Raw genomic sequence first — 70,647 nt, forward strand, 5'->3', positions numbered from 1 at the left:
TCCAATATTTTTAAAAATATAAATATTTTTATTTAAATATATATATATATATATATATATATATTATTTAGTTTTTTTTATTAATTAAAACTTATTACACATTATATGTCTTATATTATCCTCATGAATGATGGCGGAGAATCTGCTGTCCCTCCCGGGTCATTCTTCAAAACTAATTTTGTAGGATGACTTGATCTTTAGATTTAAAACATCTAAAGGAGTCCATCATCTACCCATAAATATACTTTAAGAAAATTATTCCAAGGTGAAAAGAAAAAAAATAGTAAATAAAAAACTGAAGCCCATCATTATTTAATCAAATTTATTTTTGATATATATATATATATATATATATATATATATATTTAAATGGATAATAATAATAAAGTTGAAAGTAATATTTTTAGTTGACTATAATTTTGTTAGTAAATAAAATAAAATTTTGTTTTGAATATGATAATAATAGTGTATATAATTTTATTTTAGGTCTAATATGAATAACTTATTAATATTTGAGTTGATATTGTATTTTATTCGGTCCGGTATTCTGTTTAGTCGAATCGATTTTTTCGTTTCAAATCTTTATAGTCCGAATAACCATCGTTGGTGGATCGTTGTTGTGCATGTCATCCGATTGTGTTGATAATCATTTTTCGAGTCCGTGTTTGTCCCTTTTTTAGCATCAAATGAGATGAAATAATTGAATTTGGAGTTATTTGTCATTTTTTTTTATAAAAAGTTATTTGATTTGATCTTTTTATATGGAACACCTATTACATGTATCTTCTCATGATTTGAATGGATTTCTCACTACTTCGGTCATATATGTAGATAGTTCATTTTCATTTGGAATGATTTTTTTCGACATTGTTTATCAACTCTCGGTTAAAAATAATTTTAACTGTCGTTCAGAATTTTTTGTAGATATTTTTTTTGTTCATTCGGCTTACTCTAATTTAACAATTATCGTTCAAAAACTCAAATGAGTTCGTATTTAGAGAAATCCTTAACCAATCATTTGATGTTGGATCTTTCTATTGAGAGTTTTTTTTTAATTATTTATAAAACTAGCATGTATCTTGTGCATTTGCACGAGTAATAATATAAAAAACTAAGAAAAAATATTACGATAAAATGTGCTAGCATTTTTAATTTTATTTTTAACCATTTTAAGTGTATGAACGGGTCAACTCATAATCCAACTCAAGTATCTAATTACTCTCACATTGCAGAACGATCTCTAAAACAATTGATACAGTTTGATTTCTCAACTCATTTAGTTTGACCTCTAGAGTCCACTTTTTCTCCATACTACGAGTGAAAGAAAAATGTAAAGACTACCATTAAAGTTGTTCAAACGAGACTTACTATATATCCATATGAATTATGTCATCTATCTCTATAAATATGACAGAATTATTTCATTATTGCTTACTAATAATAGTGAAATCTATAACGCATAGTTAAAAAAGAAGTATGACTAATTAAAAACTATTGATAAATCGCAACGTTCATCAAATTTAGTGTTAAATTTAAAATATAAAGTATTATTAGCCTAGTTGGTTAAAGGGTTATACTTGTTTAATTATGTTAGATTATTATTATTATTATTATTATTATTATTATTATTATTATTATTATTATTATTATTATTATTATTATATAATATTTAGATCATTAATTATTAATTTTAAATTAATTTTTTATAAATAAAATATAATATATATAAATAAAATGAATAAAAAGATGTTAATAATGGTGACAACGGATATAACCAAATTGCACATCATCTTCTTCTTCCTGAACACGGATCAAAGAATCTTCCTTCACCTTGGACGACTCTCGTCGTCCCTTTTTCTCTTCTCTTCTCTGCTCTAATCATCGATCAAATTATTATTGTTTATTAGGCAGACCAGAGATTACTGTTAATTTCGGGGATTCTCGCCGCTGAAATGGGCTGTTCCTCCTCTCTTCCAGGTAAAACCCTACAAAAAAATTTTAACTTTTCTCTTTTTCGGTCGGAGATATATTAGAGAAAGAGCTTTGTGCCAGGATAATCAATCAATCAATCAATTTTCTTTTTTCTCAAGTTGGATTTTCTCCTATTTTAGCTCAAGAAGAAGATTGAATCTGACTACCAATTAATCTAATTATGTGACGATTAACTGAGATCTTGCTTTTTTAGATAGGTCTGCGGGTAGATCAGCTGGACTGAATACGGAAAATGGCGGAGGGCATGACCCGAAAAACCTTAGGGTGAAGGTAATTAATTTCCTTTCATTTTGATGGGTTCTGAACAACTTTGGTGAATGAAGGGTCGTGTTTCTTGGAAAACCTAGAAAATTTATGGGTAAAGCAGTGTAGAAACTTCATTTTTAACTGAAGAAAATTGGGTTGAAGAAATAAATACCTGTTCTGCATTAATAACATGGAAAAGAGAAAGGCAATAAGAATAGCTAGAAAGCACCTGTTCTTATATCTTCCATCAATGTTTGCAGCTTGTACTATTAGGAGATTCAGGTGTTGGGAAAAGCTGCATTGTTCTTCGTTTTGTTCGTGGTCAATTTGATCCAACTTCAAAGGTATTCTTAGTTAGTGGATTTACGTCTTCCTAGATTTGGCGGACTAATGCTCTTTCAGGGATAATTTTGGTTTACATTTTGTATACCGATGGATGGTCACCATTTACTCATGATTTCAGGTGACCGTTGGGGCTTCATTCCTCTCTCAAACGATTGCCTTGCAAGATTCTACCACGGTTAAATTTGAAATATGGGATACAGCCGGGCAAGAGAGGTAAGCTAGTTTCTTATTTTCCTTGAAATGTGGAATGAAGACATATTCTTAAGTTTGCATCGTTCTGAATATTTATTGACAGGTATGCTGCATTAGCGCCACTGTATTACAGAGGTGCTGGAATTGCGGTTATCGCCTATGACATAACTAGTGCTGAATCATTTACCAAGGCACAATACTGGGTCAAGGTATGGTATTAATCATTAAAGTATCATTCTCTATAGTGTTTTCACATGGAGAAAATGTTATACACGAAGAAAATCCTAGAAATTGATTTGTTCATTTTTACTAACAAAATAAGATAATAACATATCTATCCTTACTAATTTATAGTATAAAATTAGAATGATTGCACATTTTCTATGAACTTTCTGATCAATAAAAGGACATTTGATAAGCATATACATACATGAGCTTTCCAAAAGGGGAAAATATGACACTCTTTTCTCTTAGCTTATAGATGCCACCATTATACGCATTTGAGTTAGGTCGATGGTGTTAACAGCAATTTTCTAACATAATCAGTTTTCCTTTTGGGGATATAGTTTTTCCCATTGGAACCGCCTTGTTTCTTGCTTTCTGAGCTCCAACAAGGAATTCAGAGAGCAGTATCAGTTTAGTTTTTGAAAATTAATCAGGAAATACCAAGAACAACCTATTTAGTTATGCAAGAAGTAAAACATTTGCTAGAGACACTGCATCACTTCGGCTTTTTGTTGTTGTTGAATGATTGGGAATTCACTGGCTTCCTTCCATTGGTTTTCCATGTCTGACTAGTTCTTACTATAATACTACAGGAACTGCAGAAACATGGGAGCCCTGACATTGTTATGGCTTTGGTTGGAAATAAGGCTGATCTCCAAGATAAAAGAAAAGTTCCTATCCAAGTTAGTCAATCCATCTTTTTTCTTCTAAAACAGTAAAAAATGATTTGCATTTTGTTTCATGTTCAATGGTTTTATTGTTGTTTTTTCACCTCAGGATGGCATTGATTATGCTGAAAAGAATGGTATGTTCTTCATAGAGACATCTGCAAAAACTGCTGATAATATTAACCAGCTGTTTGAGGTATCTTTAATTTTGGTGTTTACCTTCCTTTTCAATTCCTTCTAACATCAATTGCTGTGTTACCATGATATGCTTTAATATGTTTTTCGTTTTCCACAGGAAATTGGTAAAAGGCTGCCTCGGTCGCCCCCATCAAGCAACACATAATCATAAAAAAAACAACAATATATTCCTTAAGACTCGCTCGATGTTGTATATTATGATGTATTGCAGCTCTTTTCATCTCCTGAATTGGATTAATATTTCTCTTTGTTCTGGAAAACAAATATATCTAATAGTTCACTATAGATATACTACTATGTACTCAGCATGATGTTGAATGTAATGTTCTGTGCACTGTCAAATTTATTGTTGGCCTGTTTCAACATGAAATATCTATACAAACACTATCAAGGAATTGTATTAGGTTTAAGTTCCCCTACTTTTATTTATCCAAATCTTTTCAAATGAGTAATAGACTTGTATTAGTTGTATAGTTTTTAAGAAATGTTTTTTTTATAAAATTAAATATTGGTCTTCTTAGTTAGGACTTCTATCAAGATTATAGAAAAATAAATTGGTCTCTTTAACTTAATGTATAAATATAAAAGTATTAATTTATATATAAAAAAAACAATTTTATTTTATAAAAAGATGTGCAAGAAAATTTGAATTCAAATTGAAAATTAAATTTTAGAATTTTGATATTGAGCTTTAATTATTATTATTATTATTATTATTATTATTATTATATATATATATATATATATATATATATATATATATTATAGAAAGAATAACTTATTATTATTATTTTTTTTTAATAAACTAATATATTATATTTTACGTCGAAAAATTATAATAAATATGTTTAGGGTATTTGTAGTCTATTTTCTTTAGGGTAACATTACCTGGGTTCGGGCATTAAAGATGATACGACCAAGTAATATATAATCAATGTGTCTCGGGAAAGCATTCTTGAATCCCTTAAAAATAAAGTGTCATGTAAGTCATTTCTAAAGTCCTAACTAAAGGGGAAATTTGACTAAATAACCTCAAAGATGAGGTTATTTGAGCTGGTGGTAAATTATTAATTAAATTGCGCTCGTGGTCTTTTTATTTTTTTTTGACGAAATTGCCCTTGTAGCGAAACGCTAAGGGACTTAGCGTTTCGCTAAGTGGTAAGGTGTGAAATGTCCAGATTACCCTTACTATTTAATATATTCCAGTCTATTTTTTTTCATTTCTTTTTTTCTTCTTCTCTCTCTTCCCGCTCTTCTCCTCCTTCTCTCTAAGTTGGGCGGCGGCAATCGGCGGCGACGGCGAAATCCACGACGATAAGCTCCACGACGAGCACAAGCACGATTCCACTTGGTACGTTTATCCTATTATACTTCAAGTTTATTATTGATGTTTGGTTTATGCATCTTCGAATCTGTTGTTTAGGGTTTACTTTCCGTTTCGCTAAGTGCTTAGCGTTTCGTTAAGTGCTTAGCGTTTCGCTAAGTGCTTAGCGTTTCGCTAAGTGCTTAACATTTCGAAATGGATATATTGAACCATATTTTTTTTTATTATTATTATTATTATGCATTGTTAAGCTATCTAGAGATTTTCCTATCTCTTTTTGAAGATTATACATAATACAAAGGATATGTTAAGCATTTTCAACCATTTAGATAATTTTGGACAAAGTCTGCCTGTTTAAAGTACATAGATATATTTTCTTATGGTGTATATTGGAGATCATTATGTATTTAGATAATCAATAAACGGAAATAATAGCAGTAGTAGATAGATAAATGATAGATAATCTTGGACAAAGTCTGTCTGATCTTTTGCTCCCTATGTATGTACAATTTCATCAATCCCTTTACATTTTATTTGTTGTTAACTGTTTGATTTATAGAAAGAGTTAAGAGCAGTAGTAGATAGATAGATGATAGATTATTAACATTGTTGAGAATGAATTTAACTGAACTGCATGCAGCACTAAAGGTCCAGCAGTGGTAGGATGGGATAGGTGGTTTCAAGGAGCTCATAACTCACGAGGAGGACGCAAGCGCTGGATTTGAGGTAATCTTCTTCTACTTCTTCCCCAATCCCCGTCAAGACATGGAGAAGAAACATATACATCATCCAGACAGGGGAGATTGAAGGAAGATAATTTGTTGTAATTTTTGAATATAGCTAGAGAGAAAGAAAGAAAGAGAGGTGGGATGTTGATGAAGTTGGTGTTTTTTGGCTTTGTAATTTTGGTTATTGTTATTGTAATTCTGTCATTGTTATAATTGCCATTGGTTACTAATGAATTTGATCACAATTCTCTTTTTTTTACTTATTTTGTTTGTTTGTATATGTTCAAGTTTGGCTGCAATAATAGATGATGTTCTCTGCAAATAAATCAGATAATATTGTCATTACAGATAATGACTTGTTTCTTCTTTACATCCATTTCGATGAAACATTGATTGTAAAACACATTTCTTAATATGTTTGCTATAACGAGTTGTCTAGTTATTTCATCAACCAGCAGTCTCATCATTCATTATATTTGGTTTGTCTAACATTTGTATATGTTTTTGCCACCAAATTTTATATTATTGATCAATTTTTTTCAGGCTATCATTATCTTACACTTATTAAATAATATTTTTTTGAATATGATGTTATTAAATTAGAACAAAGCATAAATGTTTTGAAAGAATATGATGGAATTAAAAAATGTTGATCTCCTCTAAGAGGAAACAAAAATAGAAGCGAAAAAAAACACAATAGACTTTCCAATAAATGTTCTTTTGGAGTTTCATTGAGGCTGACGACATCTTGTTCCTAACTGTTGTTGCTACCTGCATTGTGGGGTCTTCCGTTGTTGGTAAACGAAACACGACTCTATGAACCCGAGAAAAGGACCAAAGCTTTTTGTAGTGCTAACAGGAGCCCCGAAGCTTTTTGTAGTGTTAGCAAGAGCAAAGATTATTTGTTTATTTGTATCAATTATTGTAAATATGTACTTCACTAATAAACTATAAATACCTTTATTAGGGTACCTCTTGAGCTTGATTATATTGGTCTCGAGGTACTTTTAGTATATTTCTTCACGGGTAACGATACTTGTATCAAAACCGACCCGATAGTAGGAATAAAGTGTCACGAAGAGTACCTCTTGAATCTTAAAGAGATCGCAACGACTAAATCCCCATCATAAAATCACAGTTAATATAGTGATATATTTGTGGTTTGTTTTGGATATTTATAGTCTATTTTCTCACGTCTTACAATAACTAATATACTTTTTAAGAGTAAACTCTAGAATTTGTTTTTAATCATATACAAAAACAATCAAAATAAAAAGATGATGAATGCCAAAAATACTGAAAAAATGAACATTATATATTAATGTCACAAAAAGCACACAAGTTAAAACAATTATATCTACATAGCCAAGTTTAGTTTAGTTCTCTCTAGCAACCTTATAAAAAGAAAGAACATTACTGTATTTGCTGCAACAAACAGCAAAACATCGTCATCATCTTAATCTTAAGTAGCATTCACACACACATAACTAATAATAATAATAATACATCATTCCATCCATCCCGATCTAAACAAAGAGTCTTCATCATAAAGGCAACAATAAGTCGCAAAGCTCAGTATATGTACTCATGGGAGTGATGATCTTCAAAAAATGGATTATAACTATTGCTCCTCATCTTTGACTCCTTATCAGTCTACACCATATGCAAAAGATTTCAGTGAAATTTTTAATTAGTTGCATAAAACATTTTTTCATACCCTTATACGAACAAGGTCTAAAAAAGAAACAAAAGGTAAGCACTTAGCGAAACGGTAAGCACTTAGCGAAACGGTAAGCACTTAGCGAAACGGTAAGCACTTAGCGAAACGATAAGCACTTAGCGAAACGGTAAGCACTTAGAGAAACGATAAGCACTTAGCGAAACGGTAAACACTTAGCGAATCTTCCCTGAAACAGAACCAACATGAACCAAATAAGAACAGATTAAATCGAAGGGTTTGAAATGAAGATAAGATAATGGAAACATGAACATAAATCGAATTAGGTTAAGGTTTGAAATGAAGATCTTCTTCTCCTTTTTTCTTCGACCTTCAAATCCTTCAAATCCTTCACCTGCATGCAAAATAAGTTTAGGGTTAGGGTTTGAAATGAAGATCGTGTAAATAAAAACATAAATCGATTTAGGTTAGGGTTTGAAATCAAGATCATGTAAGCTATGTCGCCTCCGTCGCCGTAGCCGCCGCCTCCGTCGCCGCCGTCAAAGAAAGAACAAGAGAAGAGAGCGAAGAGAGAGAAAGAAAATGAAGGAAATGGAAAAATTTAAGTATTTATACTAAACCTAATCCACTTAGCGAAACGCTAAGTCCCTTAGCGTTTCGCTACAAGGGCAATTTCGTCAAAAATAAATAAAAAGACCACGAGCGCAATTTAATTAGTAATTTACCACCGGCTCAAATAACCTCATCTTTGAGGTTATTTAGTCAAATTTCCCAACTAAAGAGTCTTCTTCCCGCGAAAACAAAGTGTCACAAGGAAACACCTCTTGAATCTGCGCGAAAATAAAATATTAGGTAGATCACTTTTAAAGTTCTAAGTGTCCGATTGATTTCCGTAAAATCAAAGTTACGCGAGTAACGTGAGTTACCTTTAAAGTCTTAACCGGGAGCGTGGGTTGTATTAAGTACCGGGAAGTCTAAAGTCTGAAACTAGTACTACGAATTATAATGATATCAAAATTTATTCGGAGTATTTATAGTTTATTTTCTCACAAATCATTTATAAAAAAATAAACTTGGTAAAGTGTAATATTAATATATATTTTAGATAATTGAATACATTTTTCATTTAAACCATATAGGCACAAGAAAGACCATAACCCAAAACTTCATCCCTCCCATCTTCCTTAACATCATCCTCCTCCTCCTTCATTGGAGATGGCGGCAGCTGCTGCGGTTTCCGCTGCACTCTCCACTCTCCACCATTTTAGTCTGTCCAATCTCACACGTACCCGCTGTCACTTCCGTACACTTAACCTTTCTTTCTCCATCTCCGCCTCCTCTTCCTCCTCCTCCACCTCTCCTCGTACTGAATTCAACATCACCTTCGCTCCAGACAAACCCAAACCCAATCCTTCTACCTTAACAAACGAGACATCCGATGAGAACGACCTCCGCGGTCAGATGTTCATCCCATGGATCACTCGCGACGAGAACGGCAATCTTAGTATGCAGACCAGTCCTCCGGCTCATCTTCTCCATGCCTTGGCACATGCCAAGACTCAATCTACTAAGAAGAAGAAGAAACCCGAAACCTCAAAGAAACAAGCTGCATCGATAGAGCCAAAACATTCAAAAGCTGCACGGCGATTTTATAATGAAAATTTCAGAGATCCACCTCAAAGACTCAGTAAAGTTCTCGCTGCTGCTGGAGGTAGTAGTAGTAGATACATTTACTACCCATTTATTGAATTTGGCATTTTATATATGCTTGATATGGTTTTTGTTTACAGTGGCATCAAGGAGGAGCAGTGAAGAACTTGTTTTTGAAGGCAAGGTTACTGTTAACGGGTCTGTCTGCAATACACCCCAGGTCAATTTCTATCTTTGTTAGATAGATTATCCTTAATCTGTTTGCTTGCATTACAATCTTGAAACGTCTTATTATTGGCAGACCAAAGTTGATCCAGCAAGGGATATGATTTATGTTAATGGAAACCGTCTCCCAAAGAAGCTGCCTCCGAAAGTCTATCTTGCTTTAAACAAGCCTAAAGGGTATTATCTCTATTCTCTAATCATATGTTCTCTTGAGAAGTAATAATTACCAAACCATGAAGCTAGGGTTTCTTTTACAGGTATATATGCTCTGCAGGGGAAAAGGAAACTAAATCTGCTCTATCCTTGTTTGATGATTACTTGAAGACTTGGGTATGTTTATTGGTTAGTTTTCTTTGATCAAAGTAAGCTTTATCATTTTAAAAATGTGTCTTTTTACAGGACAAGAGAAATCCTGGGCAACCTAAACCAAGACTTTTCACTGTTGGACGGCTTGATGTTGCCACAAGTGGATTGATCATAGTGACAAATGATGGCATGTTAAATACCCCTTTTATTTAATTTGTTGCTAATTCAAGAGTAATTGTTTCTTTCATATTTCGGTATTGATTATTCTTAGCTCAAGGCCTCAAGTTTAATTTCTACTAAAAATGCTCTATTATTGAAAGGGGTTATGACTGTGGGGTTTATGCTAGCCAACCCCGGGAATAAACCCGTGTCAGAAAAAAAAACTCTCTCGTGCTAGATTTTACTAACTGTTCCGTGGAATTTCAGGTGAATTTGCTCAAAATATTTCACATCCTTCGGCTAACTTATCCAAGGAGTAAGTTTCTTTACTAACTAAATTATTGCACTGCATTATTCTTGCTCTTATCATTTTGGTGAATGTCAGTCTATCTGCTCATAGTCTCTGATTAGGATAAGATTGGCAACATAACATCTTATGATCAGATTTATAGAAATGAAAACTCTTTTTTTTTAGATTAGGGTTTCTGTTCTTGGGGGAGGTTAGCACATTGTTGCACCTATCTAAAAGAAAACCATTAGTAATATAAAATTCATAAGATTATTTTTCCCTTGATAAATAAATGTTATTGCCATCAATGGTGGTGCACTGTAAAATTGTAACGAGTTTCGTAATAATGATGCAGGTATATTGCAACCATAGAGGGTACAGTCAATAAGCGACATCTAGTTACGATATCTGAGGGAACCATGATTGATGGTGTTCAGTGCACACCAGATGCCGTGGAGCTACTGCCTCAACAACCAGAATTAAAAAGACCTCGTATACGTGTTGTGGTAATAAAAACTTTTTCTCCAGAGAAATCATCTAATGTCATTTTGATTGATTGATCCTTTTTTCCTTCACATTCTCTGCATAAAATTCACAGGATGACGTGCAAATGCTCGCTGAAGTTTTTTAATCAATTGTAGAATTGTACCATATATTTGACCTGATTTTCAATTATACACAGATTTCTTACAAGTGAATCATGCAGGTTCATGAAGGAAGGAACCATGAAGTGCGTGAACTTGTAAAGAATGCTGGTCTTGAGGTTAGACCCCAGCTTATGAATGTCTCAAAATAGTTTAGAAATCGAATGGACATGATTTTTCTTATACGACGAGGGAAATCATAGGATTAAAATTTCAAGGTTAACCGATTGCAGTTGGGATCCTCTATTACCAAAGGACCCTCTCAAAGGGAGGGGTAAAAATGTAATATATATATATTTGTTTTTTATCATTACCCCTCCCTGTGAGAGGGTACAGGGGCCTTTGGTAACCGAGGATCCCAAGTGAACCGATTGAAACTTAAAAAAAAAAGATATAGGTTCAATTCCAACGAAATTATAATTCCTTGGACCCCTAACATTAATTTGAATTCCACCTGAACCAATAATAGCCTTAATGTTTGCGTTTTTAGGTTAATGGTATCTTGATGATCAGTTTGTTTGTTTGTTTTGTCGTTTGATTCAGATTTATTCGCTAAAGAGAATACGAATAGGCGGTTTCAGGCTTCCAGCTGATTTATCGTAAGTATTTGACTTCCTGATGATACAAATCTTTGTTTTTCTTCTAAATTTGAATTATTGGGTGCAGGCTTGGGAAGTATATAGAACTAAAACAATCCAATTTGAATGCTCTTGGCTGGAAAAGAGATAAATAATGCATCTTTTTTCATCTCTGTTTCATCCACATGTACAATTAGGTACCAAAATATTAGAGTTTTCAATTTAATTTTGTACCAAACAAACATATTAATATTATTAATATTATTATTGTTCATACAACCGTGCATGTTTATCACATGGGTGGGTCTAGGTTTGCTTGATATAAGAAATATAATTGGGATGAATTTCTTTGAAAAATTATTTATATATTTTTCTTGATGATACCATTACTTTTATTTTTATCATGGAGTGCAAGAAATTAGGCTTTCTTTTCTTGACTTTTACGTTTTAAGTAACTTAAAATGTGAAGAAAGGTTGTGATTTGTTTATATCCTTCTTGGTTACAAGGAATCACAAATTAATTAGTAATAATAATAATAATAATAATAATGTGTATCTTTTTTGACTAATCAAATATCAAAAGATGCCAAAAGTTTTAGACTTTTGAGCTGTATTTGTAGACAAATGAAATTGTTAGATGTTGACTCTATTTTATTTTAAATAGTTTAATATTTATATGTTAATCATGATTAACCATAATTTTATTTGTTACATAAGATTTTTATTTATTTATTAAATCATGATTTATTATATATTTAAAGTTAACCCATCCACTTCAATCATGAAGTTGATGACTTAATGCTTTAAAATATAGAAGGAAGAAGATGTTTTTATTATAAGTACCTAAATTTGAGACTTTCATTTTTGTATGTAATTATTTTTTACTTAAGCTAGCCTCATTCAATTACACTTAAAATTAAATTAATACAATCTAATTATAATAAGAAAACCCTAAAGGAAAAAAAAAAATTAAATTTCCATGTAATGATCTTGGTCTGATATTTTTTTTTTAAAAAAGAACTCTTTAGAATGATTTAAATATCCCACTAATATTATGAATAAGGATGGTAATGGTAAGTACAAAGAAGCAACACTTAATAATTTGAACCTTAACTAACTATTATTTATTGTTTACCCACTTAATTAATAATGGCCTTATTAAATTAATTGGATACATTTAAATCTCATCATTATTCAAATGATTAAAATATATATATTAAAAATATATATATATATATATATATATATATATATATATATATTTGGTTAGAATTTAAAATAATATATTTATAAGATATTATCTCGATAATATAATATTATTTTTTTATACATTATTATAATATCTATATAATAATCATATATAATCTTTTCAGAATAACATTCAAGAAAATATTTATATATTCTAATATTGTATTAGAGCTAAAGTTTTGTTCTTGAACTAAAAAGTTTGATCTTGTCTCCATTAAAGTTATTAATAAAAAAAAAGGTGGATACCAACCCTAAGTTCTTGAGTTCGAGCCCGTCAGACGGCAAGTTATGTGTCTGGTTAAATATTAAGTGTGTTTGCGGGCTACCTACTTAATCCGTTGTCCAATTTTTTTTCCAAAAAAAAAAGTCATTGATAAAAAACTCTAATAATGCTCTAATAATTATTATTATATTTTTTTTTCTTCCAAATAATTCTATGTTCTTATTTTTTTTCGGTAATCATATTCTCTGAATTTGTTTTCCGTTTTTGTTTTATTTCAGTAATCAATACTCATATTTTTATTGGTCTTAATTCAATCCTATGTGATTCTTTACTAGTTATTTAATCAACACAATGTCATTCTTTTATCATGAAGAATTTTCTTTTCAGGTATTGTTTCACCCAACATTATATGCCCCTGAGATTTTACCTTCTTCGTTGATTTTTTATTAGGCAACACACTGTTATCCCGTCGTTGGATGGAACTCGAGAATCACGAGTAACTTCGGAGTTTATTCGGTTGTTGTTTCATTCTAACATTTAATGCTCATGAGATTCTACTTCTTTTTTTTTTGTTAATTTATCAGTCAAAACATTGTCATCCTGTAATTAGATGGAACTCACGAGTGTATGAAATTTGAAAAACACATCAATATTTCACAATTTCATCTTCAACCTCAAGTTGTTTAACAGTTTTTCATCTTAATTTTGAGTAGGATGTTAGAATATAAGATAATATATTTGTAAGATATTATTTTAATATTATAAATTGTGATAATATCAATATTACATTATTTTATTATATAATTTTCTTATATGTTGATTATAATGTTTATATGATAGACATAATTTATGTAACCAGAATAACATTAAATAAAATATTTCTATAATTTAAACGTTTTAAAATACGTGATTCGATCAACCGTTTTGATATTTTTCTTTAATGCGGTTATATTTTGAATCGGTCAAAATTCGGTCCGATCGGATGATTCAACCGAAAATCGAAACTGAGATTAGCCAAATACTTTCCCTTTTCATTCTTTCCTATACCTAAATTTCAATCAGATTCTTGAGATATTTTTCTTTTCCATTTCATTTGAATTTTAATCAGATTTTGAAAGATTAAACGTTGTCTTTCGAGAAAGCAAAAATTTGTTCCATTCGGAGTTTGTTTTACCCTCGAAGTGTCGTGTACATTATCGTGTACTCCTCATCTTGTTTGGTTACTCTCGAGCCTCGTTAGAAAGATTATAAATTGATGGTGGAAAGATAGAAGTCTTCAGGTTTGAAAATTCGAATTCAACCATCATTTTTCACTTGAACTGCAGTATATCGCAACACGTAGATTGTGGAACTAACTTTGAATATCTATTATTGGCTAGGGCTATGCGCCTATTTGCTTAGGGTTGATATTTATACTCTACAATTATATATGCGGATTCAAGTATTAAGTTTCATGCTTGAATTTCTCTGTTTTGAATTCGGATTAATAGAATTTCCTACAGTTACTCAGCTATTTAATTTATTTAATTTAGATGTAACTTGATTTGATTCAAATGTTTTTGACAATTATTGGTTGTGGCCTTTGGAATTGTGTAAATCATTAGCTTTTAGTCTTTGAATGGATTAGGCCTTGTTTAATATTTAACGTTTTATTTTGAAGTAACTCAATTCTTACATATACTTGGGTACGACTTTCTATTTGACTGAAAAGTCATTTTGAACCAAAATTTTACTTGAGAAAGTTGTTTGTGAGAGATTCGAAATCTTGAAATTGACCTTAAAATGTTTATGGGTGATTTGTAATGTATATAAAGAAATGGATTAAATTTTTTTGTTTTCTAAATAATTTGAGGAGGAAGAGGATGGGAAAGTATAATGTCTAGTGACAAAATTACTGAAGTTCTACCAGTTGGATCAGTCGGACCGGAATTCGCCAAAACATTCGGGTCGATGCCCAAAATGGTTTTTAAAACAATGATAATAGGTCCTAAGCTTTTAAAGTTACAAAATAGTCTATCTTGTTTATTAACACAAATTTAATATTGAAAAACTATATTGTTTTTTAAATTTTGACCAAAGTACTAATTCACTCTAAAAAAATACTATGATGTGTCCCAATCTTTTATTTGTGATTTTACTCTGTCTATTTGTTTAAGATTCATTATCAGCATGACATGTTAAGAAGATTATATGAAAACAATAAAATTTATTTGAAAAATGTTTGATATCAAAATGGATAATTGAAAAGATATTCTATTCTGACATAATTATTGGTTTGAGAATTATTTTATTATTCATAAGACAAATACTTTTATAATATAAAAATGCAAGGAAGCAACATTACATACAAAATCACGAAAAATCAAGTTTCTTAAAAAAATACCAAAAAAATATCTGAAGAAATAAGTCTGAAACGAATCAACAAAATTGACTAGAGTGGGCAATTGATAGTGGTATAATTATGAATATAAATCTTTATTATCACAATAGACATTAAACATTAAATGTTATAGCTATTAAATCAAATTCATTTGTATTTAAAGTTGTTTTTGAATTTGGTCTATTTCAGTTGATTGTGGGGTAATGGTTGTCTTGCTACCTACCAAAACATTTTATTGGTCTCTCTATGATCATTTAATAAAATGACATTGGTTTTCAAAATAAAAATTAAACAACATTAATAAGATTGAAATAAATTTATCTTATTCCGGAGCAACGCATGGACTTACAAATTCAAATCCAAGCCTCCCACCACCTCCCACCACCTCCCATAACAGATCCCGACATGACCTTTATGTACTCGACTTACCTTACTGAATTTATACAATTCAATTCAAGCTTTTCAACATCTCATAAAGAACCCCGACATAAACTACTCTCTCATAATGGAGTTACACATTTTGGATGGAAGATATTAAACCTATTATGGACTTAACATGAACTATTATATGTCTATATCAAGTGAATTAGAATATGAGTTGTGTTTCCTTGTCTACTAACAACATAAATCTACCATGTCTTATTAGAGTTTAGTTTTTCGAACATAATTTCTTTTAACTATATTTTCAAATTCAAAATTTTTGCATCTATGTGTTTTTTAAATAGGAGAGATCACCTACTACGGATTATTTTATGTTCTCCATGTTCCTCCTCACAGGTAGGGACAAAACAGTCTATTTTTTTTTTTAAAAAAGGTCTGTTTTACCCCTCCTTGTGAGGGAACAAGGGAGCAGAGGATGATCCGTAGCAGATGATCTCTCCCCGTTTCTAAATGAATTCTTTAATTATATTTAAGATCGATATAAAAGGCAAGTTAGAATGGATATACGAACCCAAAATTAAGCCCAATTCTAATTAGGGTTATATAAATAGAATTCTTATGTGTTTTAAGTATCACTAATCCTAAATAGCTACCGCCTCTTTTTTCTCGAGACGACTCTTCTCTCTCGTCTTCCTTTTCAGCTCCGACTTGTCTTTCACATCCTCACAATGAGCTTTTGTGTAAGCTTGTTTCTATCGAGATATTATGTTGTCAAATTGGTTTCTATTTCCTTGATCTACGATTAAATTGAACATTTTCATTATGTAGGTCGGCTTACATTACTCTTCATTTATCGAGTTCACATCTTAGTGAAGCGTACCTTCCTCGATTTGCTAGCTACCCGTCGAGAGAATTCATTTTTGCATCTGTAAATCCATCACATCTTAAAACGTTTGTTTGCTTCTACATATTTAAGATTCCCGATTCAAGTAAGTGCACTTCTTCTTTTTTATTTGATTTAATGGTATTTGACTATTTGTTACACATATAGTGTCATTAAGCTATAGATGTTGGATGAGTTTTGTTTATGTCAATACAACATCATTTTTCATTTCCATTGTGATATTTTCTTGGCTGATTTAAAAAATGATTGCTAAATTAGTGGGGAGCAAACTTTTCTTTGGATGAGTATAATTTTGTTTAATTGGTGGTATTTTAATTGTTCTATTTATTCTATAATGTATGTTCTTTACATAAGAACCATTTGTAGCCAGTACTATCTTTACAAGTGGAATAGTAAAAAAACTTTGAGATAACATGATAGATTCTTGCCTCAAGTAGGGAAAGATAGTATAGAAGAAAAAAGTGTCTAAATATATATGCCAAAGAGAGACACATCAACCAAAAATTGTTTCTTTAAGTGAGTAAAGTATGGAAGATAAAACCCACTTCCATAAGACGGCTTGATTAGGAAAATTGAATTGATTTTCGTGACAAGCAAGCTTCTGAGCTTTCTTAACCGATGGGCAATCGATTGCTTTACTTGCAACCCTAAAGCTGACTGACCAACCCAACTTTATCATCATCGTCATCATCATCTCCTTCTTCTTCTTCTTCACTCTCTTCCTTTCTATCTATCTATCTATCTATCTATCCATCTATCTATCTGGGTTAGTCTTCAATACAATACAATACATTTCTCTGATTTCATGCTTCAGATTCATCAGCAAAGCTAATTAAATCAATTTCCCATCTGGGTTTCGTATCTAATTCATTTCTATGCTCTTGTGACGCTTTATAATCCAGGTTAATCATGGGCCACGATCTGGGTCTTGGCCAAAATCTCCCAGCGCCGCGTCCACCGACGTCTCTAGCACCTGGGTTTCGTTTCCATCCTACAGATGAAGAACTTGTTCAGTATTACCTTAAGCGTAAGGCATGCGCTAAACCATTCAGGTTCGAGGCCGTGACAGAAATCGATGTTTACAAATCTGAGCCATGGGAGCTTCAAGGTGGTTTTTAGTCTCTCCTTCTGCCTTGTATCAATATTAATCTCGGATTTCTTATTTATTGTTTAAATTGGAAAATGATTAGTTCATTCAAGGGTAAAGAATCGAGACCTAGAGTGGTATTTCTTCAGTCCTGTAGACAGGAAATATGGAAACGGATCTCGGTTGAATCGCGCAACTGGTAAAGGGTATTGGAAAGCAACGGGAAAAGATAGATGTGTTCGTCATAAAGGTGAAACGATTGGGATGAAGAAAACACTGGTTTTCCATAGTGGAAGAGCACCCGATGGAAAACGGACCAATTGGGTTATGCACGAGTACAGATTAGCAGATGAAGATGTGGAGAAACCTGGGCTAGTACAGGTTTGATTTGTTATGTTCTGTTCTGTTCTGTTTGGTTTTTATATGAATGAATTAGGGGATTCTGATGAAACTAAATTTTGTTTGTTTAATTAGGATGCATTTGTAGTGTGTAGAATCTTCCAGAAGAGTGGTTTAGGACCTCCTAATGGGGATCGTTATGCTCCCTTCATTGAAGAGGAATGGGATGATGAAGGCTTGACCTTGTTTGTTCCCGGAGGAGATGAAATGGGTAATGGAGATCATCCTGTTGAAGAAGAACAAGATGAAAATGAAGCGAATGATGAAACGAATGAGTATGAACATTCAATTGGGAATGTGAAGGCTCGTCCTCTTCTAGCTGAGTTGTTACCAAATGAGCGTACGAGAAATATACCCTTTGATTGCAAGAGGGAAAGAAGAGAAGAACAACATGAAGAAGAAGAAGATGATGATCCAGAACCAATTTCCTTGGGTGGGGGTGGAAGAAGGAGCAAAAGAGCGAAGAATGACGATCCAAACTTGAATGGTTCAGAAGAAGATTCGAATATCGTCCATGATCTTTGCATATCGACTAGGACTAATAATGCTAAAACGATGCCTTCTTCTGGATTTTTGGAGTTGCCATTGTTATTTGGAGGAGGAGGAGGAGGATCCAATAATAATAATATTGGGAGAAAAGAGAATAATAATAATGAAGAGGCAGTTGTGGTTCCTTTTCATCATGCATCTAATCTAGAGAAATGTGTTCCACCAGGGTATCTGAAATTCATCAGTAATCTGGAGAATGAGATCCTGAATGTTTCAATGGAAAGGGAGACTTTGAAGATCGAAGTGATGAGGGCACAAGCTATGATCAACGTTCTTCAATCGCGAATTGACCATCTCAGCATGGAAAACCAAGACCTGATCAGAAGGTTCGGTCGCTGAAATTCCCCTTCATCAATCCATCCTTGGATCAAGATCAAGGCAGAAGGTGTAATCTTTTTTCTTTTTCTTGTCTTTCTGCAAACTGGCTACTTTGATGTTGTATGTGAAGGATTCTTCTTGTTGAGTTTTGACTCCCTTTTGCATTAATTAGAATAATAACAAAATGTTTACTTTATTGTCTCTTTATTGTGCACTTGGAGTTTGGTTAGTTGACTCTTCTACTTAGGCCTTGTTTGCTTAAGAGTTTGTCCTAATCGAGTTGTTTGCCAAACATTGTTGGTCGGTTATCCGACAAAACTTAGAAGTGTCCTATAGGCAAATCTTCGGGTTTTGGATGTTTGGGAGATCGACAAACTCGGAAGTGATGCCCTATATGCAAATCTTGGCTTGGGGGTGTTTGGGATTTGCTACTCTTAATCTTAATCCTATATGAAATAAATTCATGTCAAGACTTTAATTTATCTTCCCATTTATTGAAATCACTAGTTGCAAATTTAGACAAAGAATAATAGGATCACCATCATGTAAAATATCTTAGCTAAAATAAAGTGTCTTTATCATTGACTATTTTGAAGATCATCTCCAGTACACTTTTATAAAATTAAAAACATTTTCAATAGTTGTCCTTATATTATTGGGCTTAAAATAGTTTTAATGATCTAAAAATACATTATTATTTTTCTTTTTCTTTTTATCCAACAATAACAGGCTTCATATAAATTTATTATATTAAATTATTTATATATAAGTAAAAGCTATTTAATTTTTCAATAAAGTGAGACTATCACGTGTATCACACTTGTACAAGACAACCTTTACACTATTCAACCATCAAAACTACAATTATTTTATTTTTTGGGGATTCACGCCAAATAATATATATTATATTATAACATGTCAGGAAATATTGTATTTTTTTTTATTAAATTACTAATATTTGGATACTAATTTTATAGAAGAAGTTAAAGCAACTAATTGATTTTATTTTATTATAAATTTTCACAAATAAGCCATTGTCAAAAGTATGTAATATGTATAGACAACAACAACTATTTAAGTAATATAAACTTATTTTTGTTTACATCACAATTCACAGCATATTTAAATAATTAACCAAAATAATTAATTTTATATTTAATAATATATAATAATATTTTTAAAATACCCAATAATTTTAAATAATCTCTCATAGAACTTTAATTTAAATATTGATATACAAATAACTATCAAATAATATTAATGATACTTTTTAGTTCACACCCGTTTCGGTGATCGACCGTTTTTTGGACGTACTTCGGTCCGACCGGTACAATTTTGTTTCCCAGAATTATCTACATTTCAAATTCAGCTCCTATTATCTTCTTAATATTAGTTTTAACGTTCTTCTTAAACATTTTTACAAACATTTTACCTGCAATCAACAAACACTTTCAGTTATATACAACACTTTATCTGCAATCAACAAACACTCTTTGTTATATATACTCTAATTTGATAGAAGATAAGTTAATAAACTTTGTAATAAATTATCAGAAATGGAGAATTCTTTCAGCCTAATGAAACCAGTCCAAATATTCACTGTTAAGTTGTTTGTGGTTAGATATTGTTACTGTAAATATGGACAATCATCAAACATACCTTCAATGGAGTCTGAGACAAAATAACTACCACCATACTTCTACAAATTACAGGGAAACTCAAATAAATTCCTCCATTGATTTGATTAGTAGATAAAACAATAATCTTCAAATTGTCCGATTAAGATAAGTTCTCCTTTAATCATATTCCTCAATAAATTTAGTTTATTGTTCTTAGATTGAAACATTCTCTGTTTACATTTCCGTTGATGGTGTTACAGAGAGATCAAGGACATATCACCGATGATGGTGTCGCTTGATAGATCAATTCCTGTTACATGATTACTCAAACTGTCCTAGTCCGTGAGACCTCTGCGTTCGTCAATGCAAAGATCGACTAGAAGGAGACACTAGAGGAGCACATATTCAAGGCCGATCTTTCTGTAGCTCCGCTCTGCGTTCGTCAATGCAAAGATCGACTAAAAGAAGACACTGGAAGCGCAGGAAATATCCGATTTGATTTTCCGGTCGAACCGGATTTTGACCGGTTCGAAAGGTAACCGTATCGAAGTCAAAAACCGAACCGCTCAATCAACCGTTTCACGGTCGGACCGCATATTTTAAAACCTTGGTTCACACTGAAATATAGATGTTTCCAAATAGGCAATAAAAATGATGAGTTTGTAAACAGAACATCTTCAACTGAAGGCATAACCTTTTCCATAATAAGACAGCTAGATAAATCTTCTTAAATCCTTATCAAATGACAGAATTTCAGTATGCAGACAACAACTCCAGTACAAACAAATATAAGAAAATAGGGAGACAATTCAAACCACAAATCGATAAGTAACATATTTTCCAGCAGTCTCACTTGCCCGAGTAATCTTCACAACTTGCCCGCGCTTCATTCCATAATATCTAGCAATTGGATCGGTCATCTGAATTCTTGGGAGCTAGAGAAACAACCAAAAGACAATTGAAATGCACTTTAGAAAGTTTGTAGTTTTAAGCAAAACCCAGAATGAAACCTTGTTCTTGGGTGCACTTTAGAAAGTTGTGGGCATGAAGAAATCCTTTAAACACTTAGAATTCAGTAATTTTTCTTTTCAAATGCATTTCAACAACACTAAATTGATTGATTAATCCAGTAATTTTTACTGTTGTTTTTTTTGGTCGGTTTTCAAGTTAACAGTTCAAGCTTAAACTACCTTTTAAAAGACTGTAAGTATAGACCTAACCTGTATATCTTTAACAGTGTATCTTTCCAGCAAAGTCTTCTTCTCCTCATTTGTTAGAAGCTGGTGCTCAGGGACTAGAACATGCTCTTTTATATTGACCAGCAGCTCAGCCTCCTGCAAATGTCGATAGATAATCGAAAACATAACATTCAGAAAAAAAAAAAAAAAGTTGCTTCTTATAATACCAAAAGCACTATGAATGATCTGACATATAAGAGAACAGCATCAAACTAGCAGGAATAAAAGAGAGTTTGTTTCTCAAGAGGGAAGAAAATAATATGATATATTACCTGGAAAACCTCCAAATGAAACTTGGAAGATATTTCACTAATGCATGTTTTAGCAAAAGGAGTTAAGTTTTGTTGAACCACCAAGATTGCTCTGAAAACACTCTCGTCTTTCATTCTATTGGTGTATGTTTTCATTGTTTTTACACCAACCTTCGGCTCATCTGGGAAGAAGACGTAGATCTGTAGCCAATCATATAATAGCAACCAATCAGTAAAAAAAAGTGATTCAACTAGGGAAGGAATGTGAAGAAGAAAGTGCCCATGTTGATGGACCTAAAATGTGTGAAAATTCTAGTAAACTTCCATTAATTAAAAATGGAGCACATTCATTCAAGCAATATTTTAGTATGCCTAAAATTCTATCTATAAAATTCAATTTTAAACTTTCAAGAGACTTAACTAAAGCTCAAGGGCTCAAGGGCGTGAAAAACTTCAAATCTCACTAAACCCAATGTGTCTACAAATCTCCATTTGAAACTAGAAAGTATAACGCGATAAGGGATAATGAACTTACAAAGCACCTCTATAATAAATAGATTGATGGCTAGTGTGTACAACATGACATAACAACTAGAAGGATTTTGTATCTATCTTCTCATCCACATCCTTTATTTCTAACCCTTTCAAATAACCACTATCAGATTGTTAAGAATAGCATACCATCATGTATCAGTCTCAACTTCCATCTTAGTTGCTAAATTATATTGGCAATTTACTCCTGATTCTCTAAATTATAGCCATGTTTCCTCTAATCTTATCAAAACATTGAACATTAAGAATAAAGAATTAACCTGGTCAGAGCTATTATCCCTCTTGTTCTTATTAATGACAAGGTCTTCTCTTTTCATGTTCTCTCCATATTTCTGTACAAACTGGGCACGTGACATTTGCATCTCAAAATCTCCAACCAAGTAATCCCTATCCCTAAGCATCTGCATAATAGTCTTCCTGACCCTATAGAGCCTTGTGATTTCTTCCTCCGAAGTGGTCATTATTCACTGTTTACAAATCAAACAAAAGATCAAACATGAGTTATATACAACTAATAATGTTGATTAAACTATCAAGAAACAAGATTTAATTGAAACAGAACTCTATCTAAATAAAATGGTATATATTTTGACAAAATAAAAGCCTGTAAAAAGATCAAATATCGAGTCAATTGTCCAATAGTGATCAACATATGGGACGAACACGTGGAATATATCAAGAAAGGGGCATAAATTATACCTTAACGAAACAGAAATCGAATGGATTGAATTCCGTCGATGACGTTTCTGCGGCTAGTCCCGCAAGGCAAAACTGTCTCGCACCCTACACGCAGTCTCTCTGGTGAGGACCGTGATGTTGATTCGTGATGAGCGTGCCACGGTCTGAAGAAGAAGACTAGGTTTAGTTCTGAAGAATAAAAGAGGCACGAATCTGAAGAACTAAAACAAAGATAGAAAGAGATAAGGAAAAAGAAGAAGAAGAAGAATATGGGCCTAGGTCTATTGGGCTGTGGGTGATGACCCTGATGGGTATGCCTGAAGGTTGGGCCTAAGAAAATTGTGTATAGAACATATTACCTAATTTAAATATATATTTAAATAGTTGTATTGTGTATATATAGATCAAATTCTCAAATTGGTCTGTCTTAGAAAAAAAAATCAAAATAACAATAGAGAGGTGAAATTGTATGTCAGGAAATGAATAGCGTTCCTATGGATTTAAATTTAATAAGAGAAAAAATTCATTATTCAAATTCATTCACGTGTCGTCACGTCATTTTCGACATCCTTCATACAATAAATTTTTATTTCCTATCATTACTATTTTTCTTTTCTTTTTTTCAAATCTGTTAGTCCAGATTTGGTGCTCCAACTTGCACCACCTTCACAAAAATTAGTTATTTTATAGAATGTGTCAAAATGAATGAAGAGATAATGAAAAATCAAACTTATATTGTGAAAGTGGGGTAAGACGAAACATCACATTTGAAACAACAGATCTTGAAGTGTTTTTTTTAACCTTTCATTTGAAGATTCTTATTGTTAATGTTATAAAAATATAGATTTTAACTTAACAATTTCAAACGAAAAAATAAATAATTAATTTTACTAATTTAATTACTGACTTTAACAAATGGAATATTTTAACTACCGATTATTTGAAATTCGATAATTAAATTAGTGACATGCATATTTTATTTATTTATAAACGTTAATGTAAAGATTTTTTTTTATACTATCCAAAATTTCATTTGACCTCTAATAAAAAAAAGTCTCAATTATTAATATTATATTTGACTATAATATGAAACAAAATTAATCCGTGAAAATTAATTGTTAAATATCTTTGGTCTAAGCTTTTGAAAGGGCACAACTAAGGAATAGTCACGAGGAATCAAAATACTTAGAAAAAACTTCAATTTTTTTTACTAATAACTCACCCTTCCTTATCATGAAAATATCTAAATTATAGCGGTAAAGATTTTTTTTTATACTATCCAAAATTCAGTTTAACCTCTAATAAAAAGTCTCAATTGTTAATATTATATTGGACTATTATAATATGAAACAAAATTAATCCATGAAAATTAATTGTTAAATATATTTCGAAAAAATTTCACTTTTTTTACTAGGAACTCACCCTCCCTATCATGAAAATATCTAAATTATAGGTTTTAGTGAGATTCGAATATAAAAAAAAAAGTTTTTAATTTTTTTTTTAATATTTAAATTTCATAAATCACATCCTTATAAAATTTTATTAAATTACACATATTTTGGAACTATTTTGTATTGAAGATTAGTCAAGATTTTCACATATTTCCCAAATTTTTATTTCATGGGTGAAATGAAAATAAAAATTCTTTCATATTAGATAATCACACATAGTTTATAAAACTAGTTTATATCTCGTGCATTTATACGAGTAATAATATAAAAAATCGTGAAAAAAATATTACGGTAAAAATGTTTATAGGCGGGTCAACCCACAATCCGACTCAAGTATCTATTTACACTCATATATATATCCAAATTAACCACAACTCTCGACCCGACAATCCGGACACTTTAAAAATTAAGCATTATTATATATATAAATTAGTTAGTTAAAAAATTGAACTTATATTGTTAAAATGTCCCGTGTTCATAAAATTTGCTGTTAAAGCTGTCCAATTTTTTATCATAAAAAGAAGACTATGTTGTTTGTTGAACTAATAATATCTTCTTCAGTTTTCATCATTGTTGGGTGATAAAAGCGAACTATTTTATCTACATTAAAAAATTAAGAAAACTATTTTTTTGTAATAAATCCATTGCAATCATTAGACTTTATTAAACGATAACGTTACAAACTAACCAAACCAGTCATATTTATTAGTATTGAAGATATAAACTAAAAAAAGCTTTCCCAACATAAAGAAAAGACAATGAAGAGAGAATTAAAATTAAAGACAACAAAAATGAATTTTCTTTAATAATAAGGACAAATTTTAGGATCAATACCAAAACAAGATAATGACAATGGATTAGGAGTCTTCACAATTAATAGTATCTAGTTCAACTAGCATATATCTCTTGCATTTGCACGAGTAATAATATAAAAAAATCGTGAAAAAAATATTACGGTAAAAATGTTTATGGGTGGTTCAACCGATAATCCGACTCAAGTATCCATTTACTCTCACATATATATTCAAATTAACCACAGCTCTCGACTCGGCAATCTGGACACTTTAAAAATTAAGCATCATTATATATATATATATATTAGTTAGTTACAAATTTGAACTTATATTATTAAAATGTCCCCCATTCATCAAATTTGGTGTTGAATTTAAAATATAAAGTGTTATTAGCCTAGTTGGTTAAACGGTTGTACTTGTTTTGTTAGGTTGCAAGTTCGAACCATACCTATAGCATATTTTATTTTATTTTTAACCGTTTTAAGTTTATGGGCGGATCAACCCACAATCCGACTCAAATATTCATTTACTCTCACATATATATTCAAATTAACCACAACTCAATCCGGACACTTTAAAAGTTAAGCATCATCATTATTATTATTATATATATATATATATATATATTAGTTAGTTAAAAAGTTGAACTTATATTGTTAAAATTTTCCGCGTTCATCAAATTTGGTGTTGAATTTAAAATATAAAGTTTTATTAGTCTAGTTGGTTAAAAGGTTGTACTTGTTTTGTTAGGTTGTAAGTTTAAACCATACATATATCATATTTAATTTTATTTCTAACCGTTTTAAATTTATGGACGGGTCAACCCACAATTCAACCCAAGTATCAATTTACTCTCACATATATATTCAAATTAACCACAAATCCGAGCCAATTTTGTTGGGTGGGAAAAGGAACAAAAGAGCGAAGAATGACTATCCAAACTTAAATGGTTCAGAAGAAGATTTGAATATCGTCCATGATCTTTGCATATTGACTAGGACTAATAATGCTAAAACGATGCATTCTTCTGAATTTTTGGAGTTGCCATTGTTATTTGGAGGAGGAACCAATAATAATATTGGGAGAAAAGAGAATAATAATAATGAAGAGGCAATGGTGGTTCCTTTTCATCATGCATCTAATCTAGAGAAATGTGTTCCACCAGGGTATCTGAAATTCATCAGTAATTTGGAGAATGAGATCCTGAATGTTTCAATGGAAAGGGAGACTTTGAAGGTCGAAGTGATGAGGGCACAAGTTATGATCAACGTTCTTCAATCGCGAATTGACCATCGCAGCATGGAAAACCAAGACTTGATCAGAAGATGTTAGATATCTTGTCTTGAAATAACGGAAAATATATATAAAATGATGTTACAAATAAATGAAATAAATAAAATATATGAAGAACAATATCACCGAATAAATGGTTGATTCGAGACATATGCTTAACACATTTTCCTTAAAACAATTTCATCGTCTCCCGTTTGTGCTGGAGTTTATCGCATATGGCTGTCTCCCAGGGTACAACGAATAATGTAGTGATTCTGTACTAAAATCACTACTCATCGAACTTGATCAACGTACCTGAACTATCACTGAGTTTCAACGAAAAATATCGAGCAAAGAACTCGAAAATACTCACAAAACAAGAAAAAACTTTTGGGATTCTAGAGTGAGAAATTAATTAAGGATGAAATGGTGTGGAATAGAATGCCTTGAAATAATAAACGGTTAATTAAATTATAAATTGATCCAACGTTTGATATTAATTGTTTCTTCATTTGCCTTAATATTTCTTCTTAAAGGTAATTGTTTGTCAATGAAGACATTTATTTTGCAATAATAATGTTATAAGAAAATGAGATAAATGATAAATTTAGGAATATAATTGTCCTAATTTTTTATCATTTAAAGATTTCTCTTTACATTATTTAGTCATATTTAAGACTACCACTAAATCAGTTAAATTTAGGATTCTCCGGTGGCGTTGACATATATCATTTATTTCTTTATTATATTTTATTACATAAAACAAAACTTAATTTATTTATTATTATTAAATAAACGACTTAGCCGGCGGCCAGAGGCTCCTCCGGCTCCGATCGCTCTCCGTTCGTTCGTTGGAATAGATTTTTTTAATGAAATTCTAATCTCCTCTCTTTCTCCCATCACAATAGCCCATAAAAAGACGAGTTGTACTAGTATTGTTCAAAGTGATTGTGAATGTATACCTTCACTGTCTTGTCGGCTCCGAGTCATCGTAAGCCATGGATGGAGACCCTCCATTATTGAATGTTGAGAGTGAACTTGGGTTGCTAAATTTTGAGTTCAACCCTGACAAACGCCTATGGTCATGTTGAGAGAGAAGACTGGAAGAATTTCGTTGAAGAAATTAGGAGAGCCATCGAAGGATTTCGTGGGTTAAGTTATTGTTTGTTTAATAGTAATAAATAAATTAGGTTTTGTTTTTTTTTAACGTTAAAAGAAATATAATTAAAAATAAAATATATAAATAATATTTGACAATAACATTAAATAAATTATCAGAGTTAGTGATAGTTTAGTTCTAAATATAACTAAATAATGTAACGAGAATTCTTTAAACGACATAAAATTAAGAAAGTCTTAAATATGACAACTTTTTAACTATAGTCCTAAATTTATCCTTTATACCATAAGAAAATAAGGAGACAATTCAAACCACAATTCGATAGGTAACATATTTTCCAGCAGTCTCACTTGTCCGAGTAATCTTCACAACTTGCCCGCGCTCCATTCCATAATATCTAGCAATTGGATCGGTCATCTGAATTCTTGGGAGCTAGAGAAACAACCAAAAGACAATTGAATGCACTTTAGAAAGTTTGTAGTTTTAAGCAAAGCCCGGAATGAAACCTTGTTCTTGGGTGCACTTTAGAAAGTTGTGGGCATGAAGAAATCCTTTAAACACTTAGAATTCAGTAATTTTTCTTTTCAAATGCATTTCAACAACACTAAATTGATTGATTAATCCAGTAATTTTACTGTTGTTTTTTTTGGTCGGTTTTCAAGTTAACAGTTCAAGCTTAAACTACCTTTTAAAAAGAATGTAAGTATAGACCTAACCTGTATATCTTTAACAGTGTATCTTTCCAGCAAAGTCTTCTTCTCCTCATTTGTTAGAAGCTGGTGCTCGGGAACTAGAACATGCTCTGTTACATTGACCAGCAGCTCAGATTCCTGCAAATGTCGATAGATAATCGAAAACATAACATTCAGAAGAAAAATAAGTTGCTTCTTCTAATACCAAAAGCACTATGAATGATCTGACATATAAGAGGACAGCATCAAACTAGCAGGAATAAAAGAGAGATTGTTTCTCAAGAGGGAAGAAAATAATATGATATATTACCTTGAAAACCTCCAAATGAAACTTGGAAGATATTTCACTAAGGCATGTTTTTGCAAAAGCATTTAAGTGTATTTGAACAACCAAAATTGCTCTGAAAACACTCTCGTCTTTCATTCTATTGGTGCAAGTTTTCAATGATTTTACACCAACCTTCGGCTCATCTAGGAAGAAGACGTAGATCTGTTGCCAATCATATAATAGCAACGAATCAGTAAAAAAATGTGATACAACTAGGGAAGGAATGTGAAGAAGAAAGTGCCCACGTTGATGGACCTAAAATGTGTGAAAAATCTAGTAAACTTCCATAAATTAGAAATGGAGCACATTCATTCAAGCAATATTTTAGTATGCCTAAAATTCTATCTATAAAATTCAATTTTAAACTTTCAAGAGACTTAACTAAAGCTCAAGGGCGTGAAAAGCTTCAAATCTTACTAAACCCAATGTGTCTACAAATCTCCATTTGAAACTAGAAAGTATAACGCGATAAGGGATAATGAACTTACAAAGCACCTCTATAATAAATAGATTGATGGCTATTATGTACAACATGACATAACAACTAGAAGGATTTTGTATCTATCTTCTCATCCACATTCTTTATTTCCAACCCTTTAAAATAACCACTATCAGATTGTTAAGAATAGCATACCATCATGTATCAGTCTCAACTTCCATCGTAGTTGCTAACTTATATTGGCAATTTACTCCTGATTCTCTAAATTATAGCCATGTTTCCTCTAATCTTATCAAGACATTGAACATTAAGAATAAAGAATTAACCTGGTCAGAGCTATTATCCCTCTTGTTCTTCTTAATAACAAGGTCTTCTCTTTTCATGTTCTCTCCATATTTCTGTACAAACTGGACCTGTGACATTTGCATCTCAAAATCTTCAACCAAGTAATCCCTATCCCTAAGCATCTGCATAATAGTCTTCCTGACCCTATAAAACCTTGTGATTTCTTTCTCCGAAGTGGTCATTATTCACTGTTTAAAATCAAACAAAAGATCAAACATTAGTTATATACAACTAATAATGTTGATTAAACTATCAAGAAACAAGATTTCATTGAAACAGAACTCTACCTAAAAAAATGGTATATATTTGCAAAAAAGAAAAGTGTTTAAAAAGATCAAATATCAAGTCAATTGTCCAATAGTGATCAACGTATGGGACAGACTCATTGAAAAGATCAAGAAAGGGGGATATATTATACCTTAAGGAAACAGAAATCGAATGGATGGAATTCCGACGATGGGCTTTCTGCGGATAGTACTGCAAGGTAAAATTGTCTCGCACTAGTTCTGAAAGTTCTGAAGAATAAGAGAGGCGCGAATCTGAAAAACTAAAACAAAGATCGAAAGATATAAGGAAAAAGAAGAAGAATAAGAAGAAGATAGGCCTAGGGCTACTGGGCTGTGGGTGATGGCTATTCCTGGAGGTTGGGCCTATGAAAATATTACATAAGAATAATAATAATATATATAATAATAATATATATAATATATATATATATATATATTTATCAAATTGCTTTAAATTGCTTTTCTCATCCTTCCCATTTTCTTATCCAACCTCACTCCTTAATTAACTACAAAATTACTTATTTATTCTTATATTTTTATATATTTAACTTTCTTATTTATTTTACTTATTTTATTTTATTTAATTATTAAATTTTTTATCATTAAATATAATTAATTAATTAATTTTTAATATTTTTTCTATTTTATTTATTTAATTAAAAATACAAAATATTATTATTTTTATATTATAATTGTTTAAAATATATATATATATATATATTAAAATACTTATAAAAATTATCTATTCAATAATAATTAATAATTAGTCTAATCATAATATTTTAATTAATAATATTATATATTAATAATTATTCAAACATAATTATTTTTAATTTTAATTAATAATATTATATATTAATAATTAGTCAAACATAATATTAATAATTATTAATATTTTTATAAATAAAATTATTTATTAAATAATAATTAATAATTAATTTAATCATAATATTTTACTTAACAATATTATATATTAATAATTAGTCAAACATAATATTTTTATTTTTTAATAATAGTTCGCTTCATAAATTAACAAAATCAAATTTAAATAACAAAATTTGTTTTTTAGTTGATAACTCACCACCTAATAATCCAATATACTTTTAACATTTTAACATAATAATGAATAACCACAATTTCTATCCATTTTCAGATAATTGGTAATTTGAGAATAATGTTATTGGGAGAGCATCTCTACGCGATTATACACCCGAATTTACCACAGAACAGGTTAGTTATTATCGTTATTTTATGCATATTTCTTATTTATTTTTGGAAAAGATTAATATCAATTACAATAAAAACTAATATCAGATCAATGAAACTAATTAAGTTCTTACTATTTATTTGAAAATAAAGAAGATACGATAAATTGGGAAGAGAGCTGGTTTGGAAAATGGTATTGTGATAGTGATTAAAAAATCTGCTAATGTAAGTTGTAAAAAATATGTTAATGTAAGTTGCAAAAGTGTCATTTAATGTGTGAAAGAGGAGGAAAATACAAACTGCCACGGTATTTTGTTGATGGGCAATCATTTAAAAGGAATACAGGGACAAAAAAATGTGAATACCCATTCAAGAGGTATACCAATACTCCAGAAGGTGTGATACTGTGATGTGGCATTTAAGGGTTGTATGTGGTTTCCATAACATCAATTAGCAGAATCTATGTATGGTCATGAGTACCCGTCTAGGTTAAAACCAATGGAGCGACAGTTTGTGCTCTACATGGCCAATAGCACCGCGTGAAGTTCTTAATATATTGAAACAAAGAGACCCGTCAAACACTACAGGGATCAAAACCATTTACAATGCCATTTTTACAAATAAATCCTCCAAACGGGACGACCTAAATCAAGTCTAGTATGTCTTGGAGCAGTTAATTAAAAAAATTACCTCCATGATTACCGTACAAATCCAGACACCAATGAAATCACACGGATATTATTTGGGTTCACCCTAAAAGTCTGTTACTTTTTGTCAACTGTCCATCCGTGTTGATCATTGATGCCACATATAAGACCAATGAGTATCGGTCACCACTATTGGAGGTTGTGGGTATCACATCCACAATGCGAACTTACTCGCTTATGTTCGCATATCTAAGCAATGAGAGGGAAGAGCAACTAACATGGGCATTAGGTACCTTAAAGAAGTGGATGCTTGAAAAGGGGACATCGTTGCCATCAGTGTTTGTTTCCGATCGGGATATGGCGCTTATTAATGCCATTGAAATATGTTTTCCTACGACACGTCACATCCTATGTATTTGGCACATAAACCAGTGCGTAATGAAAAAATGTAGGCCTATGCTTGGTCTAAAGTGGAACAAGTTTAATGCGTCATGGCACTCGCTCATTAATTCATCCACATAGTGGTCTTACCATCATAAGTGGAAAGTCATGCGCGAGGAGTATAGACGATTCCAGGGTGCCCTAAATTACCTTTGGGAGACATGGTTACACTCTTACAAAGAGCGGTTTGTTTCAGCATGGATTGATACATGTATGCACCTTAGGAGTAATTCAAGTCAAAGGTGTAGTTACTTTTTAACTTTAAATATTGTACTATTTAAATTCCAACCATTATTAAAACACAATGCATTTTTCTATTGCAGGGCGGAAGGGCACATGCGAGACTTAAAATGTATTTGGGAGATACCATGTCATCCCTGGAAACATCTTTTATAAAAATACACAAGATGTTAACAAATCAGTTTAGGGAAATCAAAAGTCGTTCGAGAGATCTCTCAACATTCCACGCCATACACATTTACATGACGACATTTTTTATCAAGTAAGGTGTCGAATTTCACTACAGACAATGGAGTTTATTAATGTTGAGCTGAAATGCGCCGAGGAAGTATCTCACCAACTAGCTGGCAAATGCAACTATTCAATTAAAATAATATATGGATTGCCTTGCAAGCATGATCTTGCACATTATCGGTTCCTTTCCATTCCAATTCCAATACAGAGTATCAACGCTCATTGGAGGAGGTTGTCTATGAACGGTCATGGGTACCATGACGACAGAGCACGAGCCAACATGACATCTAAGGTTGTTGAGATATTAGATGGGATGGATCCACAAATGCGAGAGCAAATGATAGATCGGTTTTTTAATATTGCGGATCCATCTCAAAGTACAGTTTGAGCCCCTTAGTACAATACGGAACATAGAGGTCGACCTACAGGAAAAGATGAGCAGAGTAGACGTCGCATACCTTCTTTTGTAGATATATCCACTTCAAGTTCTAGGGCCACTCAACCGAATGCAACGTCTCGAAAGAGAGGACGTGGGAAGGGGTCGGGGGTTCGCAATACTCTATCGACCCATGATCACCCTCCCGTTTCACCCATCCGTGATACATACATTGAGAAATTACCTAGGGTTATGCAGTCTTATATTTCTCATATTGTTGACGTTGAACCTAACGGTCACTATGGATTTAGGGCGATAGCCGCACTAATCGGGTATGGTGAAGAAAGTTGGATTCAAGTACGATACGATCTTATGGAGGAGATTCAACAAAATAAGCGTCAATATGATCAACTTTATCCAGATCGGGAAATGGCAGATAATCTATTAGTTTTATTAAAATATTTCTGGCAACCGACACTTGAGAGGCATTAGATGGACTGTATGACTTTAGGAATTGTCATCGCATCAAGGTACAACCTTGTACTGCATACATTTGGTGAGAATAATTATAGTTGTTTTACTCATTTGCCATTAAGGTCCCCTCCAGTTCCAGACCTAGAGCGCCGAGAAATAGCTATCGCCCTTGTTGGCCAACACTTCGTGCAAGTTTTTTTACACCCTCATTATCCTGTACCACCCTTTCTAATGTGGTGACGTAATCATTCATCTGACGAAGTTAAAGGATGAGCAAGCATCAAGGTACAACCTTGTACTGCATACATTTGGTGAGAATAATTATAGTTGTTTTACTCATTTGCCATTAAGGTCCCCTCCAGTTCCAGACCTAGAGCGCCGAGAAATAGCTATCGCCCTTGTTGGCCAACACTTCGTGCAAGTTTTTTTACACCCTCATTATCCTGTACCACCCTTTCTAATGTGGTGACGTAATCATTCATCTGACGAAGTTAAAGGATGAGCAACTAGTTATATAACACGTGCTAATTTGTGGTACGAAATAACGGGTAGAGGACCTAACGGCGGTGCTGAATTTGGAGGAAATATCTATTGAAATTTTTATTTTTATATTTTTATTTACTTTGGTTATTTTTATTAGAATTTTTATTTTTATATTTTTATTTACTTTGGTGTATTTTTTTATGAGATGTGTACTCTTTTCTAAACAGGGTTAAAATACTTAATATTAAGAAATTAAAAGATAAAAAAAATCTAAAAAGATATATAATTAATTTTAAATATTAAATATTAATAATAAAATTATAATAAAATAATTAAAATAAAATAATAATTTTATATAAAATAAATATTTTAATAAAAAATATTATTAAAAATATTATGCAATGTTATCGTATATATTATTAAGTAAAATATTATATTTAATTTAACTAATTATTAATATATAATATATTAAAGACTTATCTTATTTATTTGTTAGATAATTTTATTTATAAAAAAAAATTGATTTTTATAAGTATTTTAAAAAAAATATATAATTAATATAATAAAATATTAAATATTTATATTTTATTAAATTAGTACACATTTCAATATTTAATATATTTTAAATAATTATAATATAAAAATAATAATATTTTGTATTTTTAATTAAATAAATAAAATTAAAAAATATTTAAATTTTATTAATTAATTATATTTAATAAAAAAACTTAATAATTAAATAAAATAAAATAAGTAAAATAAATAAAATAAGAAAGGTAAATATATAAAAGTGATAAGAATCACAAATTTCCATTATTATCCTGACGTTGTCTAAATTAAAGCGATTTTAATGAGATTTGAATATAAAAAATAATTTTATTTATTAAAAAAACTTTAATATTTAAATTTGATTACATAGCATTTTTATAAAATTTTATTAAATTATACATATTTTGGAACTATTTTGTATTGAAGATTCGTCAAGATTTTCACATATTTCCTAATTTTTTATAAAATAAAAATTCATTCATATTAGATAATCACACATACTTTACAAAATAAGTAATTAAATAATAATAAGTATCTAAATATTTTAATTATATTCCACTTAAAAAAATAAAATAAAAGTATCTTCGATCTTCATCAAGCGCCTGTAAACCCTAATTTCACATTCTCTCTTCCCTGATAAACTAATTCAATCGATTAGGGTTTCATTGATTTTACTACCAGGTTTTATTTATCCACAATTACAACCTGCAATTAGTAAACATAGTTGCAGCTCGGAAATGCCGAAAGGTACTATTTTTTAAGTTTTCTTAAACCACCTCGAACTGCATTTTATCTTCGGAATGAAGCCGATCAAGTGTTCAAAAGCAAGAATTGATTCGAAGGTCTGAATATGGTTGTCCAAAATATCAATTTCACGTTGTGAAGTTGGAAAACCGGCATTTGTCTCACAAACACTAGCTTCTCCAGCGTACATATTTTTCTGCAGCATCAGTTGGTTGATTGATTGCTTGATCTGGGGTTTGTTATTTATTTCTCAGCTTAAAGTGCACCGATGATGGCGTTCCCAAGACAAGAGAGTCATGTAACAATTAGTCTTTCGTTGAGATCGAAGAAGGAGAAGCGGGAGCTCCGACGGAAGCTTCAGAGCGAGCTTGATTTGGTGAGGAATTGGGTGAAGAAGATTGAGTGGAAAGATAGCAAGCTAAATAGTGTTCTTGATAGTCTAGGGGCAAAGTCAACTAATTCAGAAGTTGCTTCCTTGGATCATCCCAGCGAGTCCAAAACTTCCAGACCCTTGCAACAGGGATTTAGTGATAATACCGGAAAAGAAAAGAGGACGAAGGGCAACCTATTGTATCGAAACTCAGAGAGCAAGAAGAAATTGAAAACGAATGCACATGAAGCTGGATCTGGCAAGTTCTCGAATCACACACTTAAGAACTGTGTTACTTTGCTTGATAGACTAATGAAACATAAACATGGTTGGGTTTTTAATGAGCCAGTTGATCCAAAGAATCTAGGTTTGTCCGATTATTTTGACATAATTAAGTTCCCAATGGATTTAAGTACTGTGAAGACTAGGCTTAACACGAACTGGTATAAATCTCCAAGGGAGTTTGCTGAGGATGTAAGACTTACTTTTAACAATGCTTTGACCTACAATCCCAAAGGACAAGACGTTCATTTAATGGCAGTGCAGCTATCAGAGTTATTTGAGAACAAGTGGGCTGTCATAGAAGCCGATTACAAGCGAGAATTGATGCTAGCAGCAGTTGACTCTGAATCCAAATCAAGAACGGCTCCACCACTTCAATCACCTCTTCCTGAAATGACAAGAACTCTCGAGAGGTCGGAATCAACTACGGATCTGATTGATCCCAAATCCAATCTCAAGAATTTGAATATGAAACCTGCCACAAAGAAGTCTTCTAAGACCAAATTTATGAACAAGAGGGACATGACATACGAGGAAAAAGAGAAGCTAAGTACGAATCTGCAAAATTTACCATCTGAAAAGCTAGACAATGTCGTTCAGATTATCAAGAGGAGGGCTCCATCTCTTTGCCATAATGATGATGAGATAGAGGTTGATATCGATAGTGTCGATGCAGAAACTCTGTGGGAGCTTGAAAGGTTTGTGAACAACTACCAAAAGAGCCTGAGCAAGAACAAGAGAAAAGATGTTCACTACATTCAATCTACAGAAGAAACGGAGCAGAATGCCCACAAAATGGTAGTTAACCAAAGTACAATTCATTTATTTTATTTTGAGGTTGTCGTTATCTAATGCACTCGTTGCTCTTCTACAGGTGCCTCCAGTGATTCTTGTAGAGGAGTCAGAAGTAGCTAAATTAGGTATTGCTAGTTCTTATAAAATGTCAAATTAAGTATACGTGTTTCTTTTAAACTGTATGATGCTGCTGTTTTTGGAGCATGTGAAAAGGATGTCTTGTCTCTATCTCCAGGTCATGAAGAAAAACAGAGGGAGAAAGTATGTAGATTAAGTAGCAGTAGCAGTGAATCTGAATCATCTTCAAGTGGTATGCCAAGATCTTGTTGATCTTCACAATAGGATTCAGCTTTATACCCTTCCCAACTTATATTCTCTCTCATTTTGTTATAAACATATCAAGCCTAGGTTGATATATGAATGAAGTTTCTACTTACCATTTTTTGTTTCTTACCCAGATTCTGATAGGCAAAGCTCCCCAGGATAATTCTCTGTTGTTTTTCATTCACCAAGGAGCTGATCATGTTCAGGTAAGGCTAGATTTTGTTTTACGTTGTGTCTCAATTTTGTTTGACTCGTCATTGGACTGCTTTGGCATTTCTCTTTGTTGAGCACCCATGAATATTGTGACTTCCCTTATCTAGGATTCGAGATGAAAAACTCTCCCCTCATATGGTCAGAATATTTTGCTGTTGAAATGACACATTCAATTACTTCCTAATATTTCTAAGTTAAATGGCAGAGAAATAAGAGGACACACCCAGGTCTTGTGGGGCTTGATGATTCTTTTAGATAAAAAGGGGCAATTGCAATTATTGATCTTTGCTCCAATTGCCAACTCATATTGTTGCCTTCCCCCCCTAGTAAATGATTCTTGATTCTATTAATCTTAACTACTTCATCTCTTATTTCAATTTATTACCTAATCTTTTAAGCTCAATAGTATTTTCTTGTGGGAAAACCTGTGGCTGTATAATTGAAGCGCAAGTACTACTAATTCCTAATGAAACCCTGGGATTGTTGTAAAATATTTTTGTCTAAATAGTGCAAGATATCGGGCTCATTTGGAAACACGTTTTGGACTAAAAAACGTTAACTAATGTTTTTTTATCCAAACTCAAACTCAACTTCAACTCCACCTCCAGCTTCATAAAGTGTTTCCAAATGGGCCCATTTGATAGAGTCCACTTTAGGTCTTCCTTTGTAGTGTTGTGAATAGTTTTGTACACCTTGTTGTGGATCTAATGGGTACAACATTATTGGTATAAAGCTAGTACAAGGAAGATGGTACAACATTATTGGTATAAAGCTCTAGTACCCAATATTATTGATTTCAAGATAAGTTCTTAATTCTTGTAGTTAGATGTATGAACTTGGTACCTTGTACCCTTCAAAATATAAGAGGTAAAATATTTTTCTTAATTTTTAATTTTTTCAGTTTTCCTAATTATTATTATTGTTATTGTAACATTAGCAATATTCAGTGGTAGAGAGTAAAGTTCATGGCCACAAGATCTAGGGTGTTAAGCCTTAGATGACCATTTTAAAAAAAAAGAATAAAAAACATTAGCAATATCCAAAATATTATAAAATTTAAATTATTTTATATTAAATCACAAATAATATCTTATGCTTGTGTAGTAATAGTAGTAGAATTATCAAATCAATTGGAATTTATGCTTCATATCCATCATTATCTACTTGTCTTTACTTGTATTACTCACATTTTTCCTATGACTTTATCTTCAAAATTGGACAGCTTTACAAGTTATAATAATTTTTGCTGCACTATATACTAGGTAATTATGCAATGACTGGCTGGCTGGCTTTTGCGGTTGTTTCTTCATGTTGTTGTTACCAGAAGACCTAGTTATTTAACCAAGTAAATTGTTACTGAATGTTTATTGTGATGACTGATAAGTATGTGGTGTGGCTCTTCCCTAGGATGTGGATATGTCTTGTATTTTAGGACATGGACAAACATTAATCACTTTTGGTGAATGTTTCCTGAATATCTAATTTGTATATTTTGCTTAAATTTATTGGAGGAATCAGCTTGAACAAGTTTATTTATTATTTTTTCAAGATTTTACTTAGTGATGTTAGCATACATATTGCATAGTGAGACCAAATATATTAATATATTTGCATACAAAGCTTATTTACTTACTCAACACTTGTAATATGATTGTACTTGTATATCATTTTTTAATGTAGGAATCTCATAACCTTATTTATATAATTTCTGATCGTAGATCTGATTTAGGTAGATGATTCTATTATTGGCCCACCTTACCCCGAAATGAAAAAATGATCAATTTCAGATAAAACTTCAATTATATTTTTATCTAAAGAAAATATTATTTTTATTGTAGTTTTTATAAGTATTTTTTTCTCTCAACTTGGTAGGATAAATTAGTGATCAGTTTAAATTTATAAATATTAATTTATAATCCTTTTACAAAATCAGTTTAAATTTATAAATAAAGAAAACTAATTTATGAAACAAATGTGTTATAACAATCCGGTCTGAGTCGGGTTATAAGCTCTGATTTTAAATCGCCCTAATTAAAGCTTAAAGTTTGATTTTTTATTCATTTTAAGTTTTATTTATTTATTTAAAATGAATGTTATTTACACGTAAATATAAATATTATATATTTGATAAAATTTATATGAATCTCTTCTAAAAATATAATATCAGTTTCCTCTTCATTCATTATTTATCTTTCTCTCATTTTTTATATTTATTTCTTTATCTTTTATCTTTTATCTTTTATCTTTTATTTATTTTGAAATACATGTTAATAATTTAATTTATTTATTTATTTATGTATTTTTAAAATGAGTAATAATAAAAAGAATAAATTAAATTAATCAATCACTAATTACAAAATATATATATATTTATATATGTATATATTATATAAAAAATATACATTTATATATACCAAATTATAAATTATAAAAAATTTATTCAAATGTTTAAAAAATATATTTAATTTATTATGCTTTATGAATGGTTTATTCCTACATTATGCTTTGTTTATAATCTCTTCTAAAGTTATACAAAGTTTGGGAAGTTAATAGATGACTATAAAAAATTTATTTATTTATGTAAGTGTTTTGTCTTGGGGGACAATGCTCTATCCAATTGAACTACAATTCCACCCAAAGCATAATATTGAAACTCGGCCGGACCGGAAACACGGTGAACCCGTTGTGAAGCCGGGTTGGATTGATAAAAAATCGTAAATGCAATAAATCTAGTTAAACTCTACTAACTCGTCGATTGGACCTGAAATCTGGTCGTCCAAGCTAACCCAACGAGTTTATTATATTTATAAAAAAAACACTTATTTTTTTCTCACTTATCATTTTCTCAATTATCCTTTACCCGTTGTTTGGTTCCCATTAGGTTTGTCTATTTTTAATTCTATGTAAATAAATTATCGATTTCTGGTTCTAGACATTAAGAATGAAACCTCAAGCTCCACTTCTTACTTAAAACAATTAATTTCGTTTTCACAGACTAAAAAAGGTTTAAGGTGACATTAATGTAAATCATAACTTAAACATAATTTCTTCTCGAGATAAAAATATAGTTATTCAAAATTGTGTTAATCAATAATTTAAGAGTTTACGTTTATTTGAACATAGTTTTACGAATAATTGGTAGTTCATATTTATTAGATTGTGTTAATCAATGACTTAAGAATTTCTGTTTATTTTAATTGTGTTGTCCCTAATAGAGACAATGAACAAATTGTAATTGCAATTTTTTTTTAAATTTTGATCTCTACCTTGATTATTATTATATAAATAATTTGATGAATTTTTATTATTTTTGTATTATTATATGAAACACATTGATTGAACTCGTTGACCACCGGTTGAAGTAGTAATCCAGTGATCCAACTCTTCACTGAGTTGTTGACCGAACCGAATTTCAAAATTATGCTCCCAAGAGATATAATCGACATTTTTATTTATTTTAATTTGGATATTTAGAAGAATAAAGGATTTGTAAAAAATATTTTGAATTATCGTGAAAGGTCATCAATTAGATGTGATTTAACAAGTGTATATAATTAGTTAAAGTTCAGAATAATCACGAATCTTTTTTTTTATATATTTACCATTTTTTTATAATAAAGAGAATAAATAAATTAAATTAACAACAATATATTTAAATATATATATATATATATATATATATAATCTGATTAATTAATTTGATTCATTTTATTATTACTTTAAAAATATATACATTAATTAATTAAATTATTAATATATATTTTAAAATAAGTAAAAAGAAAAAAATATCTATGAAAAATGAAAGAAAATTAAATGAATGAACAGAAAAATATAAGTTGTATACTTTATCCTTGTGATTATAGAGAAAATACTTGTGATGTTTATTTAAATGAGTCAAACTGATATTCTTCAACCGCACGTGCGTGACCTCTCGGATCGATTTGAGTTTGTGTTTGGCGTTAACCAAGTTAAAATCGAGCTAAATGTCTTATCGTGTTTTTTCGAGCAACATAATAATATATATATATATATATATATTTTAATATTGAAACTTAAATTTAAAATAAATATTTTTTCATAAAAAAAAAATTTGAAAATTTAATTTTAGTTCAAATTTTGACCTAATATTATAAGTAAATAGTCGGGTTGATCTCGAACTTCAATTTATAAACTCATTCGAGCTCTTATTCGAGTCAAACTAATAAATACTTCATCTAATCGAGCTCGAACACAACTCATTTGTTACACTATTAGTTACAAATATTTTGCATTTCTAATTATTAGTCCGGTTTAAAATGAAAGGTAGGTAGCTTAACATTACCAAATTTAGAATTCAGTAGAATAAAAACATATTTATTTAAAAATGAAGTCAATACAAAACAGATGGCATTGAATTGAATTAGATCCGGCTAGTGTCATCTAAGTTATAGAAAGAAAGAAAAAAAAGAATAAAAAAGAGATGGCGGTAGCGGTGGTAGGCTAGCAACCATGAAATGAAAAAGAAATAAAGAAAGGGGCAGAATGGTAAAGTAAGTTCACGTGTATGAAGTGGGATGATGGCGAGGCACCCTACTTTGCCAGCTGGCTTGTCGGAGAGACGAGGCAACCGTCGAACGTCCTCCATACCCACGTGACTCACTCTGTTACAACTCTCTCTCTCTCTATCTCTCTCTCTCCCGTTTTTTTGCTTCTTCAAGCAGGCAGCTAGGTGTGTGTAAGCTTCTTCGACGTGTTCTTGCTTGGAAGGGATTCAAATCACTTTAACTCCACGGATCTGCTTCCGGTATCTAATCTAATTCCTACATTTCTACCTGCATTCTTCCTATCTTAATTGTTGATCTATCTTATGACAAGAAGCGGCATTGTTTCAACTTGTTTACAACTTCGCGAGATCTATTGTTTTATTACTTTTTAATGTTTCTCGTCTCATTTATTGATTTATTGATTGATTGATCTGGCCGTCTTTATTTTCTCCATGTTATGATGATCTCAAGTGATTTTTAATTATCATTGGATTCATCAACCTAGAAACCGAATATTCTCTCGTAGTTTCTTGGAGGCACCGATTACCTGTTGTTGATAGGAGATCATTTATCTGTTTATGTTTAAGTCTAGTGGTGTACTTCTTTACTGAATTCCTGCATGCTCGTGCTAATGGTATGTATGTATGTATCACTTCTTGAACCTCTTTTATTATATGGATGAAGTCTGCTACTAACTGTGATCAAGGCGCAATCAAGGCACAATTTGAGTTAAGAACGGGATGTGGCTTGACTAGCTAGTAGAGATAGACTGATTTGCATTATTTTCGAACAAAACTTCATGACAGACCTTTACTATTCTGACAGTCATTATTGATTCGAATTGTGAATTCAGCAGAGGAAGTAAATAAAAGAGATCAACATCGACTTATGTACATAGATAATGAAGTTAAATAAAAATTACACACCTACCTTTCCCTGAGGTTGCAGGTTCTCCGTCCAGGTAAAGGCGATTTTACTGTTCTGGAGACTGCTCGCAACAGAGGGTTAAATAGGGAAATCGAATAATGCAATTAAGATTGGGTTTTCTGTAAATTTGGTTCAGTTGTGGGGTTATTTTGGGGGAGAGCTTCTTTCTGGATAGATGGATGGGTGCTTTAGTGTTAGCTTGATTCTAGCTTATTCAACCTGCCTGCTTATTTGCTAATTGGTCCTGAGTGTTTGGCAATCACAAAGTTTAATGTGTAAAATTTTGGCAATCTTAATCGCTATTCGCAATTGAATCAAACTAGCCCTAATAAAGAGGTCATTTTGTTCCACTTTTTACATGATGGAAAGACATTAGGGTTTTTTTGTGGTTGATAAGTCAAATATATTTGCTTATCTGTTTTAAATATCTTTGCAACGTTATTTCGTGAGTTGTGTATGATACTCTTGTGTAGATTTTATTGTTTCTGTAGGTTTCGTCTAAATAATACTTCTTACATTTTGAATCAGTTGAAAATGGATGTACTTGGTAACATCATAGTGGATGCAATTATAGACCATTTTTTCCGAACATTTGATGACACGTTTTATAATTTCTATTAAGTCCTTAGAATGGCTGGTTCAGATAGGAAAATATTCACCAATCTGCCTGAGTTTACTCTGTTGTGTGACTAAGGGTATCCTCATATCACACAACAAAAATTATGATCAAAGGTAGCACGGATCAACACTAGTCACCATAAAGATTATAATTTGTCTATCTTATAGCTTTTGTCCTACAACGAAACTTCTAAAGTGCATTCTTCTAATACATTTACACTGGTTAAGTGACTTACTCATGCAAATAACTCTTTTTACTAGTTTTTCCATGTTTATTTTCTGTTTGCTGATTACGAAAACTAAATGTTATTTGGCGCATATCTGGTATGATTTTGCACTAATTTTGTGTCTTCACAGGTGGTCACATAGACTTTGGGATCGAGTGAAAACAAATGAAGCTTGTTAACAAATAGTTTGTGGGCTCAAACTATCCCTAAATTAAGAATGCCTTTTATAGGTTGAGAAATTGGTGAAATGATTTTACATTTCAAATATTTACAAAAATGGAGGAAACACGAGATGACCCAGGGCCAGCTGAAATAGGGTCCCATAATACCACGTATTGGCCATCAGATATCGTTAGCAAGTTTGGATCTGTTTCATTGGACTGCAAGGATGATGTTCTGAATGCTAGAGGAACAAATACCTATGAGAACACTACCCCTTTGTCATCTCAGAGAGCATCACAGACTCTCTGGAGAACTGGACTGCTTTCTGAAAGAATTCCTAATGGATTCTACTGTGTCATTCCGGTGAGAATTCCAGGTTCAATTTTATAGAAAACAACTATCAGTTTGTCACAAAAGGAATTTTGCTACTGTCTGAGTGTTGTGAAGATACAAAGGACACAATCAAATTTAGCTTTTTTGTTTACCCTCAAAGATATGATATGTTCTTTTACTGTTTTCTCATGTTCATCTTTATTTCTCTTAGTTTTTTCTCTATTTTTTCTCTATTTTTTCTTAAATTCATTGTCCATCTTGCATTTGTGTGAATACAATAAGCAATCCTCTTGGACATTTTGCACTTTGGAAAATGAGCCGATGCTTTGTCGGTGTCTTTCTATTTGTTGGAGCAATGAATGTACCCTCAATGTTCTGGGATTGATCTGGATATGTGGCATGTAGTTTCTTATTTAATTTCATATGGCAGGTCTGATGAGAAATTGAGAACATTACAATTTTATCTCCAGAAAATAACTTGTACATTGTAAGACCGTTGACAACATAAATTCAACTGGATATGAAAAAGTGTATACTACATCAGTATTCCCTGTTACATTTGACTTTTGAGTGCATACAGTCCATGTTCCTTTACCAAATCTTGCTATGTTAACATTTTTCTCTTTATGTTTACACTTTGCTCTTAATCTAAGTGATTTATTTAGAAATTTATTTTCACATTTTTATGAGTTTATTTCTTTGCATGTTATTTTATCAGGACACAAGGATCAAGGAACTTTTTGATGATGTTCCAACTCTGGATGAGCTAAGCTATTTGTGTTTAGAGGGATTTAAGCCTGATGTCATTCTTGTAGATGCTGTGAAAGATAAGAAGCTTTCAAAACTAAAGCAACTAATTGTTGCTCTAGTAAGAGGTCTAAGCTTAAATCCTGCGGCAATGGTAAAAAAGATTGCTGGACTGGTAAGAGTTTATTACAAAACTCATTTTGATATACTCATCTTATTTTGGTATACGAAAAGTGACACCTTGTTTTCATCTCTTAATAGTATGCTTGTCATGCATCACTTTGCCTTTGAGTTCATTGTTACTAGTTATTTTTTATGAAACTGAAAATTAGGGAATGAATAAATGGTTTTACCCTTTCAAAAAAAATTATGTGATGAATATATTAAGTGAATAAAATAAAATATTGTGAAAAGTAACTGTTTATTGGTTTTGAACATTAAATAATGTTTCAACTTTTTTCATATACTTAATGAGTTAAATGGTTTACTCAATCTTGTTATCATTACCAAATTTTAAGTGAAAATGTATTGAATCCATTCACAATAAAGTGATACGTGAAGCAATCCAGTATAGCCTTAGTTTCTACAATAGTTATCAATATTTCATATTAATCATGTTATGAAAAGAAATTGTTTTTAAGAGACTAAGTTTTATTTTTTTTTGAAAAAGGCTTTTTAAGAGACAAGTGAAACTACACAGCCTATTATATGATTTTTCTGTACTCAACTGGGAGCCTATTGAAGCAATCCAGTATAGCCTTAGTTTCTACAATAGTTATCAATATTTCATATTAGTCATCTTATGAAAAAATATTGTTTTTAAGAGACCAAGTTATTTTTTTGAAAAAAGCTTTTTAAGAGACAAGTGAAACTACACTACACAGCCTATTATAGGATTTTCTGCACTCAACTGGGAGCCTATTGTTTTTATGAACACTTCCTTTTTAACAGTTGGTTATGATCTGTTTGTGGTTGTTGTGTGTTTTGGTATATGTTTCCTTATTGATGCCTGTTGTTTGCTTGGCAGGTATGTGATTTTTACAAACGTCCAAACTTGGAACTGAGCCCGGCAAAAGCTTTGCATGAGGAGACATCTAATGTGTCTGAAACTCAAGGTGTCCAAATGCTAGGGCAAATAAAGCATGGTTCTTGTCGACCCCGGGCAATCCTATTTAAAGTTCTGGCAGATGCTGTTGGTCTTGAATGTAGTCTTGTGGTGGTAAGGTTTGATTTAGTTACCCTCAATAAGAAACTTGACAAAATTAAAGCAGCAAAAAGGAAATAATATATTTTGGCCTTTCCTGTCTTTGTAAATGGTAGTGCATTCTTTGCACTCTGATGGAATGAACATTTTAGTTTGATCTCTGATGTAAAATCTTAAGCATTCATCTTTATTGTTTGCCATGATCGAACAGGGTTTACGTACTGAGGCGGATGATGAGTGTCTAGACTCAAATAAGCATATGTCAGTGGTGGTTGTAATGAACTCTGTGGAACTTTTGGTTGATCTGATGCGTTTTCCTGGTCAATTGATACCTAGATCAACAAAGGCTATATTTATGACCCATATACCCGCTGCAGGGGAGAGTGACTCTGCTGAAAATGATTCATGTGATTCACCAATGGAGCCAAATAGTCCATTGTATGGGTTCACTGATAAAGTTGACGAAAGGTTAGCTGATATAATAGACAATACTCATTTTGTTCATCTTTATTCTGTTAGATAATCTATATTGTGATACAGAATTCCATTTAAGGAATGAGGGAGAGTAGAAGAAGTAAACCCTAAGAAAGAAGTCAATTCTTATTTCATATTCAACATATCTATTTCATGATTGTTGCTAATATTTATAGAACTAGGTTAATAACTGATAATAAATGTTAATAACTAACTAATTAGATACTTATAACTATATTTAATAACTGTTTTTAACTGCTACAGGGCAGATAGTTGTTGGACTGTTTTGGGCTGCAGGCACATGGCCTGTTATCTTGTCTTTGGGCTGCCCAGAACCCTTGTCCTGTCTTCCATAACATATTGTTCTTATATACGACTGATATATTTCCTTTAACTTGTTGGGGTAGCTTCTCAATGATACTGTGAACTTTTTCATTACAAAGATGTCTTGAAGTTTTGTATACTATTTCATATCATGCAGTGCAGAGAAAGATGGTAGCCTTCTCTATCCCCGAAGACTAGAGTCATCCTCAAATCTAGCAGGACCTCCAGTGAGGAGTGTGTTGATGAGGTCTTCAACATCAATTGATAGAAAATTAAGGTAATGAGTTCTTGACCACTTTTTCCTATTGTTTTCCCCTCAAACTGTGTTCCTATTTTCTTACTTTACATCCGTTATTGTGATTGTATTGTTTTTCATAATGTCAGTATATCACAGAGTGAACCCAATATAGCTGCTACCTTTTGGCGGAGGAGTCGAAGAAGGGCTATTGCAGAACAACGAACTGCTAGTTCAAGGTAAAAATGCTCAAATTCCTTATCAGAGTTTGACTAGTTAACTCATAACTGTGTGCACTGTACATGGCACATTGTCTTGCACTCAACTCAAACTCATTAGATAAGTTAATTGAACTTAATGGGATCTTTGCATAAGATGTAATTTTTCGTACTTGTAGTACTTGGAGGTTGTTAATAATCTGTAAAGTGATTAATTTAAATCAAACATATCTCTAAGTGAATTAAACAAGAAAAATAAAATAAGCATAATTTGATCAACTACTAGTTATAATTTGCTATCTTAATTGGAGGAACACACATTTTCTTGCAAAATAATGTTCCTAATGGGAAACAACGTTTTTAGTGAATCTGGATTTGGATAACCGGCAATTTATTTTGATAAACAAATACACACTTTCATTTGAATGTGTGGTTGGTTTTGTAGATGAGATCACACAGTCAATATAAAAAATAAATACATTTTCATTTGGTATAAAAGTGTTATTGGCATTGAGAAAAATGTTTTGAAGACCAATGATGTCGGCATCATGAAAGATTGATTTGGAAACCAAATTGTAGATGGAGAGGAGTAGAAGGAGATGTAGAAGAAGAAAAATTGCCATAAGTAATATGCATAGACAAGCAATCATTGCTTATAAATTTGGCTGACTACCATACATTCCGGCAGTAGAAATCCATGTCTGCAGAAAATGCTACGTAATAAGATTTTTTTGCCAATTTATTTTCTTCACTCATCTCCTAAGAATCTTCAGCTCATGTAGATTTACTAATTGTGACAGTTCAAACATATATGATATTATGTTGCCCCCATACAAGTAATGAATCAAAATCTTAGAAGTTATATATTTTGCACGTGCATTGTGTTGCCCTAAGACGCTAGTTATACTTTGCACATGCATTGTGATGCCCTAACACAAGTGCTAAAAGCTTCTCCATTGTGAATATTACCAAAAGCTTGATTATGTTTATAAGTAAGCTACTGTATCATAATTTATGGCATTGAGAAAAATATTTTTGATGACCAATGATGTCAGTCTCATGAAAGATTGATTAGGAAACCGAATTGTAGATGGAGAGGAGGAGAAGAAGAATAATTAACATAAGTAATATGCATAAACAAGTCCTAGAGAAGCAATAAAAAATAATCTAAACTTTTTGTACATTCATTATTTTTTTTTTCAATCACATATGTCAACTAGCATAAAATGTTTCTTGGTTCTCCATATATTATCTAGAAATAGTTGTTATCCAATTTTGTATTATTTTTCTTTCCTAAAATGTATATTACACATTTTTTCAATAGAGCATACAATGATTTTTTTTTCATTATGTGGTATTAGTTTTTATTTTGAAGTTCATTTATTTTCCAGCCCAGAGCATCCTTCATTTCGAGGACGTGGGCGGTCTATTCTTAGTGGGGATAGGAAATCATTTGGAGTTTTTGCAGATGATATAGCTACTTCAAGGTGCTTATATCCCTATATATTACTCTTAACCTCTGGTTGGTGTCACATTTTATATGTTTGAAGCTGACATGTTTGATTGCTAGAAGAAAATTTCTGAGCAGAAATTTGAACGAAGAACACACTACTTTATATTTTAGTTTTTGGGTACAAAATGACTTTTGATGTATATGGTCCTTCCATCATTAATCATAGGCTTCATATTTTTAGCATTTGGGTTGCTCATCTATTATGGATGACTGTGTTTATTATTTTATATATATATATATATATATATATATATTGTAAAATAAAGTCGATATTAATATATTTGTCGTGAATTGCGACTCAATAAAATTATGTTCACTAATAACCATAGAAGTATAAACTAAACTAAAATATTTTATTGAGAATTTTGAGAATCTCACAATAAACTCTAAGCTCTTTTATTTGTATTTATGGATAGATTGAGAAATTCTACATTATTATTTTTATTTGGGGTAAAATAGGAAATTCCTTGTCCAAATAGTGCCAGAGGCTTACAGAGGAAAATGATAGGATGTTGGCTAAGGTGATTCAAGCTATATACATGATTGATTCTCTTGGTTGTCTAACGAGATTTCTCAAAACAATGGAGAAAATGTGTGAAAATACATAAGATTTGCCCGGAAGAGCTTCAAGAAGTGACTAGTTTCATTGTGGGAAGCGCTAAGTTCGTTGGATTCTGATGTGCAATTGGTGTACTGAACTTAGGCTGGGTCACATTTTCCACAGTTATTTGAGGTCGTCAAATGCCAGCATGTTAGTTTTGACTATGTGTGAGGATGTTGAGAGGGAATTTTTGAATCATCTGCGCTTTAAGTACATTCTAAACAAGGAAGAGAAGCTAACAGAGAATAAACTTCTTGGTCTGATTAGACGTTTAGGCCCAAGACGGAGGTTGTGGAACACAAGTATAAGTTCATTGTGAAGTCATGTTATGTGTTACTGCATGGGGAAGATGCGTCTTCCTTTTTCCATGATATGATGTTTAGAATTCTAAAACCTCATCCAAGATGTGGATATTCAAGTGGAGTGTCTTATATGGTGGTATGCTTAGGAAGAAATGATTCAGTATCGCCAGTAGATGTTTTCCGTGCCTATTTTGTGACGAATCAATGTCTTATTGCTTCTGCACTGGTCATTTGTCAAAGAATTTTGGGATTTGTTATGGAGCATTTTCAACCTCAGTTGGGTTATGCCTCGTTAAATTAAATTCAACGGCTTTGGGGAGCTTTGGACATATTGGAGTTGGGAGATTCTCCTTAACAAGAATTGGTATTCCAATCCTATTATCATCAGATGGATTTTATAGAAGGAAAGGAACATGGGATTATTTACGATAAGAAATGACCATTGTCATATTTGAAGAGTAATTTCCTTAGTGTCATCACTTCCATCCACAAGGTGTCTACCAACCTTCTCGTTGTGGGATATAATGGACGTGATCGAAGCCTTAGTCAATGACTTGTTTCTCCTTTCTGAGTTTTTCTTTTCTCATCTTCTGTTTTCCTTTCTTTGCTGTGATGTTTTGTACTGTCCCTTTCGTTCCTTCACGGCACCTTATTATGAAATTGAACTTTTATAGAAGAATAAAATCAAATTGCAAATGCTTGTATTACCTATCCCAGCTAGATATTGAATCCCATCCTTCCTAATATGATATGAACTTAGGTTGTTTATAGACAATTTATGATTTATCCAATGAGATAAGATATTTGTAGACTATTTTTTCATTCAAATGGCATGCATAGGGCCATCGATTATGTTCCGATTGAATCTCTTATCTTACAAACAAACATGGCCTTCATATATTTTAAATAATTTTGTTCTGCTCTAGGTGTTTTTTTAGTGAACTACATGTGTATCATAAAAAAAGTACTAGTAGATATTTACTCAACTCTTTTTATGATCCTTTATGGTATTTATATATTGTTTCTATTCACAGTTCGTTTGATCATTGTTAACCAGTGTTCTAAAGTTTCAGATGATAATTATTACAGGTCAGAAGGTGCATCAACATCAGAACCTCGTAGGTTAAGACGAAGGAGCATCAGTATTACTCCAGAAATTGGTGATGACATTGTCAGGTCAAATTTTCAATCCATTTACTGTCATGGGAAGCAGACTTTGTCTTGTATATTTTTTATTAATGGGGCAATGCATAATTTCCCTGAAATTCCCTTAAACAGAGGAGAACCACTTAATGCTTTGCATTTTATTATATATACCAAAAACATCTTATTTATTTATAAGGACAACATTTGACAATGAGAGACAAATATCTTCAAGAGTTATTCACATATGTTCCAGTAAGTTGGGTAGAAATGAGGTTAGTATTGGGAAAGAGGAAATCTTTGTTGCCATTGTTATAAATTGACTTAGTCGTTCTCAAAAAAAAAAATTGACTTAGTCATTTAGTTTTATGATTTGCATATTATTGTATCAAACTGCTTCTTTTATCCAATCATTGTAGTCTTTGTCAAAATTTAATCACTATGCTTGATCAACTAGGATCTGTATGTGTTCCTTCCATTATTGTTAAGCAAGCTCTTTTTATTCTATGCACATCTTAAAGTTGGTGAATGCTTTGTTCTAGCTTTCAAGTTATTGTGATACGAGAGGTAGGGTTAGGGCTACTAATTGAGGACATGGAAAATTAGCGGTTATGGTAGCTGTCACATTAGTGGCTGGCGGGGAAGATTACTATGAATGTTGTTGTGAATTTCTAATTCCCTCCTTGAGATCTCTCTCTTCTCTCCTCACATATCAATACAATAAATGAACTGTATTGCTACTATTTGATAACTGTTTAGTTTTTTACTATTGCAACTTTTCATAATAATAATTAATGCACACAGTTCCTAGCTGCTCTCTGAATGTTGGTTTGTTTGAACTCTTATTATGGTTCCATTGGTTGAATGGTATCTTTAGGGCTGTGCGAGCAATGAATGAAACATTGAAGCAGAATCGTCTGTTGCGAGAACAGGTAGATGACAAAAGTATCGGAGCAGACCAACAAAAAGAAGTGCGTAAAGTTTCTATTGCAACTGATAATCACACACAGTTTACTTTTTTCTTGGATTTAATGTCTATACTACCAAAAAATGTTAAATTTTTGTAGGTCAAATTTATGACATGGTAATTCCAGTCATGGAATCTTCACATGCTATATGACATATTAATCTTCAAATGAAAGACATAGTTGGTTACTGCTACTATTCTATATGACCTATTCATACCATTTTCCTTGTTACTTTTCGTTTACACTGATGTGTGTTCAAGTAGAAATGGGTGAAGGCAAATGTTTCATTGTAGCAGTGAATGTGGCTTCATATAATTCATGGTTTCCTTTTTTACCCAGTTGTCACGTGTAATCTTTTTACCTGTGTTTATTGGTAGATAACTGTTACAAATAAGGCTGTAGTGTTTGTGAGATAAAACTCATTCCATCCAAAAATGTGTTGTTGAAGCTGTGGTCGAATTAGGAAGACACCAGTGGTCTAGTAATAGAGGCACATAGCCAGGTTTTTTAAGCAAGAGATTTAACTTGTGAGAGCATGTTAACATGGTTTTCTTTTTACAATTGCTGAAAAGAACTGCAAATGTCTTACCCATTATGGCCCACCCTCATGTATTCACTTGATGAGATTTATATGACTAGTGAAGGATGATGCTTAATTATAAGTATGCAGTATCCTTTCAAGGTCAGTGGCAAGTGGGTCTTCCCTGACCCAAAAATGAGTTATCGTGTTCCAGCCTCTAGGTATGATTTAGTTATCCTGTATTCATATTGGCCTTTTTGGTGCTATTGGTTTCAGGAAGTACAACATAAAGAACATGACTAATGAAACACTTCAGAAGAATAATGAAATAAAAGATTATCATAGATGTTGAAAACCTAATGCTGACATTATATTAATGAATAATGGTTTTCTTTTAACTTAACATTTAAATTAATGTTGGATTATATTAATGAACGCAGCATGCCATTTCCGTGGTAGAAACTGCATTTGTAAATCATTGTTTAAACTTCAATTATCTTTTACATGATAATTACATTTTTGTTCCCTTTGTGTTGGCTTTTATTTTGGTAATTGCCTTCATCCTACTTTGCCTCTGTTCAACTATCTCATTTGTGAATTTAGGTATCAAATTTTGGTCAGCATAATCATGATAAGCCATCTCTCAGAAGAACGGTTTCATATGCAAACTCTGCAGAGAGTTCTCATAAAGCAATATCATTGCCTACCTCCCCTCATGAATATAGAAGCCAGGCATCTCAGAATATTGGTACTTTAAATTACAATGCGAGTACTGAAACAGTCTCAACGTGGAATAGAGTTCTCGAGTTGCCTTTGTTCCAGGACAAGCCTCTATTACCTTTTCAAGAGTGGAATATTGATTATGAAGAATTGACTGTTGGGACTCGTGTAGGGATTGGTAAGACAATTGTGATTTTCTTTTCTGTACCTTAGCCTCTAACTTCAGTTAACTGCTTCAAATCTTGATGACTGATTGATCCAATGCTTTACAATGGTTTCATGATATGATATCTTTGTTTAAGGAATGTTTACATTAGTTGAGTCAGAACTGGTTATGCATTATTTTGAGGAGAAAATAATGATGTAATTGGGTTTCTTTTGATAAATGTTACTTCCTCTATCCCATTTTGTGTGACATGGTTGACTTTAATGTAAATTGATGTGCATATTGATTATATTTTCATTGTTGAAATGAATTTAATGTCTTAAAACTTGTGTACTTTTAAACTTTATATTGTAGGAAATTTGGCATCCATATTAGTTGAATAAAAAAATGATCCACCTTAGGTTTTTTATTTTTTTTGAAAGGTCAACATTTTATTAAAAAGAAAACGCAAGACGCGTTTAATGAATTACAGATGGAAGGGAGAAGAGAAACAAAAACAAAAGAACAGAAGGAGAAAAAGAAGGTTAAATACCAATAAGATCCACCTTAGATTTGTGTAAACTCTGCTACTGGTGGTGGCAAAGCCTTAGGCTGTGGAATGAGGTAGACTTTGCATTTGTCTGTATAATGCATAGAATATCCACTTGTGCCCTCTCCCCCCCCCCCCCCCCCCCCCACACACACACACACACACCCAAGTCATTCGTAGCGTCTTCAAGTCTTGATAATGATAATGCAATGCTTGCCTTTCTAATAAAGAAACAGTGTTCCCATGCAATACCTGGTGCGTCAACATGGATTAACAACTTAAAATTTTCTTATAGCTTAATTCATAGAAAGATGCTAGCATTGACGTCCAAATATAGTATTACTGAGCGAAAACGCAATTCTCACAGAAGCAATGGTAACATGTATATTTAAGTGGCAGTGATGACAATATCCAATTTACAATGTCATCTTTGAGTTTGTGCATTTTTCTCTAAGTACATCATTTGATAATACCCATCATTACATTGTCCAATGGATCCTATATTAAGTGGATGTGCAAGCCCAAACAATTATTGTTTTCCCTTATATCCCTTATACAGTAATATGGTTATGTGAACCCAAGAGTCCCCTTGGTGACTGTAAGATTAATTTCAATTGCTGCATTATCTAAATATAGTTGCAATGTCCCTTTGAACTTTACTTTTTCCTAAACATTGTTTATCCCATCTCTACCTGAATATATTGACTTATTCCAAATGAAATTACTTGTTTCCATCGCAATGATTTTTTTTTGTTCTCTGACATGAAGATGTGATTAATATTATCCAGTTTTGAAATTTGCCTTACCCATTGTGCATGTTTATTTTACTTTTTCTGGCAAAATGTTTGACTTTTGGTCCACTATATTCATATAGTTGCATTATTCTTAATTTACATCTATAGGGTTTTTTGGAGAAATTTTCCGAGGCATATGGAATGGAACAGATGTTGCCATTAAGGTATTTTTGGAGCAAGATCTCACTGCTGAAAACATGGAGGATTTCTGCAATGAGATATCGATTCTTAGGTAACTTAATGTGTCAAGATATGCAATCAGTCATTACATTATTTACATGTTTCTTATTTGTTATCAATATATAAATGCACATTTCTGACTAGTCCTATTTGTGTATTGTTCTCCTGTGCAGTCGTCTAAGACACCCAAATGGTACGAACTTTCCTTGCTTTTGCCTAGTTATGCATCATGTCTGGTATGATAAGAGCATAAATCTGATTTACATGGAAATTGTATCTTCATACTTTTGTTTGTTTGGGATGAGGGTTAGTGTGGGCTTATTATATAGCTGTGATATGTCAACCTTAATCCATTCCGTGGAAAAAATAGGGTGACAAAGGGGAGAAAACTATACTACTTTACCTGAAACCGTAAAAGATAAGGAAATACCCACTCCACTCTGTAGTTTGGTGCGGCCCAGCTCTTTTCATATGGGCTAACATGAATGTAAACCAAGAAACTTAATGCATCATCATTTTTGTGGAAAATGTGGAAAAAAAGTACTAATAATAAATTAGCAAAATTATACATGAACTTCCTTAATAAGGTGTAAAATCAACTGTATGCTAAATTAAACAAGTTCCCTTCACGATTTTGTTTATTGATGTATTGTTACTAGAACTTCTAAAATATTTATCAAATCCGTTTTTTTTATTTTGTTTATTTTGTTTGTAAGGGCATTTTGGTCTTATACCCAAAACCCATGTTACCCTACTATTTTCTATTTAAGCCTTCTGTTGCAACCTTTTCAAGTCAATGTAAATATACAACCCTGAACTTGTCCAAATTGGGTCATATTTTGCCTCTGCTACTTCCTTTTATTTCTTAAGCTGCAAGGCCTGAGATAGTGGCCCGCTTTACTCCACAAAATGTTCCATAGTATTTAGCACCATCTTTCCTGTGTCTCTATATCTTCTTGCTTGCTTAGTGGATCAAGATGATATCTAATTTGGTAAAAAATCCAGAGTATAGGTGTAAAGAAAATGGAAGATTGGGGATTTTTAGCAGAGCAGTCAATTTATGAACGACCCATTCTTTAGTTTCTAAAAATGAAAAAATTATATCAAGTAAATATCAATAACAACTTGCATATGGAATAATCAAAATCTGAGAGAAGAAGTGAAATAAATTTAGAAAGTAACCTTCATCTGGAAATGAGTCTATCGAAAGATCTATCAAATGTATGCTGAACTATCTAAGTGGATGGTAAATTTTTTTATTTTGGTGAACCTCAATTTTGCAAGGACAATACATAGGAGAGAGAAAGAAGTGAATCTATATAAATGAAAATAGAAACGTAAAAGACAATTAGAGGAGGCAAAATTATCTATTTTAGACAAGTTTAGTGGTAATTTGACACTTTGAGAAGCTTAGGTAACTAACTGTACATCAATTAACATTGACCATTTAATGGAATTTTGTTTGATTTAAGGGACAATTGATTTTGGCACCTTATTACAGAATTTTATGTGAAATTTTCCTCATTTTCTGGTACACGAGTTTTTTGTCCTTCTAAAAATGTTAATGTTAAAATTTGCCAAATTTTTACTCAATTTATCATCCTTACATTTAAAGTTGGTTAACCAAGTTGATGTTTATATTGTAGTTATCTTATTTCTCGGTGCATGCACAAAACCTCCACATCTCTCCATGGTCACTGAATACATGGATATGGGATCCTTGTACAACTTGATCCATTTAACTGAGCAGAAAAAGAAACTTAGCTGGCGGAGGAAGCTCAAAATGCTGCGTGATATTTGCAGGTGAGACATAACTATCAACATTGCATCACATAAGACTTCTTTCAATCTACTGTATTCTTCTTTTGGATCATCAAATGCCTTTCTGAAGGTCATACAAACTATATTATGCCATGTTTCTGATTTTGTGTTATTTTTCCTTGTAGTAATAAGCTTTTGAGCAAAGTATTGTTAATGAGACTATTTTCTTATACTCCAAACAAATGACAAATGTCCATCAGGGCCCTCGTTGAGTACATGCACGAGGAATTTGAGCCTCATAGGATTGTTAGGTTTTCCTTTTCTAGGGATAGAAAGAAATAAGATTCAGAGAGAAGTTAACGAGACCAATGAATTAGGGGACGATTGGATATTGTATTCTAGTGAAATCTACATATAAAGTCATTCCTTGGAAATATTATATCAGGCATAACTCTTTGTTTTATATTGTAGGGGTCTAATGTGTGTGCACAGGATGAAGATTATTCACCGTGATCTAAAAAGTGCAAATTGTCTTGTAAATAAGCATTGGACGGTTAAGATATGTGATTTTGGTCTGTCAAGAATAATGACTGAAACCCCAATGAGAGACACATTTTCTGCCGGAACTCCAGAGTGGATGGCTCCTGAACTTATTCGCAACGAACCATTCTCAGAGAAATGTGACATTTTTAGCCTTGGAGTAGTAATGTGGGAACTATGCACACTAAGCAAACCGTGGCACGGCGTTCCACCAGAGAGGGTAATTTTTATACTGTCATTTTGTTCAGTTGTTCATACTAGATTATAGTGATGAAAAACATTTATTATTTTCTCTCTTTTTAGGTTGTTTATAGTGTTGCTAATGAGGGATCAAGGCTGGAGATTCCAGAGGGTCCTCTTGGAAGTTTAATTGCAGGTTTAGCTCAAATTCCTAGAGATCTGTTCTTCTAGGCCGGAGATTTGTTAATAATATAATCGTTCTTTCGATCATATTTGGTGCAGATTGCTGGGCCGAACCAGACCAAAGACCTAGCTGCGAGGAGATTCTCACCCGCTTAATGGAGTGTGAGTACTCACTTTGCTAGAGAAATTCTCACGGGTAGAGTTGTTTTCATCATCTTGTATTTTAAGTAAGTTCAAATTGTGAAACATTTTTGCTGCAAATCTCTAAATTTATTTTGTTACATTCGGGCGGCCGCTTTTGATCCTCCTCCACCTAGAAATGAAGAAAGTTGACAAAAAAAAAAAAGAACAAAACAAATCCATCTTGTTTATACAAGTCATTTGAAGTAGTTTACATGTACACTCTTTCTGGAAACGTTTGCACTATTGAAGACTGGTCCCGAAAACGATTAGAAAGCAAAACTAGAATCTTGATATCGGACATTTGATCTTTGAATACTACAAATGATTGAGAATGGTAAAATTCCAAATGGATGAAGAACCTGATTCTATAGATGATGATACAAGTGAATGTTGGAAGAATTAAGGATGAGTGTGAAGTGACTTTGAAAGTTGAGAACCTAGTTGGGATGTTGGTGAGATAAAAAAAAAGAAAAACTTTATAGAGAGAAATCTCAATATTATTGTTCTTCTTCGTGTGATCTACCTAAATCCCTAACAAACAGTTTTAAAAAGACTTATGGATCCCTCAATCTTTTCATGCCCATCAATGTCCTAATTCACTTCATTATATATATATGTTTATACACACATATATAGGACTTCCTATTTCATTTGTCAATAGAGAATTAGTTAATTCGGATAAGATAAGGTATGTTTATCACAAATTAATTAAGTTTTTAAAAAATGCTCAATTTACTTTTACAAATAATACATTTGATAAATGTGTAGTAAAAATATCAGGGTTCGAGTTTTCTCTATCTCTATGGGTCCAGCATGCGCGTCGTGCAAGCATCAAAGAAAAAAGTGCACAGAGAGCTGCGTTTTGGCTTGTTTCTTCCCAGTCGAGCGATTAAGAGAGTTCCACGCTGTTCACAAGGTGTTTGGAGTAAGCAACGTGATTAAGATGATCACGAGGCTGAGGGATTTGGACGACCGCAAGAGGGCGGTTGAGTCCCTCATATGGGAGGCTTTGTGCCGACAGAGGGACCCAGTCTTAGGACCCTACAGCGAGTTCAGAAGGGTTCTCGATGAACTCAACTCATACAAAGCCCAATTTCTCCATGCATCGACCAATAATAATAATAATAATATTAGCAGCGTTGTTCATCAGGCTGTAACAGCAGGCGATTGTCCTATCTTGGACTACAAGCTACCGGCTCCTAGCAATAACAATAACAATGTCTACATCAATGGTAATAATACTAATAATATAATTAGCGTGGAAGGACAACATTCACACAATCATCATCATAATCGTTATCGTCGCGGATATATGAGTTGCATGAATGGTAACAACAACCATAATAAGGGTTCTTCTACAATCGATATGTCGTCAGCCTTCAATGGTTACTTGTTGCCTACACATACTAATAACGACGATAATAATAATAACAATAATAATAACGTGGAGAGATCTACTAGGCATCATCATGTGTTTAGAGACCATGGGGGAGTCGTGATTACTGGCCCAAACCAGCAATTCTATCTTGCTGGTTAGTTTAATTAAATAAGTAATACAATGATCAAAGAAATTCTCTTATTTATATATAAATAAGTAATCTTTCATTTGAGTTTTTGATGTTCTGAGCAAGCATGATGGTTGTGTTATTGTTTTTATTGATGGAAAAAAGGGTTCATCTCAATCAATTAATGTTTTGTTTGTGAGTGACCGAGTGATAGGTGCAGTATTGGATACCAAATTATGAGAAATTAAAATTAATGGTTAAGTTATTTTTGGATAGAAACTGTATATTATTATTAAATGGAATGTTTTTATTTGAAAAAAATAATTATATATTATTAAATTTACATAATAAAAAATAGGGATAATAAGTATAATAAAAAACTTGCTTGTGATGAATTAGTAAGGTACACTTTAGTAATAAAAAAAACTTTAAAATATATTTTTGTTTAGATAATTTCAATAATCTTAATCCAATTTAATTCGATTTTAATCCAAACAAAAAAATTAATTCAAATAAGTATTTCAGATTCGAATTAGTTTGAATTTTGAGTATACATTCTCTTTATTTCACAAGGTGTATTTTAAATTAAATTGAAGAAATGTAATTATTTTGTTTTATAAATTAATAAAAATTATTTAATTTTATTTGTTAAATATTATGTTAAAATATAATGCCGTCTTAATTTAAAAATAGAGATATTATTTTGTATTAAAAAATTATGACAATATAAACCAAACATTATAAAAATAAATAAATATTGATACTAAGGTAACGTTTCACTAAAATATAAACTAGTATTGTATGTTAAGATCATAGGACAAAATAAAGGTGTATATGGCCAATTTAAAAGTCTGCTCAAATATTGAGGTTCATTTTAATAGAAGAAGCAAATGACCTGTAATCGGACACTTCTAACTCTTAAATTATTTTTTAAAACAAATTGTTTCTTCAATTTTTAGAAAGGTCGTTCTTCCGTCAATTTTTTGTTTAAATAAAACGACCTAAACTTAAAATAGTTATATATATATTATTATTAATCATTATTTTTTATATTTATATATATAATTATTAAATGTTTTTATTTATATATATATATATATATATAATCATTAATTTATATAATAATATAATTAATAAATTTCTTTATAGAAAGATAATATATATATTATTTATTTTTTATCTATATCTATAAAAAAAACAATTTATATATATTACTTTTAATCATTAATTTATATATATTTATATAAATTTATATAATATATTTTAAAAAATAATTTGAAGGCTAAAAGTAAAGATAACCTTTCAGTTACTCAATTACTTTTAACCTTAAAATTATTTTATAAAAATAAATAATATATATATATATATATTTATTATATAAAAGATTTAATATATATAAATATATAAATTAATAATAAGATATATATATTTAATATTATATATATAATCGATTTAATAATTATATATATATATATATAAAATAACGATTAAATATAATATATAAAAAATAATATTTTAAACTTAAACCGTAATCTTTAACCAAGAAGTTGATGGAATAGTCATTGGTGACCTTTTTAAAAATTGAAGGGACGATTTGTTTTAAAAAATATTTTGAGCTAATAGTGAGAGATCGAAATAATTAGAGGGCCGACCACCAGACAATTTGCTATAATAAAATAATTAATTGTATTCAGCAAATTTAATATCCAAAAGATGTTATATCTAAATTTGAAAACTAAAAATTATTTTAATTTTAAGCATTTTTTATTAAATAGATAATTCAATTTAAAAAATCTAAGAAAATAATTAATTATGTTAAACCTATCTAAAATTCAACTAATTATGATAAAAGAACAGAAACTCCATAAGCACGTGCTAGAGTTATTTATATAAGTTTTTTTTTTAAAAATTTTTAAAAATATTATAAATCATTATTGTGTATTTTTTTTTATTAATTTAATATGATAACTCAAATGTTAAGAGTCGTGTCTCACTCAAAATATTTTAGGTTCAAGTGTGGTATTAAAATTTTCTAAATTTAAAAGAATAAAACTGTATTTTGTTTTGGGTTCAAATGTATTATTAGAATTTATAATGTATTTAATTGTATAATTTTAGTTTTTTTTAGATTTGAGGTTTCTATTTAATGTATTATTATTTGTTTTAAATGATCCATTTAATAAAAGTCACAAAGATAAAAAAATATTAGAAAAAAAAAGAATTAGGTACAAATTGAATAATTAGAATAATTAATTCTTTTATTTGATGTATTATTTTTGGAGATTGAGAATTTATGACAATTCTTTTATAATATGATCAGTAAATATTTTTTTATGAGCACCTCTATAATATAATTTTGACAACTTCATACAAATATGAATCAAAGAAATATTTATCTTATTTAAAAAGAAATTGTTTATATTTAATATTTAACTACATTTTTAATTTTAGTCTATATTTATAATAAAATGAGTTCTATTTGATTTCTTTATGTAAGAGTGATGATAATTTTATTTTTGTGAAATTCAAATTTTGTTGATTAGTTGTAGAGAAATAGAGAAAAGTTAACAATCAGCAAATATTACATGTTTTCCGTGAATTGAACTAGAAACACTTATTGTTTCAGTATTTATTTTATTTTTGTTTAGCTTTTTTTAATATGAAAACTATTATGTCTTTAAAGAGGGACTTCCCGACCAAGGCTGTCAAAATCGAGAGTTTACGTAAAATCGTTGACTAGTTGTAAACTCGTAAAATCTAGAGTTTACCTGAAATCGTAAGAGTTTAATTTGAAAAAATAATAGTTATATATTATTATTATTTATATATATAATTAAATATTTTATATACTTAGACAATTTTAAAATTTTATATATTTAAATATAAAATTAATTAAAAAATAATAATAAATAAAACACTATAAAAAAATTATACATAAAAAATTAATTATATTAATTAATTTATTTGAATAAATAATAACTTTATTTTTATTTTTTAGATATAGATTTATTTTTTAAAACGTAAAATCGTATAAAATCGTAAAATCAAAATTATTTATAAACTCGTAAACTCGTAAAATCTTATTATTGTAAATTCAAAATCGTAAGAGTTTACCTATTTAAGAGTTTACTTAAAATCAGACTCGTTAACCTAATGTGAAATCGTAAAATCGTAAGATTTTAAGAGTTAACTCGAGATTTTAACAGTCTTGTTCCCGACTACCCAAAAAAAAATTGCATCTTTTTGAGACGAGACGATAGACCTTACTAATCATATGCCTCAAAAAAGGCAGATGAGAGGATTGAATCACACTTCAACTTAAAACATTTTAATTTAAAATTGAACTCGTAATTTTTAATATTTTAATAATAACTTTTATATTTGAATTAACTGAATGGGTTTCTTGTTTCGGTATTTATATAAACCAAGTATTACATGATTCATGATTTTAAATGTTTTTCTATTATATATAAATATTTTTATCTTGACAACAATCATTCAAAAAAAAAATTCATCCAATCTGGTTCACATTTGTGCATAACATATATTCTCAAAGACATGGCAAATGTCCATAACAAAACTCTTAGACTAATATACAAATTTAAATGACTAACAATTTCATATCAAATGAGATTTACTTTTTGGCCAGCACTAAGAAAAGGTAAATTGTACATCATTCATAGTGACTGTACAGTGTACAACATATATTAATTTATAAGGAAAAATAAATATTAGATTTAATAATTAGTTACATGGTGGGAAGAGAGATGAAGAAAAACAAAAGAAAAAGTTTTCTTTCCAAATAGCACAAACTTATTATAGATCAATTTTGTATGGTTTTCTTAATTATTTCATTATCTTGTGAATTCCCATTACTAATAATAATATTATGGTGACCCTCCTCTTCAAACATTCCTTTATCTTCATCTTCAACATCACTAAAGTCGGCCATTATGGCTAGTTGGTTTAATGCGTCCGCGAGTTCTTCTATCCTCGATGTTAGCTCGGTCAACAAGGAAATTGTCGTCGCTATCGGAAGTACCTGAACGAGAGGAATCCCGAGGGATTTTGTTATTGTGGCCGAGGGTAAAATGGGAATTGTCTTTAAAGTGTTGTGAAGATCTTGAACCGCGAAATTCATATCTGCCACCATAATATCTACTTTTAATGATTTTGTCATTGTCTTCATGGTGAAGGCTAGTTCCTTTAGGACATTGGAACATTCCGAGCTCAATTTCATGCACACCTCGCGAAATTGCTCCTTTAGGACTTCGGGTGCCTAATAATTTTTAATAAAGTTATTGAAATGATACAATAAATAACATATAATCTAATATGAGACATAAGTCTCTAAGTGATAATAATAATAAGTACCGGTTTTACCTGAATCTCTTGATCAACGCAACCATTGAGAGACTCGATACAATAAGCACAACTTCGCATTAGAGCCCCGACTTTAATGTATTGTTTCCATGGATGACGGAAGTTGAAATTCCCATGTGCCGGTTCCCATCTCGCGAAATTGGCCTACCATTTTAATAAATAAAAAAGTGTCAATAAAACATGAATAACAACTAACTCTTAAGAGATTGAACTATCGATAGAACTAACCATGGTTTCTTCGGTTGCCTTCGAATTAAGCACGCACTTGTATCCATTCAACTTCTTATTAATCATTTCTTCGTCTTCTTTTTCATCGTTATCATTTTTCTCTATTTCAAAATAATCTTCTACACAACCTGTGGAAATTAAACCAAATTATATCGATCAACATTCTTTAGGTGTTTGAATAAAAAATAAATAAATAAATTGTTTTTAGACGACTACAAACCATGTAAAGAATCTGCAAGTTTTTCGAGGTTGTTACAAATGAGAAGATGAAGCTCTGTTCCAGCCCAAACAGGAAATAAGAGGAGGCTAATGAGTATGCAAATTGATGTTCCAATAGCAATGGTAGCCAGCCTTTCATGGGCAAGTTCAAAAAGTTTCTCCACCCGATATCCAGACACTGTCACCAAGCAAAACGTCAAGATAAATATCGCAGCTCCGTAGTCGAACCTCGCCTTGATTGATGGGATGAATCTCGAGAAAGTAGCCGAGAAAGCTGCCATCGCGAAAAAATCATTTGTCAATTATTTATCAAAGTTTTTCATGCTCATGTATTTTTTTTCCTATAGTAGCATTAAAAATTATGTGAGTGTCACATTTAATAATTCATTTTTTTTAATCATAGTTAATTCTCTCGAGAAATAATAAAATTCCGAAAATACCCACCTAGGATAAAAACCGATATCCCAAGAATTATCGGCTCAAACTTTGGACCGGATTGAGTAGCGACCCAATGAACACCAATGCCAAGTCCTCCGGCAAGAAACGTACCCATCACTCTATTTACACACTTGCACAAAGTAGCACCTAAAAAACAAAAACAAAAAAGACTTTTATAAGTCGATATTGGTGAAAATATCTCAATTTTTCGAGAATTTCTATAATAACTCACCGGCCGTGTACTCAAAAACAACCACGACAGTCATAACCGCCCACATGGCATTCCCGCCAACACCATCATAGAGTGGCCTCATGTAGTAGAAGAAGGAAACAAACGAAAGAGCGAGTCCAACTTTGAGACAATGGAAGACCATCTTCGGCTCGGAAACTGCCAATTTCCAAGCCTTGTCAAGAAAATTTAAAATTTTCGAGAATATGCATGTTATGAAAAAGCTCTTGAGCTTGTTCATGAATCCCGATTCAACAACCAATGGTTTCGACCCACCGTCGGGCATGGTCACTCTCCATTCGATATTACGGCGGTTAGATTCTTTTTCGATAGACATGATGTTTAAGGAACAAAAATAAATTGAGAAGGAACTAGCAGCCCTTGCTGTGTAATTATGGTTGTCCAAAGTGTTTATACATATATATATATATAAACACTAACACACTGCATAAATGTATAATAGTTTAATTATATTACTGCTTCTAGTGCATACACCACTAAATGTTTCAATTTTTAGGAAATCTACAAATATAGTATAGAATTTATTTTACAACTTTATATTCTTACCGACGATTTATTTAATTTATAATTCTTTAAACTTTACTCTACGTGTCTATTTGTCTATATAATAACACTTCATTTTGAAGTAACCATTCATTTCAAAAGCTGATTTGATTTTTTTTTTCTAGCTAGAATAGGGAAGAAATTGAAGGTTATATTTAGAGTTATATAAATTATGATTTATAAGAAAATTAATATAATATAGTGATCATATTGTGATAATATCTTACAAATATATTATCTTTATATTATAATTTTTTTTTTCAAACTTAATATGAAAATAACTTGAACAACTTGAGGTTAAAAACGAGAAGTTAAAATGTTGATGATATATTATTCAAGCTTTAGAAATCGGTGAACTTCATCTAGTTACAAGATGATAATATGTTGACTGATAAATCAACGAAGAGGTAGAATTTTATGAGCATTGAATGCTGAGGTGGAACAATAACCGAATGAACTTCAAAATTACTCGTGAATCTCGAGATTCATCCAACGACAGGATGACAGTGTGTTGCATAAAAGAAAAACCAACGAAGAAGATAGAATCTCATTGGTATATATAGAATACTAGGGTGAACAACACCGAAAAAGAAACTCATTCTAACAAAAGGTTGACAGTGTGCTGACTAAATAGCTATAAGAAACTCATATGATTGGATTAATTCCAATAAAAATATGAGCATTGACTATTGGGATAAACCAAAAACTGAAAACAAAACTTAAAAAATATGATTGCCGAATAAAATAAGAACATCAACATAATTATTGAAAAAAAATTATTAAAAAATATAATAACAATTAATAATTAGAGCATTATTAGAGCTTTCTATCCATGGTTAAAGTAAGCATTGATGGAAAAAATAGAAGATTAAATTTTATAACTTAAGAAAAAAAAAATGACTTTTATATTAAGTTAAACTTATAAAGAAACTAATATAATATAATATTATATTGATATTATCATAATTTATTATATTGTGATAATATCTTTATATTATAATATCTCTAGAAAAATGTTGATATATAATTTATATGATTTTGAATTTTTTAATAAATTAAATATGTTTGTAAGTATGGATATTCCCAATTATTCGACTCTATCACATAACAAGTTTTGCATCTTATTAGATAGTTATAAAGTGTGTTTGTGAATGATGTGTTTAACCTGCTGTAATTAGTCGCACTAAAAAGAAACCTAATTAATGTTCTAAAAAAAAGTATGAATCGAAATATATATTTATATTTAAATGTTGAGTGTGTGTTTTTCAACATGCTTTAGTTTGAAAATAAAAATTATAAAAAGAATATAGTTTATTACATTTCATTAATAATTTTATATATTATTATGTTTAGATTAGATGCAACTTCAACTTAAGTATTCTAAGTAGAAATTGAATTTATAAATTTTTTTTTTATGTCTTATGAACAAATCTTGCTGGTGGATTAAAATACATTTAATTGACTAAAAAATGTTTTTTAAACATATTTTTAAGTGTGAACATTAGAAATTATATCATGTATTTATTCATTATAACTATGTTTTGATTTGAATGTGTTATGATTGTTTATTAGAAAATTATCTTTGTTTATATTATGATATATAATTATTATATATTATTTTTAAATTCGATTTCAGTACTATTAAAACAATTATAAGATATCATATTTTTTTGGAAGTACGTACAGTACCTTGTTGGAAGTGGCGGGGTATATATGCCTTTTAAATTCAGACCTCTTTTTCTATATGGAATAATCTTGATTATCTATAAATAAAAAGTTTTATATCTCATTTACTTATTTTATATTATTATTGTGATGTTTAAATTTGATAACATTTTTAGTTGTATCTTCATTCCTATTATTTAATCATATATAATATAGCAGAACTTTAAATTTAAAGAATCAAATAATGATTCCAAATTTGTTATTATTTAAAATAAATTATTGAATTAAAAGTTTGGTTTGAGTATATAAATTTTGATGTATATATGTTTAATTAAGTGTGAAAATAAATAATATGAATATAATTATTATATTTTATTTAAAAAGAAAAAAAATCATTTAATTATTATTATCTTTTACTTGAAATTATTAAAAACAAATTAATACGATTCTCACACATACATGCTCCATTTAAATTAAAGTGTTTATCTAATTACATTATAAATATGTTTAAATTTATTAATTTATAGGTTATTCTATATACTTTATATATTTACCTATTTGATTCATTATTAGTACTTAAATATTGATTGCAATATTGGTCTATACATTTTTTTTATACAAATTAAGTTTTGTATTTAATTTTATTAAATAATATAATAATTACATCAATGCATGAAAAATGTAATTTCACAATAAAATATTAGTATTCATAGAGTTGGATCTACATTAAGGGTGGAGGGAGGCTCAAATCCACCCCCAATATTTTTTTACACTGAAAATATGTGACATAATTCCTTATTTTTTCAATTTAATAAATTATTTATTTATTTAATTCTCAAAAATAAGGAAAAAACATATGTTGATCGGTTCGTTTCATACCCACTTTAACTTCATTTCCTATACGTCCCTGATTGTATATTTTGTAATACAATTAATTATATGTTATGTAATGTCTATAGTTTATAGGTAATATATCTAACTTTATGTATAACCTTTAACAATCTCAAAAGATTCATCCTACATTATATGAGGTCTGAAGTGAGAATGAGACAAATTCAGTCGAAGAACTCATTTTCCTTTTGGAAGATCTCTTTTGTATTATTTGTGTGATTTATTTTCCACAAATGTTATGTTTTTATCGTTGTGCTTAAACAATTATTCATTTCATAATAAAATCGCATGGATCATTTCAAAAATATATCTAACTTTCATTTCTTTAAATAAATATATCTTTAATAACATGTCTCTCCTACAAAATTGTATTTGTTAAAACTAAGTGGTACAAGTAATAGTTCATATATATTGAGTTTTTTTATAATATAAACAAGTAAAGTGGTTTGTATAAAAGTTTTATTTGAAACAAAAGTATATTTACAACGATAAGTATATATAAGATGAAAAAAAAATACTTAATTGATTATCTCAACTATACAAACTCATCAAAGTACAAAACTAAAAAATTAAATTAAATATCTCTAAATCTTAAATCATAAATAAAGAGGTGGAGGGGCTTGATATTTGTAAGTTGAAAAAATTAAAAAAGGTAAAATTGGAATTAAGGACTACGTTATTTGGAATAAAACTCTCACCTATCGGTATTTTTGGGTATTGGAAAAAAATACAAGACTCGCTATGGGTTATATATGTTCTTTCGAGGTTCATTAGAAAGGAAATCAACATCTGAACATGCATGATCAAGATGGAAATGGCATGATCCCTTAAAAAATTCTGAAGTTTAAAGATAGTACTAGTAACACTAGTAAAAAACTAGGTTTCTGTAACGATGCCTAGTAACGGCGGTCGAACGCCATTACTGAAGATTTTTATCAGTAACGGCTATTAAAAACCGTTACTGTTATGAACATATCTGTAACGGCTATTAAACGCCGTTACTGATAAAATGAAACAGTAACGGACATAAGAATGAACCGTTACGGATAATAGCAGTTTAATTCTTTTTTTTCGAATTAGTGGTATCAGTAACGGTTATTGAAGAGCCGTTACAGATACTGATTCACTTTGCAGTTATTGGAACTGGTTATCTGTAACGGTTTAGGAATTAGCCGTTACTGATTATATATCTGTAATGGTTACTGATAAACCGTTACAGATATGAAGCCGTCTTTTCATCTTCTTTCACTATCTGTAACGGTTTATCAGTAACCGTTACAGATATGAAGTCGTCTTTTCATCTCCTCTTTCGCTATCTGTAACGGTTATTGAGAAACCGTTACAGATATGAAGCCGTCTTTTCATCTGATTTTCTACTATCTGTAACGGTTTATCAATAACCGTTACAGATACTACTTCAATTTACAGTTTTGGAATTTGGTATTAGTAACGGTCTTCTACATAAGCCGTTACTAATTATATATCTGTAACGGGTGTTCAATAACCGTTACAGATAGTGTTAAAAAGAAAATAAAACGGCATATATCTATCTGTAACGGTGTTATCAATAACCGTTACTGATAGACTAAAGTAACCCGCGAACAACTTCTTCTTTCTTTTCTTTCCTCTTCTTTCTTTTCTTTCTTCCTTTGCGCTTTCTGCTCTTCTTCCCCGATCAGTCGCCGCCATTGTTGAAGTCGCCGCCCGTGAAGTCGCCGCCCGTGTTGAAGTCGCCGCCAGGTAAGTTTTCTTCCCCTTTTCTTCTCTCCCTCGTTCCGCCGCGCGTTCCGCCGTGTTGAAGTCGCCGCGCCGTTCTGCCGTTCATCGTCGATCATCGATCATCGATTCAACAGGTAATTAAGACTTCTTCTCCCTCTAATTAGGATTCTTTGATAGACAATCACACCATTTTCATCATGCATTAGGGTTAAAAATCTAATGGTGCATTTTCATAGCCGTTTGGTTCTATTTGGTTTCTGCTGTTCTATTTTGGTTTGATTTCTGCTATTAGGGTTTGTATAATATGCATGTTGAACAGGAAATATAAGGTTTTGTTATTAGGTGAGATCAAATGGCAGCTCTATTTTGGTTTGATATATTTCTGCTATTAGGTTTTGAACAGGAAACCTCACAGCAAACAAAACTTCAATTGTTGCTATATGATTGAATGCTTGCGTTTGTACATTCTATTTCATCCTAAGTTTAATGATAGAATACAAACAGTGAATATGTGATCAGTATAGTTATGGTTTTACCTAGGTTTCAAGTGTGGCATGTAAAAATATGACAAGGGAATCCAAAATAATATAATAAGATGGTCCATCCATATTATTAAGTGTCAACTGAACCCGAAAACAAGTTAAGAAAGAAGTCCCCACTACTAAGTAAATCAATCATATTCTAGGCCAATTTTTCCCACAAAACAATCATCATTTACACAAGTTGAGCAAGAGAAAACATTATTGAGTACACAATTGTTCCTCTTTCAAAGGACCATCATAAAATTCATATGTTAAGTAAGTTTAATAATAATATTGAGATGGATCTAAAATAATATAATGATTTCACAGGAAGAAAGGAAGATCCCTAATTACCAGTTGGATCAGTATCAACATCTCCATTTCCAGCTTCCTGAAACCGTGATCCAGACCTAGATTTTGAACTGTTGAATTCGTTCTTTACTGCCGTTTGAACGGTATAATCAGGTATTCCATCATGTTACTTCTTATATATGTTGAACTGTTGAATCAGATTTTCATTATCATTTTTTGCATTTTCTTATATATGTTGAACTGTTGAATCAAATTTTAGGATCTATTTCGAGAAGGAGACGGGGCAAGAACAAGAATAAAGTTGTTGGTAGATTGCAA

The 70,647-nt window shown here is 31.1% G+C and overlaps 9 protein-coding genes across 9 annotated transcripts; 6 read left to right on the forward strand and 3 right to left on the reverse strand.

Annotated features, from left to right (window-relative positions):
* Positions 1–1,776: 1,776 nt before the first annotated feature.
* On the forward strand, positions 1,777–4,012 carry LOC124938264 (ras-related protein RABF1). The gene is made up of 8 exons (XM_047478681.1): positions 1,777–1,977; positions 2,186–2,262; positions 2,499–2,582; positions 2,702–2,796; positions 2,879–2,984; positions 3,594–3,683; positions 3,778–3,864; positions 3,964–4,012. Exons 1-8 carry the CDS (start codon positions 1,953–1,955, stop codon positions 4,009–4,011), a joined length of 612 nt encoding a protein of 203 aa, XP_047334637.1. The 5' UTR covers positions 1,777–1,952; the 3' UTR covers position 4,012.
* Positions 4,013–8,734: 4,722 nt separating this feature from the next.
* Positions 8,735–11,742, forward strand: LOC124940638 (putative ribosomal large subunit pseudouridine synthase SVR1, chloroplastic). The gene is made up of 10 exons (XM_047481161.1): positions 8,735–9,307; positions 9,387–9,466; positions 9,548–9,648; positions 9,729–9,801; positions 9,871–9,964; positions 10,204–10,252; positions 10,581–10,731; positions 10,932–10,988; positions 11,413–11,468; positions 11,536–11,742. The coding sequence occupies exons 1-10, from the start codon at positions 8,812–8,814 to the stop codon at positions 11,600–11,602; spliced, it is 1,224 nt and encodes a 407-aa protein (XP_047337117.1). The 5' UTR covers positions 8,735–8,811; the 3' UTR covers positions 11,603–11,742.
* A 5,350-nt stretch (positions 11,743–17,092) lies between these two features.
* On the forward strand, positions 17,093–19,132 carry LOC124940636 (NAC domain containing protein 50-like). Its single transcript, XM_047481160.1, has 4 exons — positions 17,093–17,349; positions 17,486–17,691; positions 17,774–18,051; positions 18,145–19,132. The coding sequence occupies exons 2-4, from the start codon at positions 17,493–17,495 to the stop codon at positions 18,955–18,957; spliced, it is 1,290 nt and encodes a 429-aa protein (XP_047337116.1). The 5' UTR covers positions 17,093–17,349; positions 17,486–17,492; the 3' UTR covers positions 18,958–19,132.
* Positions 19,133–21,231: 2,099 nt separating this feature from the next.
* On the reverse strand, positions 21,232–23,482 carry LOC124940639 (DNA-directed RNA polymerases II and IV subunit 5A-like). The gene is made up of 5 exons (XM_047481162.1): positions 23,296–23,482; positions 22,857–23,063; positions 22,066–22,245; positions 21,776–21,889; positions 21,232–21,490 (listed from the first exon to the last, which is right to left on the reverse strand). Exons 2-5 carry the CDS (start codon positions 23,055–23,057, stop codon positions 21,365–21,367), a joined length of 621 nt encoding a protein of 206 aa, XP_047337118.1. The 5' UTR covers positions 23,058–23,063; positions 23,296–23,482; the 3' UTR covers positions 21,232–21,364.
* A 4,620-nt stretch (positions 23,483–28,102) lies between these two features.
* LOC124940449 (DNA-directed RNA polymerases II and IV subunit 5A-like) lies at positions 28,103–30,321 on the reverse strand. Its single transcript, XM_047480970.1, has 5 exons — positions 30,134–30,321; positions 29,697–29,903; positions 28,914–29,093; positions 28,628–28,741; positions 28,103–28,343 (listed from the first exon to the last, which is right to left on the reverse strand). Exons 2-5 carry the CDS (start codon positions 29,895–29,897, stop codon positions 28,218–28,220), a joined length of 621 nt encoding a protein of 206 aa, XP_047336926.1. The 5' UTR covers positions 29,898–29,903; positions 30,134–30,321; the 3' UTR covers positions 28,103–28,217.
* A 4,939-nt stretch (positions 30,322–35,260) lies between these two features.
* On the forward strand, positions 35,261–38,919 carry LOC124939823 (transcription factor GTE4-like). Its single transcript, XM_047480273.1, has 6 exons — positions 35,261–35,399; positions 35,651–36,846; positions 36,923–36,968; positions 37,079–37,153; positions 37,302–37,373; positions 38,643–38,919. Exons 2-5 carry the CDS (start codon positions 35,665–35,667, stop codon positions 37,328–37,330), a joined length of 1,332 nt encoding a protein of 443 aa, XP_047336229.1. The 5' UTR covers positions 35,261–35,399; positions 35,651–35,664; the 3' UTR covers positions 37,331–37,373; positions 38,643–38,919.
* A 2,995-nt stretch (positions 38,920–41,914) lies between these two features.
* LOC124937613 (serine/threonine-protein kinase EDR1-like) lies at positions 41,915–57,776 on the forward strand. Its single transcript, XM_047477909.1, has 17 exons — positions 41,915–42,163; positions 43,806–44,200; positions 44,889–45,092; positions 45,945–46,136; positions 46,333–46,589; positions 47,077–47,196; positions 47,304–47,393; positions 48,764–48,859; positions 50,878–50,964; positions 51,809–51,902; positions 53,023–53,317; positions 54,737–54,860; positions 54,982–55,001; positions 56,455–56,611; positions 57,041–57,329; positions 57,413–57,485; positions 57,572–57,776. Exons 2-17 carry the CDS (start codon positions 43,952–43,954, stop codon positions 57,652–57,654), a joined length of 2,430 nt encoding a protein of 809 aa, XP_047333865.1. The 5' UTR covers positions 41,915–42,163; positions 43,806–43,951; the 3' UTR covers positions 57,655–57,776.
* Positions 57,777–58,457: 681 nt separating this feature from the next.
* Positions 58,458–59,192, forward strand: LOC124939645 (LOB domain-containing protein 2-like). Its single transcript, XM_047480102.1, has one exon. It carries the CDS (start codon positions 58,458–58,460, stop codon positions 59,190–59,192), a length of 735 nt encoding a protein of 244 aa, XP_047336058.1.
* Positions 59,193–62,983: 3,791 nt separating this feature from the next.
* LOC124939646 (aluminum-activated malate transporter 10) lies at positions 62,984–64,987 on the reverse strand. The gene is made up of 6 exons (XM_047480103.1): positions 64,661–64,987; positions 64,435–64,575; positions 63,992–64,264; positions 63,772–63,899; positions 63,544–63,687; positions 62,984–63,439 (listed from the first exon to the last, which is right to left on the reverse strand). Exons 1-6 carry the CDS (start codon positions 64,941–64,943, stop codon positions 62,984–62,986), a joined length of 1,425 nt encoding a protein of 474 aa, XP_047336059.1. The 5' UTR covers positions 64,944–64,987.
* Positions 64,988–70,647: the final 5,660 nt, after the last annotated feature.

Source organism: Impatiens glandulifera, chromosome 5, assembly GCF_907164915.1.
Source record: "Impatiens glandulifera chromosome 5, dImpGla2.1, whole genome shotgun sequence".
NCBI lineage: Eukaryota > Viridiplantae > Streptophyta > Magnoliopsida > Ericales > Balsaminaceae > Impatiens > Impatiens glandulifera.

What these genes read in the sequence shown, in the direction of transcription:
- LOC124938264 (XM_047478681.1), top strand. Translation starts at nt 1,953, where the DNA reads ATGGGCTGTTCCTCCTCTCTTCCAG. An exon ending in CTGTTCCTCCTCTCTTCCAG is followed by an intron (nt 1,978 to 2,185) that starts GTAAAACCCTAC and finishes TTGCTTTTTTAG; the next exon opens with ATAGGTCTGCGGGTAGATCA. An exon ending in AAAGAAAAGTTCCTATCCAA is followed by an intron (nt 3,684 to 3,777) that starts GTTAGTCAATCC and finishes TTTTCACCTCAG; the next exon opens with GATGGCATTGATTATGCTGA.
- LOC124940639 (XM_047481162.1), bottom strand. Translation starts at nt 23,057, where the DNA reads ATGACCACTTCGGAGGAAGAAATCACAAGGCTCTATAGGGTCAGGAAG. An exon ending in GGGATAATAGCTCTGACCAG is followed by an intron (nt 22,246 to 22,856) that starts GTTAATTCTTTA and finishes GATTGGCTACAG; the next exon opens with ATCTACGTCTTCTTCCCAGA. An exon ending in TTCATTTGGAGGTTTTCCAG is followed by an intron (nt 21,890 to 22,065) that starts GTAATATATCAT and finishes CGACATTTGCAG; the next exon opens with GAGGCTGAGCTGCTGGTCAA.
- LOC124939646 (XM_047480103.1), bottom strand. Translation starts at nt 64,943, where the DNA reads ATGCCCGACGGTGGGTCGAAACCATTGGTTGTTGAATCGGGATTCATG. An exon ending in TGTTTTTGAGTACACGGCCG is followed by an intron (nt 64,576 to 64,660) that starts GTGAGTTATTAT and finishes TTTGTTTTTTAG; the next exon opens with GTGCTACTTTGTGCAAGTGT. An exon ending in GCGTTGATCAAGAGATTCAG is followed by an intron (nt 63,440 to 63,543) that starts GTAAAACCGGTA and finishes AAAAATTATTAG; the next exon opens with GCACCCGAAGTCCTAAAGGA.
- LOC124939823 (XM_047480273.1), top strand. Translation starts at nt 35,665, where the DNA reads ATGATGGCGTTCCCAAGACAAGAGAGTCATGTAACAATTAGTCTTTCG. An exon ending in AGCAGAATGCCCACAAAATG is followed by an intron (nt 36,847 to 36,922) that starts GTAGTTAACCAA and finishes GCTCTTCTACAG; the next exon opens with GTGCCTCCAGTGATTCTTGT. An exon ending in GTCAGAAGTAGCTAAATTAG is followed by an intron (nt 36,969 to 37,078) that starts GTATTGCTAGTT and finishes CTCTATCTCCAG; the next exon opens with GTCATGAAGAAAAACAGAGG.
- LOC124937613 (XM_047477909.1), top strand. Translation starts at nt 43,952, where the DNA reads ATGGAGGAAACACGAGATGACCCAGGGCCAGCTGAAATAGGGTCCCAT. An exon ending in TAAAAAAGATTGCTGGACTG is followed by an intron (nt 45,093 to 45,944) that starts GTAAGAGTTTAT and finishes TTTGCTTGGCAG; the next exon opens with GTATGTGATTTTTACAAACG. An exon ending in ATTGGTGATGACATTGTCAG is followed by an intron (nt 50,965 to 51,808) that starts GTCAAATTTTCA and finishes TGGTATCTTTAG; the next exon opens with GGCTGTGCGAGCAATGAATG.
- LOC124940449 (XM_047480970.1), bottom strand. Translation starts at nt 29,897, where the DNA reads ATGACCACTTCGGAGAAAGAAATCACAAGGTTTTATAGGGTCAGGAAG. An exon ending in TTCATTTGGAGGTTTTCAAG is followed by an intron (nt 28,742 to 28,913) that starts GTAATATATCAT and finishes CGACATTTGCAG; the next exon opens with GAATCTGAGCTGCTGGTCAA. An exon ending in ACACTGTTAAAGATATACAG is followed by an intron (nt 28,344 to 28,627) that starts GTTAGGTCTATA and finishes TTGTTTCTCTAG; the next exon opens with CTCCCAAGAATTCAGATGAC.
- LOC124940638 (XM_047481161.1), top strand. Translation starts at nt 8,812, where the DNA reads ATGGCGGCAGCTGCTGCGGTTTCCGCTGCACTCTCCACTCTCCACCAT. An exon ending in GCTTTAAACAAGCCTAAAGG is followed by an intron (nt 9,649 to 9,728) that starts GTATTATCTCTA and finishes TTTCTTTTACAG; the next exon opens with GTATATATGCTCTGCAGGGG. An exon ending in TCGGCTAACTTATCCAAGGA is followed by an intron (nt 10,253 to 10,580) that starts GTAAGTTTCTTT and finishes ATAATGATGCAG; the next exon opens with GTATATTGCAACCATAGAGG.
- LOC124939645 (XM_047480102.1), top strand. Translation starts at nt 58,458, where the DNA reads ATGGGTCCAGCATGCGCGTCGTGCAAGCATCAAAGAAAAAAGTGCACA.
- LOC124940636 (XM_047481160.1), top strand. Translation starts at nt 17,493, where the DNA reads ATGGGCCACGATCTGGGTCTTGGCCAAAATCTCCCAGCGCCGCGTCCA. An exon ending in TGAGCCATGGGAGCTTCAAG is followed by an intron (nt 17,692 to 17,773) that starts GTGGTTTTTAGT and finishes GAAAATGATTAG; the next exon opens with TTCATTCAAGGGTAAAGAAT. An exon ending in AGAAACCTGGGCTAGTACAG is followed by an intron (nt 18,052 to 18,144) that starts GTTTGATTTGTT and finishes TTGTTTAATTAG; the next exon opens with GATGCATTTGTAGTGTGTAG.